General features: G+C 44.9%; 1 protein-coding gene across 1 annotated transcript; it reads left to right on the plus strand.

Annotated features, from left to right (window-relative positions):
- The first annotated feature begins 5,184 nt into the window (after positions 1 to 5,184).
- Positions 5,185 to 56,714, plus strand: LOC147701845 (CD209 antigen-like protein D). Its single transcript, XM_086930477.1, has 7 exons — positions 5,185 to 5,540; positions 31,673 to 31,726; positions 35,873 to 35,983; positions 37,093 to 37,155; positions 39,107 to 39,258; positions 45,567 to 45,667; positions 55,717 to 56,714. Exons 1-7 carry the CDS (start codon positions 5,423 to 5,425, stop codon positions 55,871 to 55,873), a joined length of 756 nt encoding a protein of 251 aa, XP_086786603.1. The 5' UTR covers positions 5,185 to 5,422; the 3' UTR covers positions 55,874 to 56,714.
- Positions 56,715 to 72,089: the final 15,375 nt, after the last annotated feature.

Here is a 72,089-nt window from a genome sequence, read left to right on the forward strand (position 1 = left end):
TCTCTGTTCAAAACTTCTTTTAACATGAAAGTTTTACTTAATGTATTTTCTATGGACGATAATTCAGGTCGTGACAGCATTGTGTTTTCATTTCTTTTTTGTTAGCTCCTTTTTAACCCTCAACATTTTATCCAATTAAGTAACCTTGTTTCTTTTTTTTACATGTTTGTATCATTGAACTTTCTCCATTCTTTTATGATTTTTAACGAGATCAAATAAAAGTATTTTTTTGACAGTCACCAGCGATGGATTTGTTTGTGGGGCCTATCCATGGTGTCCTACGGACCATTAAGATTTTGGTCTTTTCATGATAGGGTAATGGTCTATTGAGATTTAACCAGTGTGAAACTTTGTTTTTTAGTGACCAGAAGGTTTCCTCATGGTGATTATTTATTTCAGGAACCCCTGTCAACACTACAAGAAAAGGACTAGCATCAGGTGGTAAATTGGTGTATCCTCCCTTCACTTTGCCCCTTTTTGATTCCCCTTTAGGTTCTGTTGATCTGGTTTAGTGTTATTAGTACCCTGTCCTAGGATTCCCTGGTCTGTTTGATTGGTGGCTACATGGTTCAGGGTAGTTGCTTTTGGGTTATTAACAGTCTTATCCTTTGCCGCTGGCCTTAGGTTTAGTCACATGTGGTGTTGGTAAAGACAGTGAACTCTGAGCACCATCTGGAGTGCACTTCGGCGTTGGTCCCACTATGCCAAGACTTGTTAATGTTAATATACTTTTTTCCACCTCAAGTAACTGATTTTCTATAGACGTCAATCTTGTTTCAAGAGGGGTTAAAAGTTTCCTTAAAATGTCTCCTATGTACTTCAATAGGATTTCATTCCCACCATCCACATTACTAGTTTCAACACCTCCCAAATTTCCCAAGTTAACTATGTCTTGCGAACCCTCAAACCAATCCCATTTCCCTCATTATTCACCACATTTATTGTCCCAATTCTTTTACAATTTTGGATTTTTTCCTAGCATAAACTGAGGCATTAGGGCGTTTCCTTTTGGTATCGCACCCTCCTTCCTCCCTTGTAGCTGCCTCGAGCTAGTCTCATCTCCCTGGGCATCTATTTCATTGGTTGCACCCAAAGTTTCATCCACCACAGCTAGCCCTACAGAACTTGTATTGTCTACCACAGATAGCATGGATATTTTTGAGGTAGTTGGTATTCTGGAGACTGAAGCTGGGGTATGATGTATATCAACGAGCGTGGTAAGTAGAGCAGAGTTAGTCACGTGTTCGGGAGTTCTAGCTGATGCTATATGACCCAGCGACGACTTTTTTGACATTGCAGGATCGTGTGACAATCTTCTTGCTGCTGCTAAATCCAAAGATACTCTCTGTTCCATTAGATGTATACCCATGTCTATTACAGAATTGGACCAGGTAATAAAATCATCAAGGGTGCCTGTAAGCTGTTTCCCCCCTTTAGCAGCCCTAGTTCTGCTTTCTCTGGTGGCCATTTTTTTCTACCCTGTCTATGTTTATATTATGCACACTACAATAATGCTTATATATAATACAAACACTTAATACAGTGTGCAAACAGTAAAAAGTAAGAAGTAAAACCAAGGGGGGTTGCCCGGTCCGGTCTGGATCGGTTAGGAACGGGCTAGAACGGGCCTGCCCTTGGCCCGGGCTTCGCCCGGCGCACGCCCGTGCGCGTCCCGCGATGCGTTAAGTAACCCCTGTTAATTAGGTAAAGGCAGGGGGCGTGTCCGGCCGGGAAGAGGCCGCAACTGTGTCAATATCTGGGCTGCTGGTCCTCGCAGTCCCGGTATGCTCTGCACCAATGTCCGCCCAAGGCACACAAGCAAACTGCTAGCGAGCAGTTCCCGTGCAGCGGGGGCCGCGAGCAGTAAAGAACAGGAGGCAGGGGGGAATTTCCGGCCGGGAAGAGGCCGCAGCTGTGTCAGTATCCGGGCTGCTGGTCCTCGCAGTCCCGGTATGCTCCGCACCAATGTACACCCAAGGCACACAAGCAAACTGCTAGCGAGAGGCTCCCGCGGAGCGGGGGCCACGAGCAGTAAAGAACAGGAGGCAGGGGGAGGGTCCAGCCGGGAAGAGGCCACAGCTGTGTCAGTATCCGGGCTGCTGGTCCTCGCAGTCCCGGTATGCTCTGCACCAATGTCCGCCCAAGGCACACAAGCAAACTGCTAGTGAGAGGCTCCCACGGAGCGGGGGCCGCGAGCAGTAAAGAACAGGAGGCAGGGGGGCGTGTCTGGCCGGGAAGAGGCCGCAGCTGTGTCAGTATCCGGGCTGCTGTTCCTCGCAGTCCCGGTATGCTCCGCACCAATGTCCGCCCAAGGCACACAAGCAAACTGCTAGCGAGCGGCTCCCGTGGAGTGGGGGCCGCGAGCAGTAAAGAACAGGAGGCAGGGGGGCGTGTCCGGCCTGGAAGAGGCCGCAGCTGTGTCAGTATCCGGGCTGCTGGTCCTCGCAGTCCCTGTATGCTCCGCACCAATGTCCGCCCAAGGCACACAAGCAAACTGCTAGCGAGAGGCTCCCGCGGAGCTGGGGCCACGAGCAGTAAAGAACAGGAGGCAGGGGGAGGGTCCGGCCGGGAAGAGGCCACAGCTGTGTCAGTATCCGGGCTGCTGGTCCTCGCAGTCCCGGTATGCTCCGCACCAATGTCCGCCCAAGGCACACAAGCAAACTGCTAGCGAGAGGCTCCCGCGGAGCGGGGGCCGCGAGCAGTAAAGAACAGGAGGCAGAGGGGCTTGTCCGGCTGGGAAGGCCGCAGCTGTGTCAGTATCCGGGCTGCTGGTCCTCGCTGTCCCGGTACGGTCCGCACCAATGTCCGCCCAAGGCACACAAGCAAACTGCTAGCGAGCGGCTCCCGCGGTGCGGGGGCCGCGAGCAGTAAAGAACAGGAGGCAGGGGGCCTGTCCGGCAAGGAAGAGGCCGCAGCTGTGTCAGTATCCGGGCTGCTGGTCCTCGTAGTCCTGGTATGCTCCGCACCAATGTCCTCCCAAAGCACACAAGCAAACTGCTAGCGAGCGGCCCACGCGTAACGGGTTACCCTAGCAGTAAAGAACAGGAGGCAGGGGGGCGTGTCTGGCCGGGAAGAGGCCGCAGCTGTGTCAGTATCCGGGCTGCTGTTCCTCGCAGTCCCGGTATGCTCCGCACCAATGTCCGCCCAAGGCACACAAGCAAACTGCTAGCGAGTGGCTCCCGCGGAGTGGGGGCCGCGAGCAGTAAAGAACAGGAGGCAGGGGGGCGTGTCCGGCCGGGAAGAGGCCGCAGCTGTGTCAGTATCCGGGCTGCTGCTCCTCGCAGTCCCGGTATGCTCCGCACCAATGTCCTCCCAAGGCAAACAAGCAAACTGCTAGCGAGCGGCTCCCGCGGAGCGGGGGCCGCGAGCAGTAAAGAACAGGAGGCAGGGGGACGTGTCCGGCCGGGAAGAGGCCGCAGCTGTGTCAGTATCCGGGCTGCTGGTCCTCGCAGTCCCGGTATGCTCCGCACCAATGTCCGCCCAAGGCACACAAGCAAACTGCTAGCGAGTGGCACTTCAAAAGAAGCACAAAACAAGAACGCAGGCCCTACCTTAAAGACACTCTTTGTCAAAGTACAATAACACAAGCACTTAAACCTGCTAATCAAATATATGGTTTTTACACGTCAGAGATGTAAGGCCTGCAAATATAGCAAGAATTGCAAACAGGTTAAATTGTCTCCAAACAGCAAGCCATATCTGATCAAGAAACATGTTAACTGCAACACAGACCATGCCTGATATGCCCTGAAATGTCCATGTGACAAGTTTTATATCGGCAGTACTATCCATCCGGCAAAAAAGAGGGTTTTAGAACACCCAAGGGCGATTATAAAAGATGACAAACAATACCCGATAGCTAGACATTTCAAAGCAGCACACCAACAAAACACTAGTCTTCTATCATTCTGTGTTGTAGACACCATCCCTTTGAGAGAGAGAGGTGGCAACAGGGTCCTAGAATTGAGACTTTAAGAGTCCAGATTAATAATAGAATACCAGACAATACAGCCTTTTGGACACAACATTGACGAGGAACTTTCGGTCCATTTGTGTTGAAAGGATAACAGGAGCGCCCGTCTAGTAACAGACATACAATAGTGTATGAGGTCATTGGTTAAGTCTGTATCAATTTAAAAAGTCGTCCTTTTGCTGTTTTCATGTATGTCTTTTAACCATGTTATATGAGCCACTTTGTGACCCTGTTTTTATCATGTGTATTTTTTACAGATCTACCACCTAAGGAGTTTTGGATCACGAGTTGGAACTCTTGTTGCACAGATTGAGGAGAGTAGCAGAGATTTGAGAATAGACCCCGGGACTGGTAAAGCATAGATGGGTGGTCATTACATGTGTTAAATCATCAATTCCCCTGAGAACCCAATTATTAGGTTGTCCAACAGCTACCCACAATTATATATTCATCAACCCCATCTCAAACATGCATCTAATCACATCTATGCATCAGTTCATTCCACCCATCGACCCACACACATTATTCACCAATGATTCCATTCACCGAAATCCAGATATTCATTCACACTCATCCACACATTCATTCTTTTACACGGAGAACGACTTATTTACCTATTCAAACCTCCTTGTATGAACCTACATCAAACCGTCCGTCCCAACATCCATAGATCCATCCAACAACCCATCCATCCACCTGGCCAGCAAATGTGCGAATATCTTGTTTGTGCCTCTTTTAATGTTGTCATTTGTGTATTGTCTTTTTATGTGTCTTCAGCCTTGGTGTGCAGGGATGTCTGTATGCTTGCTGCTCTGTGCCTTTGTATTGGTCCTTTGAAAATATGTATTTTATTAAAGTAGACGGAAGATAAAATACAATATATTGTTCATCACGTTTACATATTTAAGCGCACGTCACCGCCCCTCCTTTATTTTCCAATTGGTACGCAAAACTTTCTACTCCGGACTCCCAAAAACATTCTTTACTTCGCGTCTCTCTCCATCTTGTGAGCTTCTGTCGTAGTGTTTAGACCGGAGCAACCCTGACAGGAAATTCTGGCTCCACAGCTGGCGCTTCCGGGAAAGAGGGAAAACATGCTGTTGCATGAGGCCGTGGCTCCAAATTTCGAAATGTTTACCGCGCTGCATCTCGTTACCCGGTGGTTTCCTGCATCCATCTCGTTAGCCTTGTTGTGTCATTGCCCAGCAAGCACACACCCTGCTATTTAACCGAGGTTTGGGCTGTTGGTTTCGCTTCTCTGAGCCAGTTTTTGACAGGTCCGTTGAGAAGCGCCTAGTGCCGCTGAGACAACGGAGATTTAACCTGACTTTTTAACGCGAGAGCATTTGAACTTAAGCCGTGCTTCGCTTTGGAGTCGGGCACAGAGGCAGACGGTGCGTTGCTTTTGAAGGATCCTCTTTCCCTGCATTGCTGTCCAAGACTTGAAAGATGTCGGCTCCCTCCGTTTACCAGGACTTGAACTACCAAGACAGCAACGTCTACTCCGTGCTAGAAGAAGTACCGCGAAAGCAGCAGCAGCCTTATTGGAATGTGCCAACTTTACAAGGTAAGACCCATGTGTACTCAGATTTCCTGCATTGCTGGCAAGGGAGCGCTGCGTGAAAAATGGAAGCGCTTTGTTGTGAGACGGGCAGAACATAGCACAGCACCAGGAGTACTTGCCTATGGCAAAATCGGTAGTGTTTGCCTAAATCTGGATGTGCGCAGAACGTAGAGCCTCGTGCTGTGGCACATTTGAGATTCGATGCTGTCCTATGTAGGCTGTGCGCAGGCGGTACATAGTTCAGCGCGATCTCCTATGGGGTCAGACAGAGCCACTTTGTATGGCTTTTCATGGCCTCATAAATAAGTGTAAGGTACCACGGCATAAGTGGCTATGTTGCCTTACACTGCATCATGGAGGCATTCCATGGGCATTGTGGTGGGTGTTCATACGCAACACCCATAGGTTTTGAAGCATTACCAGATTTCAAGGATCTGTAAACATAGGAATGCATCAAAACCGTAAGCCTCCCAGGGCAGGCATAACAATGAGAAATATCTTTATTTCTCCTCGTTTTTTCGACTTTCTATGTAAGCTGCAGAATTTCCACTTTCCATGTGTGCTAAATTCTGCAGCGTACATAGAAAGAGGGAAACGCCTCCATGGATTGTTTTTGTGCATGAAGGTGTCCCATTCTGCACAAAAAAAATCCTTCCAACAATGCAGACACCCTTGCACCATGGTTCAAGGGTGCCTGCATTGGTACTCGGCTGGTAATTGTGCGCTTGCTGAAAGGACTGAAAATACACTATCTCGTAAATACGGTTCATTCCTGCCATTTCGAATTGGCGTAGGGCATTGCAGCAAAATGACTTGCGGTGCTGCCCTACTTCAAATGATTGTAATTGAGCAGCCGTTGTCGGTAGTAGTAGTTCCTGCAGGGCGGTGACGTGGGGAGGGGGAGGGGCAGGGTGGGGATTAGTAATGTATGGATCACGGAGTTTAACAGGTAAGTAAACATATAAAGTAAACATATTGGGCTTGCCAATTCACCTGTATCAGTTAAGGGAGACAGCACTTGCACTGAGCTGGGCAGCAGGCCACAGTGCAATTTCAGATTCATAAACATCAGCGTTTAAGCAAAATGTGGTGGGGTGGCCATACAGAAAGGGCACTTTATGACAGATACAATCAAACACCAGATGAGCTGGTATACATAAGGGGAAAAGGAAATGAATGCACAAAAATATGGAAGGACAGATGTTTATCTATATTTATTATATGTTTGTGCTCTTTGTTGCTGAATTCAAATTTGAATTAGAAGAAAGATTTGTGTCAATACCTAATCAATACTTAGCTCCTTCATAAAGGAAGCCTCTTCTTTAAGAAATTCAATTTACAGGGTATTGGAGTACGTCTGTGACCATTCAATCACTGTCCTCTTTAGAATGATCACCTTTTGTAACAATGTTTGTATATGTGTGGGGATTCGTATACAGAGTAAACATAGCTGGTAAACAAAGTAACATTGAACTGGCCAGACATATCTTAAGTTTCCTCCTGAATAGCAGGAAGGTTAAAGCAATTCAGATAGTAATGTGGGTTGTTTAAGCAGATCCTGAGTGAATAAAAAGAGAAAGCCTGCCTTCAGGTCTTATATTTCTTTTATTCTTACTTGTCTCCCATCTGACAATGTCTGGGCTTCTTATGCGACAATGTTTTCCAAAGATGGCTAGTTTCTTTACTAGGTATGCTGTGGTTTGGTTTCTGAAGGCCTCATCTGGCGAGGCAGCGGTTGTTGGTAATGAATTGACGTGAAAGGGGGAGACAGCGAAGTGTCTTCACTATTGGGGTGATGGGTTCGAAAATAGTTTCTCCTGTTACTTGCAATGCACTCTGCAATCAAATGCATAGGACTGGATTCATATTTTGAAGGTGAAAGCACGTGACTAGTCATGCCAAGAAAAAAAGTGCATTATTAGGTATTATCTATTTAAACAGATGCTGGATACATGGCTAATATGCCTCCACTTAAATAATATCACGTTTCACCAGATTCCTCTGGGAAGTATACTTTATATTCAAAAATATACATAAAACGCATTGACTGCTTTCAAATCACATAAATATAGCAGATATTCCTCAAACATTTTAACATTATGCTAAAACTTTCATCCAATAAATTATGCAGGCCTTGCGCCGCCGGTGCGTCACTTTTAAAATGGGAAAAAGTGACGTACCAGTGGCGCAAGGCCTTCATAAATGAGGCCCTAAGCCTTTCCTTTTCCTCATGTTTGTATTGCGAGGGGGGGGGGGATGCCTCCACCGACCCTCACCCCCCCCCCCTCCCCCCCCCCGCCCATAAAAAAGAAAAACCCACCTTGCAGGACCAAATCTCCCATAGTTCCAATAGAAACACTGAACCATAAAATAAGTATTGGGGTAGAAGAAGTAGTGACCTTCAAAATTGTAAATAAAAAACCAAAAGAGGAATACTGTGCCAAAGGAGGATGCTAACAAAAAGCATATTGTGATTTCCAGCAGGATCACACAGGAGCGCCTGATATTTCAAAGTCTGTGTTTGAAAACACCTCAAATGTTACCAGACGAATCACTTCATGGGCGTCTGTTGCTTATATTCCACCAGAACTGGTCAAGGGTATCTGGGGGCGCTGCAGCACCTCCGGCACCTCTCGTTCCAGCGGTGACGTTTGCACTGCTTTACAGAGGGGCAACTAGAACGACATTTCGGGGGAGGGGGGTAGGGGCTAAGAAAAAATTTCGGGGGGGTGGGCTGAAACTTTAAGCAATAGGCTGAGTGGAGCGGCAGGGGCTCTTGGAAGGGGTAAAACAACAACAAAGCCTACATTCCTGGAGCCTGTCTGCCACTCACGACAGGGGGGGAAGCCCTTTGATTCCAGTAGGTGTTGCGCGCCTGCTGCTTTATGTGTCTGGCACACCCACAGTGATCAAAGTGCGTCACTGCCACAGCTGACAAAACATCCAGCACAACTGGAAAGCGAGAAACTGCTGCGTCACTGAGGCATGTTGTGAAACACACACTTGCCGAGTCAGTGCCGAAACACCCATTGAAAGACTAAGTAGGAGTGTTGCTGTAAATGGGTCACGACGGAACTCCAGGCTGTTGTCATAACGTGGTGTGAGTCAGCGCACAGCAGTTTTCATAGCTACTAAAAAACTCGGCTAAGAGGTGGAAGCAATTTCTGTTTTCCCTTTGCAGAAAATGCCTTCTATTATCTTTGCAAAGCCCGACATTTTCTTATTGATTTAACCCTCTCACTGTTTCGTAAAGGGGCCATCCAGGCTACAGAAAAACAATTCTCTTATCTCCTGACACTTACCAGCATCCCTAGAAACAGCAATAGGCATTATAAAATGTTGCTTTGTTGCGTGAGGTCAACTTAGGTTTCGAGATATACTGAGACATCAATCAATGGATGGGCCCTTTAACTAGATTCGCCATCTCTTTCAAAGGCGTTTGACACTTTAATGAGAATGGTACGTTTTATATGGCCTACAAAAAGTGTCCAACATATGTCTGAAAGAGCTCTTCAAAGGAAACGATGTTGGTGCAATATTCTTCACTCCTAGTTTATTGACATAATATTAACATTGTGTGTAGTACATACATGTTCATATTCCCTGTTTATGATGGAGACAGCAGCTTTACACGGATGTACATGTGTTTCGCCCTTTGCGAATGTATGACGATGCAACGGGTACCACAACAACGCATACCATCACATCGCATTTTTTACATTGCATGCATCGTTGCATCGCATGCATTTACTACGCAAACCGTTACCTCGCACTCCGCCTCCAGATGCATGCAAAAGACCTTCACAACACACATATACGATGCTGTAAGTGTGTGCACATTTAACCCCCATGAACTTGTGCATATCTCTGGCTTCAGTGTTTAGGTGTTGACCTTCCAATTGTTCTTCATGATTCACCAGTATAATAGCAAGTGAGGAATTCAAAGTACGTTATTAATGAAAGGTTTGACATGGTAATTGAGACTATTTGCTTGATGATGTAAGAAGAGAAAGCATGCTGTGGATGCATCTGTAATTTACAAAGGGAGGCGTCCATTTTGCTGTAGAGAGAGAGTGTGTGTGCGTGTGTGTGTGTGTGCGCATGTGTGGGTGTGTGTAGAATGCTAGGCTGTGGGTCCTAAGGGGCTCATTTATGAGCCCCTGCATCACTTTTGTGCCACCAGTGCGTCACTTTTTTTGATGCGCCAGTGGCGTAAAACATGCGCCATGTTGCGCCATATTTACAAAGTGACGCATCTAATTATATGCATAACTTCGTAAACCCCTGCGCTACATTATACCTGCACCAGGTATAATGTATGCAGGGTGGGCGTACCCCCGCAACAAAGGGTCCCAGGAGTGTCGAAGCAAAATCTATGAGATTTCGCTGCGCCACTTCTAGGACGTCTTCAGCCCGGCTTGCTTGAATCCAGTGGCAAAGTGAGCAAGGGACTCACGTCTGAGCATACCCTGCCACACTTATGGCGGCCAAAAGTGGTACAAAAGAGGGTGGTGATGGATGGAGCATTTGAATCAATCAAACACTCACACCCAGTCAAAAGATCTGGGTTTAATCCATCACCGTTCTTTAGCCCACTGGCAGGGTATGCTCAGACGTGAGTCCCTTGCTCACTTTGCCACTGGATTCAAGCAAGCCGGGCTGAAGACGGCTGGAATGCTAGAAACCGGTCCTCGGAAGCTTGTTTCCGGTTCAGGGAAGACATGGTTTGGTAGTTCGGGCTGAACTGTTCCCATGAGGCACAGGGTCAGACTGATTTGCATATAGCCATGTCTGAACTGGGGTGGCAGAGTGGGCTAAAGAACGGTGATGGGTTAAACCCAGATCTTTTGACTGGGTGTGAGTTTTTGATTGATTCAAATGCTCCGTCCATCACCACCCCCCTTTTGTACCACTTTTACTGATGTTAAGCAGGATGACAACCTGCAGTGTAAAAGGGAGCCCAGCCCAGAGCCACATCTGAAGACCAACAAATGTCATGGAGCTACTGCTCATGCAGCTCAGAGACCCAAGAGGGCCACACACCCAACACCACCACCCTCAAGCCACCCCAGACCTCCCCCGGACTACCACTGAGACAGCGCAGAACAAGACAGCTGACCTTCCTAAAACGGTATGGCCCCCAGCCACACAAGTGCAGAATGTGGGTAGAGGTGGGAAACAAGTATGTGTGAAGGAGGCAAGTCACCCATGAATAAGAATGTACACAATGCCAAGTGTGGCTGTTATGTGCTGGACAGACTTCATAATGCAGAGCACAGACATGTCCATGTGGACATATACTGCTGGTGTTTGTAGTGTTGTTGACAGTGGATGCAACCATGTTACCTCAGGCAGTGGGGAAGACCTTGGTCATGTACCTTTGTCGCCCCCCCGCCGGTAAGCGTAAGCAGAGTGAGCTGGTCCAGAGTATGCCATTCCAGCGTAGGGGTGTGAAGAATTTGCCCTGGGCCCTGGGCGTGGTTTAGGTTTGGCCTGGACAAGAAAGTAACTAATGCGTGTGTCTCTGTTGTATTGTCGGCGCCACCCGGCCCACAATCAAAAATGTTGCAATATAGCACGCCCCCGGAGGGCGGGCTCGCATGAATGGAGAAATGAAGGAGTGCAAGACCGCTCTGGGTCTGGGCTCATACATGCCAAGTGTTGTGTGTATCTGTATTACCGCAGCATGTGCCAAATGCCTAGCCCTACTCGCAGCGCTTGTTCAGCCAGGCATGAACTCTACATCTGTGTCCACCCTATCCTTACCATAGGCCTACACTCACGTGGCTTCCCACCTTCAACGGCCAACAACACAGTGTCATTGTCAGGCTTGTGGACATGTTCAGACAGGCATGACAATGGTGTGGCTTAGGAGTGCAAGTGATGCAACCGCGCAGCGCACATAAGTAAATGGGCTGGTGGGGAGTGAGGAGCAGCTGTGAGGCAACGTAACACACAGTGATGCCGCTCATTTACCACATGCAAGACATGTCAAACATGAATCCGAAAGAGGCACACAACCCACTCCACTCCCAACAAGCCATGTCACATTTCCTGAATGCAAGCAGATGTCAAACTAACATCAGGGATGAAATCTACTTTGTCTGAACTGTCAGGCGGGAGCACATCTGCACCTCCGACCTCGGAATTGCATGTGCCAGCACCCCCTGATAGATACTGTAGCAGCTGATGATGACTCCCACGCTACGCACATCCTGGCGAAAGACCAACATATACACATCCCACAGACAGAAGTCCTTGCTCGAAGTTATCTTGCATGGAATGACCTTCACACATACTCCCACACCATTCCAGGTGTACAACTGTTGCACACTAAAACAACTAATTGATCTGAGCTGTGACATTTCATCCACAGAACTGGCACAGGTCAGAACAGTGCCTCTTCATACAGAGCAACTGACAAAATGGCAGAACATCCCAGACACATGCACAACCCCTCTTACTTGGAACTGTACCAAGCACGTATGCTACATTCTGACATACTGCAGCATTGGTCTGCATGTTGTGGCACTTATTTTGTCCGTACCGACACGCATATGCTAATAAAGTCTACGCACCTTTACTTGTATTTAACTGTGATGAGTGTTGATTTGAATATCGATGTGTGTCTCACTGCCTGATTGGCTCACTGCCATACGTGCACATTGATAGCATTACCCAGGGAGTACTTTTTTGTTGAATCACTATCCCTAGATCATTCCATACTTACAAGCTTGATTGATCATAGCCATGACACATCTGTGTGAATTAGAATGTTTTATTCACATTCAGTGGAGTGTTGAAGCTGGACCTGCACAGGGCCATGCAAACCCCACTTTACATTGTTGCCCCTTGGAGGGCCAGCCAGGGTCCTTTAGGGATTGACAAGTTCATCGGAAGTGGAAGATTTCAGACCCCAGTGTGATTGCCGTGTCATTGGTAACCAGACAAAATATGGCAGTCCATGTCGAGGTCCAAGGTGAGTGTCGCTCAGTATATCGGGGGACTGTGGAAGGTGTTATTCCAGGGCATGATGCAGAGGGCAGAATCAAGCTGAAACCGGCCATATGGCGGAGATGAATGCTAACACTTCATTCTTACCACAAAGCCAGATTCCTCATCATCTTCATCCTCTGATATGTCAGGTGCCTCATACTTCAGGGGCAGAGATGTGGATGAATTGGTAGCAGCAGCATTCATCCGCACCAGGCCTTGTGGTGGCAATGCCATGAAGAGGATCTGCGTGGCATGGAAGATCACAGCTACATCTCGCTGGTGTGCAGCCGTGGCAAACATTCTTTCCACCTGCATCCGCTTCAAGCTCTACATCATTCCCCTTATGTGTCCCAGCTTCCGGCTGACATCTCTGGAGCCACTCTGAATAGACAGTAGTTCTTGGCTCAGAGTCATGACTCCAGCGATGTCAGCCATGTATTGTTGAAGAGCTTGGAGCGGACAATGGGTGTCCATTACGGGCTGTAAGTTGTCCCTGATTGGACTTAGACACCCACATATGGCATCAAGTTTGGCTGCCATGAGGTCGAACCCCACCCACAGCTCATCAGCCATCTTCTCCTGGCACCCTAACACACGGCGTTGGAATGCCATCTGTTGGTCGTGTTGGTCCTGTGAAAACGCCGTGGTGGTGGGTGCTTCCTGCTGTGTGGTCTGTGCAGGGGTTCGGGTCTCCTCGATGCAGCTGGGCTGCCCTGCTCCTGGAGTTGGGGTGCCAGAGCTGTCCATGAGCTGTAGGAGGGCGTCAGTGTCGATGTTGGGGAGGTCCTCTTCATCATCAGTGCTGTGTTGTTGGGTCTGCTCTGCAGGAGGTGTTGATTCTCCCTCTGCAATGTGAAGGGGAGATGCATATTGACATTGTGTTCACATGTATGTTCACGCATTGTACAAGTTTACTAACAGACTGCATGACAATGTACATTGTGACTGCTTGTGAGGAGATGCCTATTTGATGCGGGACAGTTGTCATTTCCACACCATCACGGATGTGAGGTTGAACTTGTACATTGTCATCTCACAGTTTCCTGGTATGCCAAATGCGAATGGCCATTTTCTACACACAAGTGGCAGCAGGTGTGTCCTCTGTTCTGTTGTGAAAGTGTTGCAGTTTGTATCACATTGTTGTCAATGTTGAGGTGCTCTGATTCTTATGTGTGTGTGCTACATTGTGGGTGAGTTGCCCCTTATGCTCTGATTTGGCTGACCCTTATCCCTTTCAGGTGGTGTGCCTTTCACTTATGTGCTTATACAGTGCTGTGATGTTGCAGAGTTGGTTAAATTGGGCTCTTGGTCGGAGTTGTGACTCTTGGGCATGGTTTGTCCACAGATATGCTATACTTAATTGTGCATATATGCCATTGTGTCCATTTCCCCTCTTCCCTGGTCGTTACTCACCCTGTTCCTGTTGGCTCAGGTCATGTTGTGCTGTGTCCGGTCCCCCAACTCCTGCTACCGTCTCCCCAATGATGGTGCCAGGCTGGTCCTCCGTGGGCTTCTGGGGTTCTGATTGTCCTCTGTACTTGCTCTGGCTACCTCCATGGTGCTTCACAGTTGTTTTTTGTTTTTTGTTGCCTCTTTTATAGTGATTTTTCCCGCCTAACTTGTGGGACTTGCAGGCAAGGGCGCTGCTTATCTCTGAGGTTTTTATCACAGTTGGGCCCATCGCAACTTTTTTCACATTTGGGTTTAGATTTTTATCGCTGTCCTGGTGATTTTCTCGCGGACATTTGACAAGTTATCGGGAAACTGTCACATGTTACTGCCGTATTGTGAATACGACGTTAACTCAGAGTTATTTTCCCGCGATAGACGGCGATATGAAAATTTGCCTTAACCTATTTTGCCGATGATTATCACACATTCTAGAGAATATCCCCATGTGTCCTTCCGTTTTTGTGTGGAACCTTTTTTTTTTGTTTATTTTCCCTGGCTGCACACATTCACACCCTGTCACACATCTTGTTTATTTTCCCTGGCTGCATGCATTGAAACTGCTTTTGAAGGAGTATCCTGCATGCTACTTCGGTGCCCATAAGGTCAAACTGGAATTATAAACCCATTGGAAACTAACTTGGTTTCTCACACAGAGAAATACATGTTGATTCTTTCTGCCTTATCACTTTCAAATTTCATCCGTCGCCCTGAAAAAAAAACGCATCGCCATCACCTTGTCTCCCCAAGGAAATCATTGACTTTTTCCTAAAATTAGCTACTGTAGTAAAGATGTGTGGTCAGTTTTATAGGCGAGCCAACCAAATATATGGGAAATTAGTCATTACCAATGAAAGTCTTTCGAAAACGAAACCAGGAGCCACACTGCCATCTTGTGGTGAATTATTCTCATTACGACAGTGGCTGAACATCTACTTTATCTCAGTGAGATTCATAGGGAAAGCACATGGAAACCTCACAGTTCTCGTTCAACTACAGGCAAAAAAAGGCCAAAAGCAAGTGAGGCACTGCTTTCTGTCAGTAAAGAGAAAATCAAATCTTAACGCTCATAAGGAGGCGACATTGCAATAGATGCAATAAGGCTCCAACATTTTTAATACAGAAACCGGTGGGTATAATTGCTAGCACTTGCCCAAAAATAAATTCTTTGCATTCAGAAAAGATGAGGACTACGATGGATTTGTGGTAGTTCTCTGGCTACCTATCTCCATTGTTGCGATGGAGTTGGTAGGATCTATAATGGAACACCTGCTTTTAACAGCATGGAAACCATGTAATGCAGGAGATTTCCTGCAGTGCACCAGTGTCTTCTAATTCACAAGAAGTGAGTGGCATACATAATTAAAGGCAAAGCCACCAGGCAGCACAAGATTCCAAACATCAGATCTCATTCGGAGTCACCTGTTTCAAATGGATACGCACAAAAAAAGTAAAAACATACACCACCGGGCCAATATGCACTTGTTCTACTCAGCACGTTTAACTGTTGGACGCTGCAAATTATCTTTAGTCGGCCATATGGTTTACCAGAATGGATTAAAGGCTTACAATATACATGTACAATGTTGTCACCTACATTTCATTTGCAAAACATCCTACGCTCTTCACCTTACCTCTCAGGGCTCCAATTTGGAAATCTATTTTTTCACTGCTATATTTAACTTCTAAACATGCAGTCACAAGTGCAGTTACCTTGCAGGCACCAGGGTCATGGTTTCAATTGTACAGTAGGTGTTGTGATTCTGGAGCCCAAAGCTCTAGGAACCCCTGCAAACACCAAATATTGCAATTTTTTACAACTAGTTAGGCAGTCAGAAGTGCAGTTACCTTTGCTATTACCAGGCAATAGGGTCAGGATTTGAATGGTGCAAGCAGGCGCAGAGGCACTTGGGCCAAACGTTGTCAGAACTCTTCTAAACACATAATATCGCTCTTACATCAATTCATTCTATTATTTCCCTCTTTCATTTTTTATATTTTGCTATTACTCACCATCACAATACCACTAGTAACAGCACAATATGTTGCCATTTTGTACATAAACAAGTCATAACACTTTAACAAACTCGATGTAACTTATATTGTCCAACTACCCAGCAAGCCACAACTTACAACAAAAAACAAAATACTATTAATCATGCAGGCCAAACATAATGCATTGAGCAATTCTTGTTTAATCCACTAACCTTCCTTTACCTTTATCTACCCCTGAACCCTAAAAAACCCTTACCCCTTTTATCTCTGCTCACCCCATATCCTAAAAGCCCTTACCTTTCTTTACCCTCTCTACCTCAAACCCATATGTGAATTCATAACTATACCTTTCCACCTCCTTTTACTCCTACCCTCCTGTGTACCCTAAAAATCCCTTACCTGCACTCACCTCTAACTGCCACAAAGCACTATCTTACCTTCCGTTTCCTCTACCCTCAATTAACCTTAGCCATCCCTTAATCCTTACCCACCCCTTCATCCTTAAATTCACTTTTTTATTACAAATTATTTATGTCATGTAAAACAAAAAATAACTTACCTGTGATATAAAGTACAGTGAGGTAAACTCAAAGAAATGGGCCTGTGTAGTATTTACCTGCGTGGTTCTTTACTCGCACTGTAATATCCTGCAGGTTAAAGATCGCAGGGCAAAAACTGTATACTGCCCCAAACATCTCCATTATTAAGTATTTATGGGACCAGATTCCTTCCAATAGGAAAAATGCCATGCAAAAGAAAAACAGAGGAAAAATGAATACGCAATTCCACATTAACCTCATACATCTGCATATCCAGTTTGCTGACATTCCATAGGAATCGGGCTCTGAGCGGCAGATGCACGTATGTATTGGTATTTATATAGTGTGAACCTAAATAGGAAGCAATAGAGGGCTGCACATTACATCAATCAAGGATCACATAACTACATTTCATGTTTGTCCTTCGATATTGTGTCCTGGGAGATTCCTACCTCTCTGGACTGAACATCTTCTACAAAGTCAAAGAACACTCTGCCCGGTCTTCTTGTGATCGATTAGCGAACATGGCTTGGCACTTAGACGCAATATACATTTACATCTACTGTTTTCAAGAAGACATCTCGTAACATTTACACCAAGATGCGTCATTTTGAAAGAGAGAATACTTTCTAGCAGAGCAAAGGTCCTAACGAGGGAGAGAACCACTGCCTGAGATGTAGAACAACTACCTATGCATAGGAGGTATGGGGTTCATCACTAAACCTATATATCTATATTATAACTCTGCGTTTCCATAGTTCGGGTAGGCTGAGGCAGATAAATAATTCACTTTGGTAGGGCTTCTTATTGTTTATAGTTTGCTTGTAGCACTCCTTGCTATGTTGGGATGCATATGTTTTCTAGTTGTAACACAGATTTTTTATTATAGAGCATGATCGGTTTCAATGAACATTGTAAACTATTTCAATGGTTCCCTGAGGGGACTAGAATGCTCTATTCTGAGGTGCTAACTTACCTGTCTCTCTGGTTAGGTTAGGAGGGCAGGTACAGCACTATGAGCTAGTTTGGATTGTGGCTCATAGGTAATGATGTGGTATAGTTACTCAGTCCCTACATACTGATGTTCTATGTTCCCAGGCATAGTTCTGTTTGTACAGAATATCCCTGCAACACCCAAAGTGGTGTCCCATCAGTTCTAGACCCTTGCTTGTGGTGCTAAAGGTGCCCAGCTAGCCAAAATCGTAAACCTCAAACTTAGAAAACTGCTCTTAGAATCGAGGGAAGACCTGTACGTGCCCGCTCGTTAATCCACACAAGGTGCATTGCCTCTCGGTCTGACGTTGCAGCTGTTCATGCTACATTCTTCTCCACATATGCAAATCCTGTTCAGCTGTCCTTCGCTGTTGCTTTCAAACTGCATTTCCTTTTATCCAAATACAAAAAAATATTTGAACACAAAAGCTCGAAACAACAGTATGGACTCTTGGAAGTGGTAAAACTTAGTGAGTCATGAATCAATTATTTTTGTCCTGAATTGATTTGTTTCTCTCTCAATTCAATTACTATTAGATTTGAATCAACTAAACTGTTCAAGAAATCAAATTATTTTTACCTAGACTCAAGAATCAATCAGTTATCTGTAGGAAATATTACTTCATTTGTTATTTACTTTTCATTAAGAATCAATTTGTATTTGTTATTCCTTGGTTGGCTTCTATCATATGTTAATTTATTTTTGCTGTGAATCTATTTATTGTCATTATTTGGAAAACAGCCATTATCACGTAGCTGTTACCATGCATAACCTTAGCAATACATGCCTTACAACGTGTTTACCTTTACCACGCAGAGCCTTTACTATACATGGTTTAACAACTAGTATAAATTACCACTCATGCCTTAACAGCAAAAATTGTTGTAAAGGCGATAAAGGCTTATGCGTGGCAAAGGGTATCAGCGCTCAAGACTCTAAGCGAATGGGCAGGGGATGGAAGGTGTTGGAGGCACTTGGAGGGACTTCCTGCTTCTTGCCTGTACAGTGCCCCAGGGGAGGCTTCAGAGCATTTTTGCCTGCTGCCTTTCTGTGCAGGGCAGCGGGTGACTAGTTTTAGGGCACAGGGCAGGGGGCTGGGTTGTTTTTAGGGTTGGGAGACCGGGTTTAGTGCTCAGGACAGGGGACAGTGCATTTTTCAGGGCTGGGTACCGGTTTTAGAGCTCAGGGTGAAGGGCTGGAGGGTTTTTAAGTCTAAGAGGCCAGTTTTAGGGCTCAGGGCTGGGGTTGGGGTAGTTTTGAGGATTGAGGGCTGAAATGTGGAGTTCAGAACGGGGGCCTGGGGTGCTTTAGAGCTGGGAGGCTGGTTTTAGGTTTTAGGCCTTTGGGTAGGATGGTTTTCTGGGCTGGGTGAGAGAGGGGAGTGTTACATAAGGCTTAGGGCAGAGGTCTTCAATCTGTGGAGCCTTGGAGTCCTGGGAAGGGGGTCCTGCATTTCGAGGCCTCACTTCTGCCTGACATCCACAACATGTGCGGGATGCCTCATTCCGATCGATCGCTTAAATAGTTTCAGCTGAAGTTGAGTCTCCTGTGCTATGAAACAAAAAGGCCTGGCAGACAGGTAAAACAATCCTTTGTGCCAGGGTGCCTGCTTGCCTGAATGAAATGTGTGAAATGTGCGATATACATTGATCTGCAAATGTAAAGGGTGCATGGGAGTGGTTCTGGCTTTAATTGCTCAAATCACTCCAAACATTGTGATGGCAAAGATGTAAAAAAATTTTTAGTGGTAGTACCAAGAGTCAACAACTGGGCTGTGAAGTGCATGCTTTTAGTCGTAATTTACACAGCGCTTAGTACCCAGGAAGAGGTGTTGAAGGGACAGTTATGCAAAAAAAAAACGGCATTTCATTATGGTCTGGTATTATTAAAATCTACATTTTGGAAGCTCCATTTTACCCTACAGCTATTTGCACAGTTTATTAGCAGCCTATCTTATAATGTGTGTAATGCAAGTGTAAAATAATGACTTACACATTCACAGTCTTTTCTGTCATAGGCTGCGACCTCGTAGCGCTAAAAATATACAAGTCACTTTTCTCCACTGCACCAATCAAGATTTAATTTAGTGTCTCTCTGGTCACACACAGAGCTCTGCAGTACATTAACTAATAGAGGTTTTATAATATACTTCAGTGCTTCTCCCACTAGCAACGTTTTTAAATTTATTTTTCATTTAAGCAACCCATTATTTTATATGTAGTTCCCTGGTGGTGAAAGAAAAAACTAGCAAAATATTTTGGGGTTGATTTAAGAGAGGCTTGCGCCGCCAGAGCGTCACTTTTTTTGAAGCTCCAGCGGCACAAGTCTCTCAATCAATTTTATGAGGTGACGCAAAGTCACCTTTGCGGCTTTGCGTGGCCACATAAATATGGAGTAAGACAAAGCAGCGCAAGTCGCTGTAAAGCCTTACTCTATTTCAACTAGGCATTCCATGGGCATTGCAGTGGGAGTTCCCATGCAACACCCCTGGATTTTGACACTGCCCCTGATTTACAAAACCATGTAAACCTGGGGCAGCGACAAAACCTTACGCCTCCCCACGGCAGGCATATTAAAGAGAAATGTTTTAATTTCTCCTTGTTTTTTCCTCTTTCTATGTGCGCTGCATTCTACAGCACATATAGAAAGAGGAAAACCCCTCTCAGAATGATTTTTGTGCTGGAAGATGCCCCTTCCTGCACAAAAACAATCCTGCCTACGTTGGCGTAAGGCAAAAATCTTTGTGCCAATGCATGAGGAAAGGACAGGAATGAACCATATTTCATAAATAAGGTGCATGCCTGCCCTTTCACATTGGTGTAGGGCAGTGCAGAAAGAAGACTTGCAGCGCTGCCCTATGCCAATTCCTTATAAATTAGGTCCTTTGTTGTTAGCCACACATTTGATCACACCCCCACGCTCACTAACCTTTGGTTTGCTAAACACTGTTATTTCCTCACTGTAAAAATTATTTGCTGTGGGAATTGGGGGCGTTTATGGTTGTGGATAATCGTCAATGATGAGGAGTTCCACAAGAAATTTGTGTTAGGAGGGGTTCTTACACCTAAAAAGTTTTCACAGGAAGTCTTGGCATCAAACAGTTCGAAGACCTCTGGCTTAGGGGCATGGGAGGGTCCGTAGCGGGTGGCAGCAGTTGCAAAGTGGGTCTTGTGATCACACATAACCTGTACCACCCATATGCCTTTACCAATCATACCTTTACAATAGTATTAGTTGTAAAGGCATGCATTGTAAAAGCATATGCGCTGTAAAGAAATGCGTGGTTATGGTATGAGTGGTAATGGCATGCATGATTCCATCATACAACCTCATTATTTAATGAGTTTTTGTCATTTTTCAACTAGTGCTTGGAAGGAATTTATTAGTTTTTGTCATTAATCAATTAATGCTTTAATCAATATTTTTGTTAGCAATCAATTCAATTTTGCCAGACATAAAGTGTTTTTCCTCTAATAAATAGATTATGCCACTAATTATCTCCTTCCTTGTTATCATAAACCAATTAGTTTCTGTAATAAATCATTTATATTTTTGTCACTAGTCAATTAGATTTTGCCAGAAATTCAGCTGCTTTTGCACTTTCAATAATAGGTATTTAACTATTGTTAATTTAGTTAATTCGTTTTGTTTCAAATGTTTTTATATTTAAATAGTTTTTGTCAGGAAAGAATTTTGTTTTTTCATGAAGCAGATTACTATTTTAATGAGCGACATTCTTTCCATAAATGAGCTAGTGAATGTATTTTAAGAATTATCGGGGGTCGTGACCAAGACACGGAGCGAAATGGCCACCTGATCCACTAGCCCGTAAAACCTATCCCCCTCCCGTCTATCCAACCCCAAAATCCGACTCACTGAGGCTGAGGAGCGCACTGGTAAGCAAGCGGGAAGTCATCCACTGACTCCCTTTGCTAAAAATCTCCTGAGCACAACATTCTGGGTCCCCATGGCCGATTCATGCCTTGGAGCCGGGGGCTCAATTTTGGAGTCTCGCCGCTGTGAAGACCAGCAAGTGTGGACTACGCCTGAGCGCATTTGTGGAATGTCGGGTGAGGAGCGGAGGCCCTGTGGGGTCCCCAGAGATGCTGCCAACCGGGGCGAGGTGTTGCGGACAGCACCCGTGACCTGGGTAAGCTGTGTGCAACGGCCGTAACGGAGGCCGCAGGCGAGGCACCAGACCGGCGGCTGCCCCAACTCAATCAGGAGCATGCTGTGAGAAAGGTGAGGCACATGGGGGCCCTCAAGGTTGTGGTGGAAGTGGCTGGATATTCCCTCCTCCACCCCTCTGTTTCCCACACTCACTAGATCTGACTGGCAGACCTTGTGGGCGCTTTACTGGAGCAAGGCGATGGCCCTTCCCCATCTTCTCTGGACCACGGTGGAAAGGCGGTGGGCGGCGGGGGCCGCAAACAGAGTTGTACATCTGCGATCCATGGTGTTGGGCTGGGGGCCACCCGAGCAGCTGGGAATTCCCTCCCACTCACCTGTGTGCCGCAGCGGGGGCCGTGAACAGCATTGGACACCCGCAATCCTTCTTGTTGGGCTATGGGACATCCGAGCAAATAGGATTTGCTATGCTACTCACCTTTGAGTAGCATAGGCACTTCGTATGGCAGCAGGTGTGATACATGCAGTGTCGGGGGAGACCAGATCCCTCCACCCATCTATCAACTACGTGAAAGATAGAATGCTTGGGGTACATGTGGCAGTGCACTTGGTGACAGACAGAGGAGTTAGTGTGGGCATACGGCTGGCACCAGGAATAGAACCGCGCGACTTTGAGACGATAATGGAGAAGAACAAGTCCGCAGGTGCGAGGGGGTCGTAATCGGTGCAAGCAAACAGACTGGATTGTTACACCCTCCCTAAAGACATGCTGCAGGGCGACAATCTGGGGGGGAACCTCCAATGAACAAGGAAAAGAAGACCAAGAGCTATCACTAAAAGACGTCATGAAGGTAATCACTAATGTCCAAACCTCATTGGAACATAAAATTAATACCATCGCTATTGAGGTCAACTTGATCCGAGCCAACCTCACCAAACTTAATGAGAAAGTCAAACAGCTGGAACTCTCCAATTCTGGTCTAGTGGGTGACGTCACTCAGCTTCAAGGTGAAATTCAGGATATACAATCATTTTGCAAGGCCACCATGCTCAAACTAGATGACTATGAGGGGCGTCTACGCCGCAACTACCTGAGCATCTTGGGCTTTCTGGAAAGGGTCGATGGACAGGCCCCAGACCTCTTTGTGGAGGACCTAATCCTACAACATCTACAGCCAAAAGGCCTCAGTAAATTCTTTGCTATTGAAAGGGCACACATGGTCCCTGAAGGTCGCCCCAAGCTGGGAGCCCCCTTGAGCCCAATACTGGCGAGAGTACTGAATTTCTGGGACAGGGACGTAATCCTTCAGAACGCTAGACTGGGGCCACCCTACGCTACAAGAACGCATACATCTCCTTCTTCCCAAACTTCACACAACGAGTGCAGAGACAGTCATTCATTATGGTGAAGCAGAGACTCAGAGAAAAGGTACTGAAGTACTCCATGCTATTCCCAGCACTACTTCGAGTGGAAGCGGAAGGGAAAACCTGGTCGCCGATAAAACGGAGGCATTGGCTGACTGGCTTGAATACCGGATGGAACGTGCCTCATGAGATTGCAATGCTGGTGGTGATGCTGCATCTCCGGCCCTTGTATGACGGGACCAATATGGACATGATGGCTCCTCAACTTGGACCACTTCCTTGGGCAGGTCGGGACAGGTATCGGGCTGCGTGGCGGCCGAGCCTCAGGGGGATCTTTCCCTCCTGATGGCTGACACTCAGAACTGCGGTGTGTGACTCACCTTGGGGACTTTATAACTATTACCTTTTGGGGGGGACGGGAAAATGGGATGCTGCGTCCTTACATTTTCTGTTTTTAGTTCTTCTATAGGGCGACAGGCACTCTGCAAGTTTCACATGGGCAGTTTCACGCACAGAGTGCAGGACAATTGGGTGGGGGAATTGTGTTTCTTTATTGTTATGTATGCATCAGTACTTGATTTTGATTCTACTACAGAGGATTCTGAGACTCACAAAGTGAATAGTAAGTGCAATCGGGGACAAGAATGTTAAAATATTGAGTTGGAATGTTAACGGACTAGGGGACAAAATCAAAGGCAGTGTAGTTCTCCAATATATTAAGCGAGAGGCCATGGATATTGTCATGCTCGAGGAGACGCACCTGGTCAGAAACGTATGTAAGGGATGCACAAAGGGGGTACAAGATGGTTGCACATACAGGATTTACCTTAGGTCTCGGGGTGTGGGTATCATGGTGAGGAACAAGCTCCCCCATGCCATAAGCTCCACATGGACGGACGCTCGGGGCAGGTACGTTGGGGTTTCGGGCACATGGGAGGGCTGTCCTATTACATTCATTCTCCAGGCCTACAGGGTACCACCTTTGCAGACCTGGGCTCAGTCCTACTCACCATTCCGGATGGAATCTTAGTCCTCGGGGCGATTTTAATGCAGTGGTTTTGGGCACCTTAGACCGATACCCCCCAAGGGAGGTGGGATCCTCTTCACAATGGTTGCCTGATTTTCTTGAAGCCATGGGACTGGTAAATGGGTGAAGAACATATCATCCAGATCATATACAACACACCTTTCACTCTGGAGCGCACCCTTGCCTCTCCCGTTTAGACTACCATTTAGTACCCGCTGCACAAACCGCATACATACTCAAAATCAAACACCTAGCTAGAGGCATCTCCGACCACTCACCAGTATGAGTCCACAACCAGGTCAAGGTGGGAAGATTAGCCAATTAGCGCATGTGGTGTACGCAAAGATATGCATGCACATCCCCTGTTAGAGGCACTCCTTGGGGGATCAACACAATGATTCCAAAGTTTAAGGTAGCATGTAGATTTATTAATCAATCTTCGTTTAAAAAGGTTTTTTCAATGATATTCTCATCATATCAGTGAAGTCTGTAAATAGTACAACGTGTACATCATGAACACGAACTCCAATGCATTTCGGGCTGAACGCCCTTTATCAAGGAGAGCTGAAAAAGAAAAAGTAAAAGCAAGCCCATGTCAAGGTGAAAGGTAAAGAGATTCGTGTGAAAATAAAACAGTGATAAAGGGTTTCTAAAAAAAGATTAAGCGTTAAGTGCCGATCAATATGACTTCTAGATCGGGTGCCGAGGTAAAAAGAGGTTGATGTGAAAGGTGATGGGCTACGTGCAATTCGGCAGGTACGTGAGCAGAGAGTCGGCAAGGAAGTGAAGGGAATCTAACAGGAGTGCGGTGGACAAAAAGTCGGCAAGGTACAAGGAAGTGAGGGGAATCTAACACAAGTGCGGTGGGCGTGGATGGGTGGGAAGCTGAAATCAATGTCGCGGTTCCGTTACGGGAGCCTGCACGAGGGTAAAGTACTCACTTCATAGAAGTTGCGGAGTGGACCGCTGCTTCAATCCGGGAGTCAGGGTAATCCAGTACAGTCAGCGCGAAGTGCGCGGGGGGATGTAAATAAAGGAAATGTGATGTAAAGAGGATAGAAAAAGGACTAATGCTGGTGGTAAAAATAAAAGAGGTGATGAAAAGTGGCAACGGGGGCCATCTTAGAGTGGTCAAAAAAGATGAACAAAGTTATGAGAAACAAAAGTAAAGTGCCATGGAGGAAAATAAAGAGAAATGAAGAGAAATTAAGAGAAATGAAGAGAAATAAAGAGAAATAAAGAGCAATGAGATGTAATAACGATTATAAATAACAACTGTATTCAACTCGATCATTCAATCCATGTGGTTTGAGTGTCTGTAGACGGTACATCCATTCTAATTCTCTTTTCAGTAGTAATTTGCGATTGTCTATGCCTTCAGTACTAGTGATAGTTTCCAGTACTGTAAATTGAAGTTGTGCAATGGTGTGATGAAACTCGTGAAAATACATGGCAACATTGGATTTTTCTTGTTTTGCACGGATGTTAGATTTATGTTCGTTAATGCGAACTTTTATCTTCCTCTCGGTTTTGCCGACATACATTTTTCCGCAAGGGCATTTCAAAGCATAAATAAGGTTCGTAGAGTCACATGTGGCATTTACTTGAAGTTTGATGGAGTGGCCTTTCATGGGATGTTTAATGGTATTGCCTTTGATGATACAATTGCAGTTGTTGCAGTTTAAACATGGTTGGGTACCTTTGTAGTTTTTACTGATGGGTGTTTGAGTGGTGAGAATTTCTTTAATGTTTTTACTGCGGGTGTAAGCAAACAGTGGAGGAGTGTGAAAAATGTCCCGAAAATCTGGTTCCATTTGTAAAATCGGCCAGTGGTTGAGGATAATTCTCTTATATTTGATGCTAGCCGTGGAAAATTTAGATACCAAGACCATGCGTTCATTCGGTTGTTTCAGGCTTTTGGAAAGGCTTTGTTGTCTAGTAATGTTGGCCACTCGTGTTTGTGCTTCATTAAGAATTTTTTCAGGGTAGCCTCTGTCTAGGAAGCGTTGATGCATTTCCTTGATTCTGGTGTTGTAAGTTTGTTTATCCGATACAATGCATTTGACACGTAACATTTGCGAAAAAGGCAAATGCTTCTTAAGTGATCCCTGGTGAAAACTAGTGAAATGTAATGTGTTATTGCGGCTGGTGGTTTTACGATGCAAGTCGGTGATGATTCCTTGTTCGGTAATCTTGATGTGGACATCAAGAAATGAGATTTCACTGTCGCTGATTTGCCAGGAGAGTTTGATGCGTTCGTCTTTGGTGTTAAGTTCTGTCAATGCATTAATTAGCCAATTAACCCATGGCACCTACGAGATCCAACAATCCGTAAAACCCTTATCAAAGGCCTGGACAATTACTTTTCTGACAATATGGGGTCAGTGTCCTCATCCCAGTCCTTATGAGAAGCATTCAAGGCTGTAATTCAAGGTCAGTCTTTGTCATTGATCTCTAGAATGAAGAAAGATAAACAAAAAGAAGTCCTAGACATCAAAGCTGAAATGTATATGTTGGAGGGTGATCTGGACTCTGCAGTGACGCCAGATAAGCTCCACTTACTGAGCCTGAAACAACACGACTACAAGCCTCTAGTTATGGACAGGGCCAAAACTCTGGGTAGGGAGCAACAGGGCAGGGTCTATGACCTGGTAGACATAGCAGGGAAACTCATAGCATGGCTAGACAGGAGGGAGTGGGCAAGCAGACTGGTCCCAGAACTCAGGGTTGATGGGGACATCTCTCTCACTGAACCTCAAGAAATAGTAGACAGATTTGCCAGTCATTTCCAGACTGTTTACACGACAGTCACCACATACACTGAAGAGGACTCTCAGGAATTGTTGCGAGGCATTAGGCAACCCAGCCTCTCCCCAGAAGATTGTGATTTTATGGATAGTGCCTTAACAAAGGGTGAGATAGCACAATCCGCTCCTTACATTCAGTGAAACCCTTTGGTCCCAATGGTATCCTCATCGAGCTATACAAATTGCGACCTGATAAACTTGTGCCATCCCTAAAGTCTATGTTTGAGGAATCCAGGGAAGTTGGAACATTGCCCAGGGAACAGAGGATAGCCACCATAGTCACCAGACATAAAGAAGGAAAACCCAAGACTGACTGCTCCTCATACAGGCCAATTTCCTTTCTAAACGCCAAACCTATAATACTGGCCAAACTCCTAGCCACCCGCCTAGTCAAAATAATCAGTAGCTTAGTACACCCTGATTAATCCGGCTTTAAACCCCACAAAAATACGGTCTTGAACCTGCGCAGAGTTCATGGGGTATTGGACAGAGCGCATACCATCCGAGAACCAGCTGTGATCGTGTCCTTAGACGCAACCATGGCGTTTGACACTATTAAATGGCCCTACCTCTGGGCAGTTTTGGCAAAGATGGGATTTGGCCCGAAATACTTCCAATAGGTACGTGTCTTAGACAATGAGCCTTTAGCCCAGGTGGTAGTCAACAATAAATTGTCGGCTACGTTCCTACTTAGTCGGGGAACCCGTCAGGGTTGCCCACTTTCACCTCTTCTCTTCGCCCTAGCCGTAGAACCACTAGCAGCCTGGATCTGACGGGATCCTATGATACGAGGACTGCAATGGTCCCCTGACTTAGAAGACCACATCTCACTTTATGCTGATGACATATTGCTTTATTTGTCTTCCCCTAAGAAATCCCTCATAGTGGTATTGGATATCCTGGCGGTATTCAGTAGATTTTATGATTTTACGGTCAACTGGGGTAAGTCACTATTATTCGTCCTTAGGGGGGATCCACCCATCCCCCCAAGAGACTGTCCAATAGAGGTTAATACTGCGGGCTCTGAATATCTGGGGATTTTAATCTCTCTTGATCCCTCAATCCGCTATGCACAAAACCTTGTTCCACCCTTGCGCAAGCTTAAAGAAAGATATTGCCAGCTGGAAATCACTTCCCCTCTCACTCTTGGGCAGAGCTGCCCTGCTCAAAATAATGTCCTTAACTAGGTTTCGACACGCCCTGCAGAACACCCTGGACCCTGTACTGATGCGTTATTTTAAAGAAGTTGAAGGCCTCCAGAGAGACTTGCTGTGGGATGGCAAACCTTGCAACGCCCTAAATAAGTTGACACTAAATTGGTATGAAGGGGGCACCAGCCTCCCAGACATCAAAAAATATTACTGGGCAGCACATCCAGCAGCCATCAACCATGATACGTATGGCCGTATCGACGACCCCCTGCTATGCCATGGATAGATGGCTCCTTCCCAGATGCAACTACAACAGGGCATTATATTCACGGCCGAAAAGATACACCTTGACAGGCCCACCAAACATGTCGTTCACATTTGGCACAACACCACTAATTCTCTTGGATAGGGACATAGATTGACATTAGCCACCCCACTTTGGTCTTCTGAGATGATGGGCAACCTATGGAGATCAAAGGGGTTTGATAGGTGGGACCTTATTGGCATTTCACACATCAAAGACATTTGGGGAGAGGGAGGGGCCAAGTCCTTCACCACACTACAAACAGAATATGAGTTGGCAGGCACTGAATATTTCCGATATGCATAGGTCCTACACTCACTCCAGTCTCTACTACCCAAGGGGACTGCTCCTCCCGAAGCCTCACCCTTGAAGGACAGAGTTTTAGGAGGGCCACCTACCCAAAAATACTATCTCCTTAATATCCAAGAAACTAATCAATAACATGACGGATCCCCTCCAATCGTTGCGTGAGAAATGGAGGTGAGATGGGATTGAACTAGATGATGAAAACTGGCAAGAGGTCGTGGCCTCCCCTCGAATGGTTGCTATTCCAGCACGCCTTAGATTAGTACAGCTTAAAATCCACCATAGAATATATATATATATATATATCACCGGGTCCCGCTTGATACATATGGGGAGGTCTGATAGTGGAGAATGCAAACGGCGTTGTGTCCATATTGGGACATTCATGGACATCATCTGGGCGTGTAAATATGTCAGTTCCTTCTCATACAAGGTCCATGATACAATCAACACAGTGTTGCATGTCTGCCTCTGCCCAGAGGCGCGTAGGTGCCTCCTGAATATATGGGAACCCACAGACCTGAACACTCACTAGACACAGTGGGCTACACTAGGGTTCATGCTTGCTAAAAGAAATATTACACAATTATGGGGCGCAACTCACTCACCCACACTAGAAGCCTGGGAAAAAGAACTTGATTGGTGCATGTATAGAGAGAAGACAGTGTACTCAGCCAGGGGATGCCCCAAAAAGTGGTAACGTATTTGGAGTCCTTGGAATACATACCATGGTGAGATTTGTGTACCCTCTCGTTGTGCTGAACAAGTTGACCTCCTCGCCACGTAGCATTCCCCTCCTATGTCATGTAATGGTATGACATTTTTCCTCCCGTGCATCTTCACAGTGTATATCCTGGCTGATACCTCTGTATTGTTTATTGGAACCATTGTATGTTTATTAAAAAGATTTATAAACATTTTTTTTAAAGAATTATCGTTTGTGAATTAGTATATTTTTAAGGAATCAGTTACAGTCTGTCAAGGGTTTATTTTTGAATGTTGTGTGTCAATTCTCCTATGAATCAATTTAATTTTTTCAAAAATCATTTACTATTTCTCAGAAAACAATGTTGTTTTCTAATACCTAATACAATATTGTTACACATGAATTATTATTTCAGAAATCAAGTCCATTTTTAATCAGAGATTTTTTTTATTATTGAGAATCTATTTGTTTTAGTCACAAATTATTTGTTTAGTCAGGTAGTCACTAGTTTTTTTCAAGAATACCTGTTTTTGTTATTAATCAGTTGCTGTTTGTCAGGAACGGATTTGTTTTTCCCTCACAAACCTGTTATTTATTTTAACAATTGGGTGTAACTTAGTAATTAATTCATTTATCAATATGGCTAAAACAACTAAAAACTAAGCTGACAGGTCCCAGGCTCTCCCCCTGCTTCAGGTCACCCAAGCAAAAATGTCACCAAACATCTCATTTGGAAGCATTGCTCTGAGAGGGAGGGGCTCTAAGACTCTGCACAGCACTATGATTAGAGCTTATAGGATCCTCTTTAATATACCTACTTATGCCTCGGCGGCTCAGATCAGACAGGAATTTTGGCCCACCAATCAACACCTTGCATGACGAGGGGCTACCTAACAAGCTGGCACAAGATTAGGGATGCCACTGAGAATACTTTAAACCAGGGGTCTCCAAACCGGTCCTGGAGGGCCGGATGCATTCCAGATTTTTTGGATATCCCCATTGAGATACATGTAGTAATTTTAAAAATCTGGCAAGGATCCGGCCCTCCAGGACCGGTTTGGAGACCCCTGCTTTAAACCATCTATTATGGAAGGAGCTGCAGCTCAGCTCACAGCGGACAGCCATGAACTTTTTAAAGAGCAGACTAGCAACTACAGGGCTTTCCGTGCTTTGGGAGACACCAACCTCGCATATACTTTTTTAAAAAGCAGTACGAAAGACAATCAGGTCCCTTTCGCTAATAGGCGACTATGAATAGCTACAAAACACTCAGCCCACTAACCTATTTCAGCTTGGGATACGGGAACGAAGGACATGGTACACTTGATTTGCACTTGTATGCATTTGAACGAGAAAGGGTTAGATTATTCAAACAAGAATTTAATGCCTGTGGGATCCGCCCACGACAGCAAGTAGTAATATCGTGCTTAAACTCCAATTATCCGCATCAAAATTGCAATTTAGTGAAGTTTTTAACCATCGTAGACATTAAAATGGAAGAAGCAAGGGCTTTGGGGATCCTCACGGTCAGCGGGGAAGGAAGAACTATGCAGCCCAAGGGCAATTAGAACAAGACGTTTCTATTAACCTTTTACCATTCAAATACACATTTTAACCTTCAACGTTTTACTTATTTATAAAAATTGATCTGAGTATAAAATGTGAGCTTTTCATAAAGAATGTGTATAAGGTTTTCATTAATCAAATACAATAAAAATAACTAACATTTGTATTAGTGACAGGAGTTTTCCTATCTTCGGTTTATTTTTGGCAGTCATGAAGTAATTAAATGTGCCGGGATTTTTAGCAGCAAAATATTCTATTTGGCACAAGGCATTATGAATCACTTCTTTGTTTCATATTTAGTCTTTTGTTTTAACAAAACCAATTTGATTTTGCCATGAAAAACTCATTTCATGATTCAATTTTTGACAAATAAGACCTTCTTGATCTCTACTTATCAGTTTTACAAAAAGGATGGGAATCTTACTAAACTCATGTTCCTACACAATGACAAAAAAGTTGACTTCTAACTGTATCCCATATACTGGAAAGGTTCAAGTCTCAGGAGTAATGTGACGTGATGTTGCTAAATGGTACTTACAATTCTGGTCACCTGTGGTTTTACAGTGTAAAGCTCAGCACCAATATTGATCATGTGTAAATTGAAATAAAAACAATCATGCTCCCTTTCATAAGCTTGATTCTTTGTGAGAGTTACTGTTAACGCAATGAGCGATCCTGAAAAAAAGATCATTTAGATGTGGCGCGCGAATATATTCAAATAAGTGGTTCAGTGTTGAGTTGAGGAATCGTATTCCCTGTACATTAAGATTCAGTTCAAACATATTTAAAAACTCTCTTACAGTTAAACCAGAGGCAGGCATACAGAAGTCCTCCCAAGATGGACAGACTTTAAGAGGTAAGACTTAGAGCTTTATACACACATTAGTTATTAAGCTGTTAATTTTCTAAACTTTTTTTTTAAATGCTTACTTCTTTTACTCCTACTGCCACCGACCCTGCATAGTTCAGGACATGACAGCCAGTACATGTTCTATTTCATTGCACCACGCTGGAGGGCTCAACCCGCACTACCTTTCATTGCGATACCTCACGACCGCCTCCCCCACCCAGGGGCCACTCCCCAGGCTGTGAACCATGGCCGCCCCATGCCGTTTTCTATCCCCCTCCCACACAGCCAGCCCAATCGACCATAAAGGGGACACAAGTTAGGGTCCTACACCTCCCCACCCTGGCTCTCTCATAGGACGCCTACTTATCAGGCTTGTTTGCTTTTTTTGGTGATCTGACCAGCAGCTTTTGGCTTTCTCGCGACAGGGAGCGATAACCTGTGTCTTTTGCTGGAAATCTTGGGACCCAATTTACGTTCCTCCCAGTAAGTTCCGGGCAATTGTTCCCTCCTTTTTTTACCCCTTCTTTTCCCCTCCCCGCATCATACCCTTGCTCAATTCTTCCTTTCTCTCCCGCTAGACATTACCTCCGGAGGTCCTTTCTTAATTGCATTGGACACTGCCCACCTGGATTTCTGACAGTGTGCCCTCTCGCATAAGTCGTCTTGCAGCGTTGGGATTAGCGCTTTTTTACACAATCTTTCTCTGAGCCTAGTCATGCAGCATTTTTCTGTGGCAACCGTTGTCTCCCCTGTTTTTCTCCCCCCTTTTTCCTCCTCAACTTGGGCTCAATTTTAAGTAATTCTTTTACTTTCTGCTATCTGTTCCTCTTTTTTGGTCCACCATGGAATGATCACATGTATACAGATATATACATATCCCTTTATCCCCAGCACTGCCATATAAGTAGCAGTAACCTGGTCCTGATGATGGCCTAATACTTCCACAGGCCGAAACGCCGTCTACTTCTACAGCGGAACTCTCGGCGCTCCCCTCAAGGATACCCCACTTGATTATTTTTGTATTCATTACCATTTATTATTCGGATCCTAACTATGTACATTTTAACTTTACTCGTTCTTTGTTGCGCCCTTCCCTATTGCTGTACATACTTCCACACGTGTCACTTACGCCGTCACAATCCTTCAGGAGCACTAGTGCACACAGTATCCCACATGTTACATGTCATTCAATGCAACGCAGTGTCACCTTTCAATATGTTTGATCATATGAAGCTAAATATGTCAAATATGTATATTCATTCAAATACAATTTATAGTACAAAAGAAATTTGCCTCCCTGGTTTTCTCCCTTTTTGATTAAACTCTCAGCAATTATTTGTGCTATATGTAACTGACCTCCAATTAACACCCTTATGAGAAATTGTTGTATGTTATACATGATTGCCCTAGTTTTCATAGGGTATATGGGCTACCTCCTGTCCGAAGAAGTGTGCACACAACTGGAGCAAGTGGGCCTAACATTGAATGGAGACAAATGCCACCTAGGGAGAGGGGAATTGGTCTTCTTCGGACACATATTCTCCAAGCAAGGGATGAGGCCAGACCCCAGTAAAGTAGCTACGCTGAAGAATGTAACTCCAAGATGGATGTCACAGAAGTGAGATCATTTCTAGGACTTGCCAGCTACTGTACTCGATATATACAAGACTTTGTCACGGTGAGCACACCGCTAAGAGAGTTGACTAAACAAGGACAGAAGTTCATCTGGTCTCAGGAATGCAACAAGGCCTTAGAGGAAATCAGGCAAGCGGTGATGACGGTGGAACATCTCCCTTACTTTGACCCGCAACTCTACACTGAACTGACTGTCGATGCAAGCCTGGTAGGACTAGGGGCAATACTAGTGCAGCATCTGCCAGGGAGAGACTCACCAAGGAAAATTGTGGCGTATGCAAGTAAAAATTTAACAGACATTGAGAAGGCATACTCGCAACCAGAAAAGGAAAGCCTAGCAGTTGTATGGGCGTGTGAACACTATCACATCTTCGTCTACAGGAAGTCATTCACCATCATAACGGACCACCAAGCACTGGTAACGATCTATGGCAGCCCGTCAGCCAAAATGCCACCCAGGATTGAGCATTGGGGCATAAGGCTGATGGACTATGACTTCACAACTGTGCACCAGCCAGGGAAAGAACACAACCCAGCAGACTACATATCAAGACACTCGCTGGCACAGGAGCAAGTGACGACGTTGATGGCAGAAGAGTACCTAAAATTCATACTAAAGCAAAACACCCCGGCATCGATAACACTAAAGGAGCTAGTAAGGGATACTAAGGAAGATGCCACGCTGCAAATGGCCATCGAGACAATGAGACAACAGAGATGGAGACACGTCAACAATAACTGCACATGGGGAGAAGGAGTGTGCAAGGAAGAAGTGCTGGCTCTGAAGAAGATACATGAAGAACTGTCTGAGACAGACACAGGAATAATGATGCGAGGGACAAGGATAGTGATATCAAGTTCACTCAGGCGGCAACAGGTAAATTTGGCGCATGAGTCACACCGAGGCATAGTAGCAACGAAGAAACTGCTAAGAGAAAAGGTATGGTTCCCTGGCCTAGACCGCATGGTGGAAAACACTATCACGACATGCCACCTCTGTCAAGTGACAGGATCACCAGCCAAGAATGAACCACTCCAAATGTCCGAACTTCCAAGAGCGGTTTGGATAACATTAGCAGCTGATGTCTTTGGGCCGCTGGACACAGGCAATTATCTGTTTGTGGTCAATGATGAGTATTCGTGATTTCCTATAGTGCACCATGTGTCCTCAACCTCAGCAGCACCAACCTTACCAATACTGGATGACATATTTGCAGCATGGGGCTGACCAAAAACATTAAAAACAGACAATGGGCCTCCATTCTCAGGAGAAGAATTCCGCAGATTCATGGCCTACCTAGGATAAATCACAGGAAGATAACTCCGCTGTGGCCTAGGGTGAATGGAATAGTGGAGAGGTTCATGGGAACATCAAAAAGGTAAGTCAAAGAGCAAAGGTGGCGCAGATATCACGTAATCAAGTTCTGTGCCAGATGCTACTTGACTACAGAAACACGCCTCACAGCTCCACAGGAAGATGCCCGGCGGAGCTAGTACTGGGAATAACAAGCAGGGCGAGACTACCGCAAGTAGAAGTGATCATGGCACCAGAACCCAGCAGCATTTCAGCTAAGGACAAAGAGGCGAAAGAAAAGATGAAAAAGTACGCAGGGGACACAGTGGTAGTGCGTCAACGACAACAAAGGAAATCAGACAGCATGTTCTCTAAAGACCTGCTAACAATAACAAAAGTGAAGGGCCCAATGATCACGGCAGAGTCAGAACACCAGAGGATAACAAGGAACAGCTCACACTTCAAAGGACTGAAGGAGGAGAATGAAGAAGACCAAGATGAGGAAACAGTGGAACAAGAAGGGTCAGAGCGCAACAGACAGGAAACACACACTAGTGAAGGACCAGCAGAAGAACAACAGATGGAGGCCAGACCAAGAAGAGCATGCAGACAGCCTAAAAGACTAATAGAAGAAATGTAATGGTCGGAAGCACACCGGCATGTGCTGAGGCAGAGTTGCATCTGCATGTGCATTTCTTTGTAACAAAGGAGGGAGATGTAGTGACCTGGTGAAGGGCTCTCGGACCCTGCAATGGACAAAGGGGACAGTAGGGAACCGGACACCACATCCGGTCAAGGGTGTGGGGATGGGCATTGTGGAGAGACAGGGACGATGAGAGGATATATGCGTAACCAGCTGTACACGAAAGAGATAATAAAGAAGTCACAACCTCATACCTGTGTCCGGTGTACTTTGTGGGGTCCGTGGATGTGACACATCACAATGATGATTAATGGGGTAATCACAACCCCCAGAGATACCATTTCAGCAAGTGGTATTTGCTGGGGCAGGAATGACCATCCTCATTACCAATTGCTCAAAATGTGCGCCAAACTCTGAAGGTTGCAGAATCGCACTAATGTACCCCTAGAAATGAAAATTGACAGAGAATAGCTGGGTCTGAGTAATTCTGTGTATGAAGGGTGCAAACTGCAAAGGAATGAATGGTACCTGTTGCAAAAATGGTCAGAGATTGATATCTGCCAATTCTCATTTTTTACAGAAGGGAAGGACCTTGAGAAAAAGCTTCGTCTCTGGAGGATAATAGCCATCACTGTGACCCTACTCATCATATTCGTTATCATACTTGTAATAGCCATCTTCTTTACCCAATGTAAGTGCCTTTCATATGAGCATATCTGAAAAAACTAAAAATGCTTAAATCTTCATTGCAATTAGGTCTAGTGTCATGATTCCTAAGAGAATCTCACACGTTCTAGCCTCATGTCAGAAAAATATACTCATTTCCATACATGATGGCAACAGTGGCCAACTGGTGTTACATAAAGTATAATAGACATTCAGGGGCTTATTTATGAGCCTCTTGCGACACTTTTGCGCTGCCATTGCATTACTTTTCGTGATGCAGAGGCGGAGTAAAAAATGTGCCACGTTGCGCCATATTTACAAAGTGATGCATCTGGGCAGATGCGTCACTTTGTAAACCCCTCCGCCACATTGTACCTGCTTCAGGTATAATATATACAGGGTGGGCGATCCCCTGCTAGAAAGCCTCATAGTAGTGGTGCAGTGAAATCTATTATATTTCACTGAGCCACTTCTAGGGCGCCTCTGCGTCGAAACCTTACGCCTGCTTCATAGCAGGTGTAAAAGCGACGCAGTGCAATGTATATGGGCCTCCCCCATGCATTGCTGGAGTTGCATCATGCTTCCGGCACATCTCCAGCGATGCATGAGTTTTGCGCCAACAGATACGTCAGAATTCTTGACGCATCTGTCATTGCTCATGATATGGAGTACCGCACAGTAAATACGGTGCATCTATGGTGTTGCAAGGATAGCGCACTGTAAAGAGTTGCATCGCTGTTTTACCGCAGCAATGCAACACTTTTCATAAATGAGGCCCTCAGTGTGTAAGTTTGTCACAACTTATGTTGACTCAGTCTTTTTTCAGTCATTGGTCCAAGAGTAGAATGAGCTGGCCTACCTTTTAACCTCATCATTGCGACCATCCTTATCGGGTGGAACATTTGACCTGGACCAGAACTGGGGGAAACTGATTACAATAACTTCCTAATGTGGGCAAATGCACATTCATTTGTCTCTCTGCACCAGCATCACTCCTGCATAATAAAGTGTCACTTGATAGTCCAAATGAAGACCAAACCATAGAAGAAGGAACTTCGGTTAAGGTTATTTAAGAATGCATTGCTCCCTATCACCATATACTTGTCAATTTACATCCACCTTTTTTTCTTACAGGTAAAAAAGGGATCGACAATTCAGGACTACAAAAGTTGCAGGCGGATATCTGTGTGAACAACGGTAATTGACTGATTGTGAACTACAAGCAGAACTACCACTTATACTACCACTTACACTCCTACTAATAGGAATAAGACAAATTGAAGTGCATTGTTTATGGCTCCTATAACCAAGCTGTTCATGGTAACCACGCTGTTATTTATTGAGATTATGTTTTTGGATCTAATCTTTCAAACAGATTTAGTTGTCTCACCAGACTACTGGTGTTAAAAACATACCTAATATACACACATATGAGGCTTTTAGTCTAAAGTCTTCATTGACTGGCCTGTCAAACTGTCATTCACAATTTGGTTCCGCCCAACACAGCATACAACATGCAGATCCACTTCAGCCATTGGCTCCCCTTATTTTGAGTGACAGCATTTTTCCCTTGCACATATGCACATCCTCATTTTAAATGGTGCATTCAGTTCCGGTGTGGTTGTCAAGCAACTCCTTTCATTTTATTGTATTACTTAATGTATTGGCCGCTTTGACTCCAATACTCCTACGATATTAAAGCAGCTCGTTGCTGCGGTTCATAGAAGAATAACTGCATCTCTTTTAATTTAACTTTCTTCAGCATTTGCATCAGACCTTAATTTGAGCCGGTGGTTTCCGACGCTGGCACTTAATTTTTCAACATGGTACTGTCTGTCTATGTTAGAGAAGAGCACAGCAACGGATGTTTATTAACTAAATATATATTAAAATAACTAATGCCTGTTGACCAAGGCGTTCTTATAGCATTGGTTCCCAGCTCAGCAGGCTAAAAGTTGGAGTTCCATGCGTTTTGAGAGCCTCCAACCAGAATAAGTTATGACTTGTCTTGGTTTAATTTTAAATGATTACCATTCATCAAGTTCTGGATGAACAACATGTTTTTTCAAAGTTGAGTCTGGAGTATTGCGGATTGCAAAAATAAGTTGCATATCATCAGCATAGTTAAAGGTGCACATTTTCATTTTCCTCAAAGACTATACCAGTGGAAGAATATACAGGTTGGACAGGTGAGGTGACAGGGATGATCTCTGAAGCACACCACAGGTCAGTTTGACTGTAGGAGATCTGTATTAGGAGAGTCGTACCAATTGGAATCGTTCATCCAAAAAGGATGCAAACCATTCAAGTGCTTTACACCCTGAATACCAGTGGCCTCGAAACGATCCACAACAAAGTTCATGGTCAACTCTGTCAAAGGCTGTGGATAGATCGCAAAGCACTAGTGGCTGTGTGGTGCCTTTGTCAGCCTCTTCCCTTATTTCATCCAGCATGGTCAGAATTACTGTCTCAGAGTAAGAAGGGTGGAAGCCAGCTTGGTGTGGATCAAGACAATGAAATTGCTCAATAATAATAGAGGCAAAAAAGGAAGAAGTTATATGTGACAATAATTTGAACAAATAGGTCTGCACCGGTTTTCTTAACAAGTGGGTCTACAATTGCTTCTTTAAAGGCTCTAGGAACAAGGCCATGTGTTTGTGAGTAATTAAGTAAAGACAGAGCAGGGTCAGAGAGTGTGGGAAATGCTTCCTTTAGGACTTGAGGGGGGCAACCATCAGAGTGAGTGCCAGATTTTATTTTAATCAGCAGGTTAAAGAAGAGATCCCCGCTGGTAATAGGTAATTCAGTCAAAGAGTGAAAGTTCCTACCCGTGACCGGTTGGTTTCCAGGAAAGGGACAAGGAGGAATGCTAGCTTTAATGGCAATAATGCTGTCAATAAAGAAAGAATTAAGCGCATCACCAAAAGATTGATTCCGGGGTATTTTTTACTGTTACTCTGTTCAGGATTAGATAGATAACTAACAATAGAAGATATATCATCCTTCTGAGTAATATGAAAGAGTGATTTATTGAAATTAAATTGCATAGGCATGATGTAGAAATAAATTAATAGTGCTTTTGATTTTTTAAATGAGCTTAATTAACATACTATGCCCTTTAACATGTAATTATTTTCTTTATTGACAGCCCCATCCTGCACTTACTGTCCCGGTAACTGGATCTACCACTCTGGAAATTGTTATTTCTTTTCCATTGACTCACTCAACTGGACAGCCAGCAGAGATAACTGCAGACGTATGGATTCTCAGCTTGCAGTAATTAAAAACAGAGATGAACAGGTAAAGAAACACTTACTTTGAAGACCAAATGTGGGCGTATAAGTTAAAGTCAATGCACAGTGTGTGAAGGCTTGTTTATCATCATCATCGTGTTTGTATGCAAGGGCCGTACCTGTCGTGTCCAGCCCTGGCCCATGCAGGTAAGATCATTGGGGCCGGTTTGGGGCGGGGGGATTCGACAGAGGACCACGAGGGGAAATTAAATAAATATTACATTTTTCCTCTAGGTGGTCTATCAAAATCCCCCAACCACCCTGCCCCCCACCCGCCCTTTCACCCCCGTCCCCCCCCCCCCTGGCCCGACCGCTCTTACCTACACGACCACGGCTGGTCGTGTCACAGTGCAGCAATAAAATGGCAATGCCGGAAAAACATGTATGCATAACCTTGAAACTTACGCCGTTAACTATGATGTAAATTTATGCAGTGCTGAAATAGTTACAAATATAATTTCAAGATTCGGCATTCCAAGAAGGGACCCCTTCCCTGATTATTTACTGCAATTCTGGGTTTCAGAAGAGAGCAGGCGGATGCCACACAGATTAACTCAACATACTTGCACAGGGTTGTGGCTATTTGCTTGAAGCAGAATCTGCTTCACCTGCAATATCTTGAGCATCATACCTTCTAATGACAGTTCAAAGGTTGTTCCAAAAGATTACAGAAACAGAGAGAGGTGACGGACTAACCAAGCTGCATCTCATTTATTTAACAATTGTAGTATCATGACCCGTGCACAAATCCTCCGGGACTTGTCGCCCTTAAATGCTACTGTAAGGCAGATTCCAACATTGTTGAGAGCAAGGAAAACAAATCCAGTCTTATATGTTTTGTAAAGAGATCCTTTATTCCAAATTCATAGTAAGTGCTATACAGCCAAATCCTTCCGGTCCAAACAAACACTCATGGTCCTTTGTCAGGGTTTTGTATTTAACTAGGCTAATACGCCTCTAATATCTCCAATGTCCCAGCAAAATACATTAGTCTACATGGGCATTCCCAGGCCCATAACTGCCACCCTGATAAGTGAGCTTTCTCGTATAACTGCAGTCCATCTTCCAAAAGATTATATTTCATGTTAGTGGTCTACAGGTGGTGGAATCTTCTCTCAAGAATAGCCAACTCACCCACCATTTACTGTGTCATGTGTATTCTCTTGGATCCACCATTATTCCTACAAATGTAAATATATACTCACAAATTATATGGATTGAAATGAGGTCTTATGATATAAAGTGAATTGTAGCCTTAAACGTAAATCTCCATGACCCACCCTAAATTATTTATGGGTTCTTTGGAATTTTTGGACTATATGAACAGTATTGACAAGAAAACAGTAGATGTCATTGGGTCTATTACTTCAGTAAATCACCTAGTAAGTATTTGATCATTCTTTTGATGTTATCAATTAAATAAACATTATATTTAAGATATTTTATATCAGATCCTATTTTTTCTTCTGCTTTGCTATTTTGTTTGTCACTTTCATCCTATTCTTTTTTATACGATATTTCGTTTTTCAGCTTATTTTGTATTAATGGCCAGAATGTCCCTATCATGTATATTTTAAATATTTTGTTTATAAAAAATGCTGTTTATCTTTGTTGATATTCCTGTTTAGTTTGTGTCAAAATTACGATTACTATACCATTTAAAGTGCTTTTCATACTACTGTTATTATATTGCAGCAACCTCTTCGATGCTGATAACTCATCTGAACATTTCACCAAAATTGGTCAGCAAAAAAGCGGCCTTTAAAAAAAATAAAAAATAAAACATGCTGCAATTAGGAACCCTACAAGAACACAGCCAGTTAAGACTCCCCTGCTTTTCAGGAGGAACTGTATTGTTCCACCACAAGGACACGATGAAGTGCAGAGGACACCGTCTAAATCAGCTTTTTCCTGCCACTATGTGTCTTGAGCAATAAAAACATAGACAGGAAAAGAAGATCAGATAGCAGGATTAGAAATCAAGCTATTCCTCATTTCACGTTTAAGTTATAGATTTGATAGACACAAATTAAGCGAGACTACAGCTGCTCCAGTCATTGCTTGATTCCCAGGAGACATGAATGGAACAGCATTTCAGGTAACAGGTCAGGTTGGAAATACAGGGCCATAGTATCAAGGAAGGGCGATATATTATCGCCGCTTTTATCGGCAGGAAACTGCGGCTAAAGCAGCGATAATGCGCTTGATAATATGCCCTTGTGAATTCCTATAGAAGCCCAGGTTCTAGTGTTAACCTGGGCTGCTACGGGAATTCACAAGGGCATATTATCAAGCCCATTATCGCCGCTTTAGCGGCAGTTTCCTGCCGATAAAAGCCGCAATAATGTATCGCCCTTTCTTGATAATATGGCCCATAGTTTTTTTCATATACTGCTGCAAGCAGGCTATCTACAGTGGACATAAGACCATCTCTGACACACCATTTAAACTAAAATGTTGATGGGACTCGAGCAGAGGTGATTGACAGGCTATTTGGATTACATCTGAAATTTGCTGTAATGTAAAGGTAAGAAGTTTGAATCGTGACAAGTTGCACTCAGCCCTCCATCATTCCACATATAATAAATTGTTAAATTGTAACACTTGGTATTACAGTGAAGGACTATATTATACAGACATATTCATTATTACACGACTGGCCATCTTAGCAGTCCTTTAGTAAACACCATCCTGATAAGTACAATAATGATTCTCCTTGAATTGACCTTGCTTGTGGTGTGTGCTTGGAAGTGTCAAGGCACAGTGGGAATGTCTGTGGATGCACCACTCATGACTCTAAAAGGCAGGCAAAACTCAAGGGTGCCCTACGAGAAAAGCATTACTTCACAGCCTGGGACAAGCACTACCAGCTGTAATTAATTTACTGGAGAGTGTGAGGGATTAGGGGGCGTGGATATAAGGAGGGAACAACCATTTTTGCCTGTTCACACGTGGGCTTCCATTTCAGCCTTCCTTTGACCTAAAGGGGCTCAAAGATCACCCATCCACACATTCATTATGCTGGAGTAGTAGGCAAGCTGCTGACCCAAATTATTATACTACTGACAGGTAACAGGATGCTCATGCAAGCTGTATCGTTTTGGAAATTTGACTGGTGTATCTCTCCATGTTCCACTAAATTTTATGTAATCAATTTGGGTTTGCTCCTATCGTGCTCCAAAATCAATACATGTGCCAGTGGTAATGAAGAAGCTTTTTTGTTCCATAATCAAGTTATTGCTCCTCTTCTGTAAAAGTCTTTGCTGCTTCAATTTAATTATAATTTTCAGATTCATAAGGTAAACAAGCATTGGCAATCCGAATAGGGCTGGCTTTAAATGAATATGTTATGGTAAGGTGAAGCATTACAGGTAAATAGCATTTGAATAGCTATGCATTTGTGTGAAAGCAAAGAAGTGTCGAATAATATTGGCGTACGTTAAAAGGTCAAGTGATAGTTGCACTGTCAAGCCAGACCTACAGATCCATGTCGGCTAATGAACGCTCTCCTCCAATTTGTGCTGCTGCCAGAGAAACACAAGATCAATTATCTAGTTATCCAAGATACTGAAATAGCATTCCAATGTTTTTGTTTTTCCCTATAAGTTCAAGCTTAGGTAGCTGGATAAAAAGACAAAATGAGCACATTTGTTTGGCGGGTAAGCACTTTTTTTTAAGGAAGTTCACACCTTCTGCTCAATCAAAACATGTATCCTGGCTTGCAACATGCGGGCGGAGCCAAAACATCCCTCTCTAGTGACCCTCACATAACTGTCTGGTGACAGCTATGCTGTAAAGCCAGGCAATAAAAATGCTGCTCTCCATCCAACTACATACAAAAGGCATAATGAGAGGAAGCACAACTATAGCAGGCTACCAGCTTTTCGATGGCTGTACGTTAACTAAAGATAACCCTCCAGTCTCCCCACAGGGGTCTGCTCAAGGGTGTACATTACCCTTGTAGAACTGGATCATACATGTCTCTACAAAGGTTCAAGACTGCATGGACTGAACTCACAGATCAGCATTATCAATGTAGAACAGTCTACCCTGCAAGAGAGGGAACAGTTACTAATTCCATAAAGTAGTAAGTGTTGATTTGCACTGTTTGTCCTTTTTAATTCAGCTGCCTGGTGAAGTGAGACTCACAACTTTCTGCTGCAAACTCATTATCCATGTTCAATTAAAGGTTTCTTCCATATGAATTAGGATTTCAGGTTTGGTATGTGCAGACATCACCAAAATTATATACCAAATGTAATTTGGCCAGAAACATACAACTATGTAATCAGGTTTATGGTTCCCATTCTAGGGGTCGATTACTATGCCAGTCAGAAAGCATTCCAACCTAATCAGTCTCAGAATGGTTTCCAACCAAATTGGATCCGGGGAGTCTGACCGACCGATTACGATGCTTCTGGATATGATTTGGTCAGACTTCCAGTGACTTCAATGGGAGCCTGTGTTCTGACCGAATACACAGGCTCCCATTGAAGAAAGGGGTGGCTGGGGTAAATCGTGCACCATGTGATGGGTGCCCCTTGGTGCCTGCCACACTGTGTATGGTTGGAAAGGGGAGTCCCTTCGGTACCCCAACGGGCCCTATTTAGAAGGCTGTGGGTGACAGGGAGCCTGCTACAGTCCCCCAAAGTCAGATTCCTACAGCTGATTCGAGTCGGAACAACAGATTCAGAAAGGCTGTCCGAATCTTACATCAAAATCACTCAGTCAGAAACGGGATCCGTAGACCTGTTCAAGTTGGCTTCGGACAAATCGGTTCCTCCGAATGTCATCCTGAACCGACTTGGAAAGTACGAAATTTTAAAAAAACATTCCAATCAGGAGTTCGGGAATCTTTCTGAATCGGTCGGAAAGACGGGTCCCGAATCAGATTCGGCAGACCCAAATCCGATTCAGAGACTTTCTGGATGGACCCCCTAGTTTTGTGAAATTTGAGATACAGCATATTGCGTGTCTAATTCAAATTCAGTGCAATAAGGAGGTGTATACTTCAGCTAAAGCCATTTCACAACATTTTAGCCTGTTTGCATAAGAGAAAATGTAATATCACATCTCTTGACTGCCTTCCTAACAGAAACCTAAGCACCAAGCCTCCAACGAACCCCGCACAATAATCAGGAAGAGTTGACTGGTGATGGATTTGCATTTATGACTAAATAGTACAGGTCACACTTATTTATTTTTTAGAAGGGCTTTACTAGATCCAACACTTCCTGAAATAATGTTTGCAGATGGTGCTTCAGTTCCTTTCAAGGGAAGCAGCCTTTAATCTGTGGTAGTTGTTATGTTAACGGGAGACAAGGGAAACACTTAGCTCTTCAAGGACACTGTGGGTGAGCTCTTGCTGGCAGCAGAGTAGAGTACTCTGCTGGGGTGGTCTAGTGATAAACATGCAGATCCGTTGACAGGGGACTTGTGGCACAAGTCTCCAGTGCAGGGACTCAAGTTGCCAAGACTTCTTACACCAGCGACTTCTCACATTGAAGCCACATTTCCATATTTTAAGCCCATATAAACCTAATGAGCGGGGTCATTCAGAATATTGCATAGTTCATCAGTTAGTCGCTAACATGTTTTGTGCTGGTTTTTTGGTCTTTAGTGGGAAATGGGCAGAATGATTGTATGTCTCAATTATCTTTGGCCTAGAGCCACAAAAAGGTTCAACCGAAGGTTCATTTTACATCATCCAGTGCAAGCCCAACTGAAATAAGTGTATAAAATGGTAGTGTGTTGCCACACTTTAACTGGAGTATTATACCACTGCAAGACCAGATAACTCCCTGGAAGTCAAACCAGGCAGCTTCGTGCATAGCTTTAAGTATGAGCATTCTAACTACAAGCACTTACAGGTGTGTGCCAGAGATGTTGCAGCCTATTGAGGGCCTCCCCCAACATACTATTGCGAGAGCAGCCTATTGTAAATTAAAAGGTTTTCATTCATAATGGCAAAGTTTCTCGCAGTGTATGTACCTAGAGAAGCTGAGCTTGGCCGTTCAGTTTGTACCCTAGTTTTTGTAGTACAAGCCACTTAGCAAATGTAGCCACAATCCTGGGATTCCGCCAAGAACACCTCCTAGTAAATGAGATCTCCTCGTGAGCTGTGACATTAGTCAAGTGGAGCGACCAGCATCAGATTCACTTCTGATTGTAAGTTCTTCAAAGACTGGTTGTAAGTGATGTTCCGTTAAGGATAAGCTGTCTTAAGGGAAGTTACTATTTTCCCAAAAAGCGTTTTCTCAGCTGATATTTATAAACATATGGTGAATAATCTGATTTTTCCTGTTTCATTTTCAGACATTTGTAGAACTCGCAGGCCAGGGGCCAACTTGGATCGGTCTGTCAAAGGGGCAGGACGGTTCGTTCATCTGGGAGGATGGGACCTCTATAGGAGACAGGTATGTAAGGAGATGTTTCTAGACAGTGAGCCAGATGAGACCACACCCAACAAGCTGTTGGGAATCGGAGGGTCTTAAAGAAGTGTAACGCTGCATGGCTGGCCAGTGGGCTTCGGGGAATGGTGGCATTGGTGAGAACCACACCACGCACCAAGAGCCCACTGTGCCAGGCTGCTGCCGTTTGTGGCCTGCAGACTGCAATGTGGGGGCAAGGGGTGGCCAGAAGGTAACCCCTGCACCCAGAGCCGCTTGTTTCCTGCAAGCTTTAATGACATGGAACAGAGAACAAAGATAGAGAGCAGTACTTAATTTGAGCCGGTGGTTGCTGTGAGGGCCATCAGTACTCATTGTTGGGATGAGCACTTCGTTCTGCTCATCAGACTTTGACCCAGACTATGAGGGAGAAAAACACAAAAGGGGGAAAGAAGAAGGAAGAGACAGAATATAAAAACAAGCACTGGCGTTGCCAATAGGTTTCGCATTTGGAAAGTTGGAGCTATTGGTTTTGTAAATGACATTTTATATTTATATATCGTTATTGGCATTGTCAATAACAATATATAAATATAAAATGTCATTTACAAAACCAATAGCTCCAACTTTCCAAAAGCGAACCTATTGGCAACGCCCGTGCTTGTTTATTATTCTATATAGGCTGCATCCTCCAGTTCAGCGTTTGTGAAGTGAATATACTCCAGGATGTCAGCATTCCCACTTCAAGGGAGAGGGAATGTTAAGGGATAAAACGTCATAAATGTTTTTTCTAACATACCAATAAAATGATTATTACAAAAATATGTTGATAGGCTAATCAGAAAGAGAGGGAAGGTATGTTCCAACGGTGGAGACACACACAGTGAAATAGGAGCTCAATGCCCTAGCAAGAGTCCACGATGGTTTGGGTCAACTTCGTTTTATTCAAAAAATATGATTCCAGCTTGCACGATTCCCGTGCGTAAGAATTAACGAATTTAATCCCATATTTAAGATTTGATGAATTATTTAAGGTCATTGAAACGGGACTGCCTATGCAAGGCACTTTAACGTTTTCGCTGCGATCACGGAATGTGCGAAGATAAGCAATGATCTCATAACAGATGCTCAGCGCTCCATTGTTGGCTACTGAGAGCAGAGCGACTACCGAAAACGCCATCTTTAAATTGTGCTTCTCCGCGCCTTTATAGCAGTATTATGTTGAAAATACACTTTAGCGCCTAATTCGATAAATATCTCAAGCCCCTTTTCAGGGAACTGGACAAACGCTGCAACTCTAGCTCTTTGTTCAAAATACACAAAATATGTTGGCTGAAAAGAGTAACTGACAGGTCTTTAAAAAGGGCACTTAGACGTTATAAACTTGCTACAAAACCCGTTTTAACAGCATGTGACACGGGTATTGGTTGTTAAAGCGCAGCAAACTGAAGGAAAAATATCAGATGCCTGTCGAAGATAGCCCCACTGTTTTTGCACCGGGACGACGCTGTTTTAGTTTTTCCATAGTGTTGGTAGAGCTCAGGGAGAGCAACCTTGTTGCTTCCGTTCCGGTAAAGGCGGATGTTGTGGTCCGGCTCATTCCACGTATGTGCTGTTATCTGTAGTTCGGGTGACTGACTTGCAGAGATGGGAAAGATCATGCATGTTCGCCAAAAGCTGCACGCTGCGGCCGTTCGACTAGCAGGGGAGCAACAGACGGGGGAAGATGCCCTGGGGAGCCTAGAGGAGCAGGAACTCTCACATGCGGCCCGATTGCGAGGTTCAGCTGGATGGACAGCGGCCCCCGGGGGGAAGGTAAGCGGGCTGGACTCACGTAAAACAACTAAACGAGGACTGTAGACATGAAAGACATACCCAATAGCACTTGGATCAAGAAGTATGAATGTGAGACTTTGAAGTACATGCTGGCAAGTACATGCTGGCAAATGGCCGGAGGGAAGCCGGATGGGGGCGGGAGAGCCTGGTGGGGAGGCGGGAATGCGAGCGAGGGGAGGAGAAGTGTGGCAGGGAGATGCGCGTGCTTGTGTGGTCACGTGACCCGCTTTTGTGGTCACGTGACTCACATGCACTGTGAGAAAACCGCAGTGGTTTGACGAGTCGATCAAGCCCTTGAATTTTCGCCTATTACATTCGCAAGCGAATGATAATAGGCGAAACCTAAAAACTGTAACAGAGTAATAAATTAGGAATCTGCAGGAGTGAGAAAAAGGAGCAGGGAGTGTGTGGTGGTAGAGGAGGGAGGGATGAGGTGGAATCAAGACTATCCAGTCTTGGTATTAGACACCCTGTCCTTTAACAGTACCTGCCACGGGGTTCTGAGCAAAGCTTTGGGCCACTTTTAGAAATGAAGCACTGGTAAAGAACCCCATGTGCTTCGAGCACACTAGGCTTCGCCTCAGGCCATAGCTTGAAGGCTTGGGTGTCAGGTGTGGTTGGCACAGGGCAAGGACCAAGGCCACGTCCTTTGCCCAAACCACAATGGTCATGGACGAATGAGGTACCCTAAATACTCTTCCGCCGAGGTGGAGTCGGGTTCCAAGTGTGTGAATCCCAAAATATGTATATACAAAATGGCCATCACTAGAGGCACAGAATAAATAAAGGAACTGAACGACAGATAGATGGGTGTCCCGGAAATATATGAGGAATGAGTACAAATTAGAGCTGATTTCAGTCCCATTGTTTATTTATTTACAATTCTGCTGAATTGTAAATGAATAAACAATACCCTCGAGAACAGTCTATTTGTCGCCTTTTGAAAAAGGAACGTTCATAAATAAATATGTATTTCATAACGCACTATTATGCTGTATAGTAACAATATCAAAAAGGGGGAATTTTACCTATGCCCCTATTAACAATTATGAAACAACACTTAATGCTGAACAGAGGGAAAACCACTATTAATTAGTTCACCCAGACATTTAATTTATGTCATTTACTTTTTGGGTTATGTGTTTAACATATTAAAGACAAGGAAAGTACATTATCAACTTCACATTGAGCCAACCATGAATATTTAAAAGAAAAAAGCGAGAAAAAACAATATATACAATTCATGTGTAGAGACAAATAAACATACCATACAAATGTGCATTTAAAGTATTTTCAGTTACCATTGAACAGTTACCACAAAAACAGTACAAAAAAACACACTGTCAACAAGTCATATATTGAATTTCTAGGGGGTAAACCTTATTAACTACCACCCCACATTCCTGTCATAATGTTACTAAAGTTCATGTTGTTTGACAACAGGAATGGAAAAACAGAAACCGATTTTTTTCACAAACGAAATGACTAAATGCCGACGCGTTTCGAATCCCAGTGTCTTAATCATCGGATTCTCATCAGGGCGGGAGATTTTATCCGCGGGTACTGTTTAAAGAAAAAGAAGGGGAATATATTTAGAGAGAGTCCGCCTCTCTTAAAAAATGAAATAGCTTTTTCGAAAGAACGCATCCCAAGGATGCAACATACCTTATATGACCAATGATTTTTGGACTTAAAGTCTCTTTATTAGAATGTCATCAACAACCGTGGGTGTCAACCTGCAGGAGAGCGAGATTGTTGTGATCAGTTATTACATCAAAATTAGACTTTAAGACCAAAAATCATTGGTCATATAAGGTATGTTGCATCCTTGGGATGCGTTCTTTCGAAAAAGCTATTTCATTTTTTAAGAGAGGCGGACTCTCTCTAAATATATTCCCCTTCTTTTTCTTTAAACAGTACCCACGGATAAAATCTCCCGCCCTGATGAGAATCCGATGATTAAGACACTGGGATTCGAAACGCGTCGGCATTAAGTCATTTCGTTTGTGAAAAAAATCGGTTTCTGTTTTTCCATTCCTGTTGTCAAACAACATGAACTTTAGTAACATTATGACAGGAATGTGGGGTGGTAGTTAATAAGGTTTACCCCCTAGAAATTCAATATATGACTTGTTGACAGTGTGTTTTTTTGTACTGTTTTTGTGGTAACTGTTCAATGGTAACTGAAAATACTTTAACACCTTGGCTGCTAGGGAGATTTTTCTCCAGTGCTGATATTTCATAACTCCCATTATTCATGACGAGCTCAGCTCGTCATCAGCACAGCTCCACTGTGCCTCATGACGAGCTGAGCTCGTCATGAGCATCGAAGGGGTTAAATGCACATTTGTATGGTATGTTTATTTGTCTCTACACATGAATTGTATATATTGTTTTTTCTCGCTTTTTTCTTTTAAATATTCATGGTTGACTCAATGTGAAGTTGATAATGTACTTTCCTTGTCTTTAATATGTTAAACACATAACCCAAAAAGTAAATGACATAAATTAAATGTCTGGGTGAACTAATTAATAGTGGTTTTCCCTCTGTTCAGCATTAAGTGTTGTTTCATAATTGTTAATAGAGGCATAGGTAAAATTCTCCCTTTTTGGTACTGTAACAGGCCCTACCTACCCTCTTTCCCACAGGGCCAAACCCCTCCTTTCTCTGATTTCAAGTGCGGGTTGTTACCCGAGTGGGTAGGGATTGACACAAGGTGTCTTCCTTATCAGGCAAAAAACTGATTAATTCTACAGCAGGAGACTGGTCTCCTGCTTAGCATGGCAGAGAAAGATACACTGTCCTTCACGGAAAGCCACATACAGAGTCTCATTGAATCCTCTCCTTTTTCCAATATAACTCTGAATTCCCGTAGCAGCCCAGGTTAACACAAGAACCTGGGCTGCTATGGGAATTCACAAGAGCATATTATCAAGCCCATTATCGCCGCTTTTGCAGCAGTTTCCTGCCGCTAAAGCGGCGATAATTTTATCAGCGTTCTTGATAATATGCCCCTAAGAGACAAGTCGGTGGCCATATACCCTAAATGTGACCTACATTCTTATTTTAGATGGACCAGTCTATGAAATCAAACACAAAAGGTTTTTGTACAGCAGGTGTCCTGAACTCAAATGTCTGAAGCGGCTCTCATGAGCGATAATGATTAACAAGCATTTGCAATGCAATAGGTCTCGCATTTACTTGAGTTTGAGCTATTGGCATTGTAAATGACAATGCCTTTTATTTATGTTTTGGTTTTTAAAGTAGATAAATAAAAGGCATTGTCATTTACAATGCTAATAGCTTAAACTAGCGTAAATGCGAGACCAATTGCATTGCAAATGCGTGTTCTTTTCTGCATACACAAAACATCAATCCGCATAGTGATGGCCAGGGACAGCTTTAGCGCTGTTGTGGCACAATTGGGTTGCAGCTGAAGGCAGTGAGAGTTTCTCTCAGTGGGGCAGTATGGTGTTCAGTGGGGGAGAGGATGTAGCACTCTGCTGATGACAGAAACTGCAAGGCTCTGAGACAAATGGCTTGTGATAGCACTTTTAAGCATATTTGGGACATTTTGCAAACTGCAAAGTTTTCAGATTAATGTATAGTGTTGACCAATACCAACTGAGCGCATGTGTGCATTGTCAATCTAAATAAACCTGGAAAAATACTAATTGTAGCGTCGTCTTTTGCTTGTGTCAAAAATAAATGTGGATAAATACAGAAAAATTGCCCAAAAAATAAATATGGATAAACACAGACGGAAATGGCAAAAAAATAAATACCATAAAACCGGGAGCCCTAATGATTATCTCCGCTTGAAGGATTGTTTCGTGGGGCGATGCTGATTTTTACTCCTGTACGTTTGTGAATTTGTGTATTTTAAATATATTTCCGCTCTCTAAAATGCCAAGTTTTACGGATCTTATCGGCACTCGTCTGGAAAGACGTTTCAATGGTGTTTGGTGTATTTTTTTTTAAAGGCACTCCATCTATGCTTTAATCTGGGGGATTTGCGTCGCTCCCCACACCCCCTCTAACTGGGGAAGGGGTTGTGGTGGTGCAGAGCGCTCTAGCAGTGTTCTACATGAGGGTTTTTCTGACTTTTTATTGGTGTAAACCCTACAAACCAGGCTTGTCTATGTCGTAACACTGCTAAATCAATGAATTATGTTTTCATGTGATATTGACCTGTTACTGATCTGGTGCTAACAGGTGACTCCTGTCCCTGCCTGCTGCTGACCCTGCTGGCGCTGTGGACCATGAGATTGGGAGGCTCTATTCATCCATTCATCCACCCAAGATCGCCCTGGGAGATGCTGACACTTGAAGAGGCTTCGGAGGACCATGGTTTAGAAGGCCAGCAAGTTTCTCTTGATTTTGGTCGCCTCCGTGTTTTTCATGCTGATCCTCTACCAGTACGTGGGGCCGGTTGTGAACTTGGGTTCCCCCAGCCGGTACCCCCAGGAGGACCTGGACCTCTTTCCCACCCCGGACCCGAACTACGTGAAGAAGTACTACTTCCCGGTGCGTGACCTGGAGCGGGCTCTGTCTTTCGACATGAAGGGCGATGACGTGATCGTCTTCCTGCACATCCAGAAGACTGGGGGCACCACCCTCGGGCGCCACCTGGTCCAGAACGTGCGCTTGGAGGTGCCCTGCGACTGCTACCGGCCCAACCGCAAGGAGATATGGATCTTCTCGCGCTTTTCCACGGGCTGGAGCTGTGGCCTGCATGCGGACTGGACCGAGCTGACCAGTTGCGTGCCCACCCCCGCTCACATGTGCACTCATATTTTAGTGAACTGTTTTTTCACCCTCTCTGTCGATCCTACCCAGACCTTATACCACCTGTACCGTCTCACAGCCACTAATGAACTTTGACCCACCCAGGCCTCTTGCTTCTAAGCCCCCGCCCCGCTTCCTCCCATGCAGAGTGTCATTGCGCTCCAGCTGTTTAACGGCTAACAATGCTCCCACACCCCTGCGACCATCTAGCGTGTGCTTTCAGGCCTTTAATTCTATTACGGCCCCATTGTGCGCTGTTTGGATGAGCCCTGATGGGCTCAGCCCACTGTTTGCAAAGAGGAGCCCTTGAGATGCCGTGGGCCAGTGAATCCTAATCTGCTCTCACTGGGGACAGCTCGGGCCATGTTGCAAATACCCCACCCCCTAGTGTTTCTAACCGTCAGTGTTTGCCAGCCATTACTCGTATATCTTCATGGCTCCGAAATCCCACTTGCTGCCTAGCACCATCTTTTGCAGACCCCGACCCGCTCTTTTCAGAGGCGGCCCCATTTTCCTTCCTGTCCCATTACTGGTGTACAATTTTCCCATTGCCCCATTTCTATGCTTGGACGGGCACAGGCGTTTGCCAGCGCTGGCCTCCGTAGTTGTGCGAGCTGTTTCCTCACCTTGATTACATTTTGTTTCTGATTCACATATCTACAGTTGTGTACAGGCTGTTCTGATAGCTCAGTGGTTGAGTGTCCTCTGAAATGGTTTGCAATGAAGCTGCAAGTACACATTTGCAGCCTTTCTTTTGCCTGAGCAGAGGTTGGCAGCAGGAGTGACGTGCTGTTGAGTCATTAAAGCGCCTAGAGACTGTTCCGGAACATGCACAGATACAGAGCCGTACAGCGCCCTTTTGTTTTCATTCCCCGTGTGTTCTTTCTGCCTCCTGCATATTGCCGTCTCAGAGCGTCGGGCGGGGTGGGAGGATGGGTTCGGGGTGGTTCCTTTGTCTTAGCAGCACGTGTTGTCCATGTCCCTGACCCACATTGCTGCTTTCCGTTCATCGGAGGGTATCGAGAGGGAGGGGGCATAGGTCTTTTTCAGTGCCCTCCCCCATCCAGTTCAGTCGAGCCCCCCTCAAATTATCGTGCCTGCCTCTACGGTACATGGAGCAGGGCGGAACCAAGTAAATGCCCCAAATACGGTGTTCATCTGGTGCTGGGGAGTGTCACCAGTCTCCACCGGTATACTGAAGTATTCGGACACAGAAACCTCGATTATCGGTAAAGAAAAAGTGCTGCTGTGGACTATGTCCCATCCCCCCTCATCGTCCTGTCCAGCCCTCATCGTCCTGTTCAGTCAGCTGAGATTCAAGCTCCATCGCAGCAGTACGCAAGAGTATATAACTTGCATTACACACACCCAAAGCTGCCTGAAACACCCTGTCCGAGATTGCTGCTTCACTGCACGGCCAACACTGGTTTGTCTTTGTAAATGGTTTTAAACTACTGTGTTGGGCTCTCGAAGAACTGACTAGCTGTGCATGTTGTCATTCTCCCTAAAATGACCTCTAACGCGTGCTTTCAGCCTGGTGCTTATTTTTTGAGGAGTGAGCGCACGTGGGAGTAAGCTGCCAATGTTATTTTCATGGCAGGGTAGTGCCCTCCGTACCCTCCCAGCAGCAGGAAAGCTGCACGCTGTGCGGGGCCGTGTGGTGTGCTGGGGTCACATTGGATGGCCGTCACACGGGGACAAATGGCGCAGTAGTATGTACAATGAGATGGAACTGAAAGCCAGGTGTGATGTGGCATCAGTATGTGGGGAGAGGGTTCTCCAAAGGGATATTGTCCAGGGTTCATTTGTAGAAGCATTTTCTAGCGTTGCTTTTCCTTGTGGTTGTCCGCCTTTCTTTTTGTGTATACCGCGTCCTTGCACTTGGCTCTATACACAGGCAATAAAACAATTTGACAACTACTTGGAAACTAGTGTTCACACGAGAGTGTTTCCAAGTCACGGCAGACAGCTGGTCACTAATCTCAAGTCCTCTGCTGTGATTTTATACCTGCCCCGGCTGTCGCGTGATGCTTAAACAAAAGTTGCAGATAGCTGCCTTTGAGCTTGAGATTGCTCCAGAGCCGAGTGTTCACAAGGGGGTGAGGGGAGGGGAGTGGGGTCAGACTGATAGCACTGAAAAACAAGACGTGCGCAAAAACGAAACCTGCCGTGGGGCGGGACTTCCGTCTTCGAAAGCCCGCGCCCCAGGAGTGCCTGGACAGAAAAGCAGTGCTGGTGACCTGCGGAGGCTGCAGAGTCCAGCGATGCGGTGAGTGGGGTTAGTTGGGGGGAGTCTCTGTGCGTGTGTGGGCGAGGGCGGCGGCGGGAGGGGGTTGTCTGTGTGTGTGCGCTCGTGTGTGTGTGGGCGGGGGCGGGGGCGGGGGGGGGGCTGGGGAGGTGTGGTGTGGTGTGGTGTGTGTCTGTATGTGTTCGCTCGTGTGTGTGTGTCTCTGTGTGCGTGCGTGATCCATGGTGACTGACTGAAGAGCCTGCCTGAATCGGAGCGCGCAACCTGATCCGATTCTGGCAGGCTGCGTGCGTGCGCGTGCCAGTCTGTTGTCCCAAACCTCGTTAGTCCTTGAAAGCCAGAATGATTACAATAGGACTCCACTGCGACAATCGCTTTCGCGATTGCGTCGCAGTGCGAGCCCTAAAAAAGGAGACTCTGAAATAAGATGTTTGCATCGGATCACACAAATTGTGTGTAGGTCATCTAGGATTGATCAAGAATGTTTTTGTTTCACATTGTGTAGTCAGCCACTAGACTAGAGGTGTTTCCTGTTTTACAACAAAAGTTAGTGCATTGTCTTCAGTTCTTGGTGCATGAGGCTAGTGTGCAGTGGCTAGCAGAAGCCACATGAATGCTCAGGTTGTTTTGGACTCAAGGGTCCAAGAGGGCCTACAGATGAGCCAGAGCCAGGCATCTGATTTGAGATTATAGTGGCTCCTCCATTTCTATGAAGCAGCTCAGGGGACCTGGGTGGAGACTTTTGTGTTCTCAGGTCAGTCCCTGGTTGATTGCATCAGAGCAGTGACTGGCCTCTGAACAGGAACCTTTCCACACCTTCCCCAACTCATCTGATTCCCTTATCTTGCCTCTGTCACACTGGGGCCAAATGACTGCTTGTGTGTTGTTGATGTGTGGTGGTAGGGGGGTGAGAAGGTCATGGGAGGGCAAGGAATGGGGTAGACGGGGCATTAGAAACGTCTGCAGCATGATAATGATTCAAAGCACTTTACCTGAGTCACTGGAGCCACGTGAGAAGGGCGCTGCTGTGTGAATGATCTTAACGCAGAGAGCGCTGTGCGCCCCTCTGAAGATGGCCCACATTAGTCTGGACTCAGCGAGCTTATGCAAGAGACAGTCCTGTTGCCAAGTAATTGCCAGCATAGTGAGACGAGCTGATGCACCCGTGGATTGTGTCTACAAATAACTTTGTCTTCTTTGTAGTTTTTGGAAGACGAATGAACCTAACAATCTTGGTGGAGTGGAGAGCTGTGTGGAATTCACGACTGTGTTCTACAACTCAAGTGGATGGAATGACAACCAATGCCAGCTACCCCTACGCAGCCTGTGCAAACGACCAGCAGGCGTGTTACCGGCTTAACAGGAAGAGGTTTAAAGACACCACCCGCCCATTGAATGAGGCTCAATGGACACGAAATCACAAAAGACATAACTTCTGTAAGACTAAAACAATCTTGACTGAAGGATACCGCACTCCCTTCTGACAGTTGTACTTCCTTCAGCACACCTGATCTTAGAGCACATGAACAATATGCTAACTTTTTACTTTCTTCCAGCTAAACATTTGCAAAAGCTGATATCTGAACTATATTTCCAGTGAGAGCACTCTTCAGTCACCTGACTTACAGTAGGCCCGTTAACCATTTTAGCACATATTTTTGCCGCAGACCAAGGCAAGGGTAGAAGCTACATATCTGTGTACATGCATTTTGTGTGTGTGAGTGCGCGTGCGTGCCCTTTGCTTTGATACTTAGAAGTGCATTTTCCCACAATGTAAAATTTGTCGGGCTGAAACACAAGAGGTGACCATGCTGTCTTCTCCAAGCGCCCGACAACACAAAACACAAAGACAGAGAAGACGGCAAATGAACAGAGTCATTTTTCAACAATAAAAGTTAAAACCCAATAGCAAAGTGTGATTTCAGAACCTCTTATTGTCGGCCACTCGGCGCCAAAATGATGTGTTTTAGGGCTCTAATGGATGTCCTTAGAACTGATCTATCCCAGCGGACATTACGCAGCAGCAGGGAGAACTTCAGGAAAGCATTTTGACAACAGTGTTCCAAGCACTCATCAACAGAATAGGTGCACCCTACCCTCACATTGTGTTCGCCTTTCAAAATAACTGTTTAACTTTAAACCCATACCTCAGAAAATATCCCATCAACAAACTAAATTAAAAGTAGGTTTTTACAATGATAATTTTTCTGGCAGAAACTTTGATCTGTGTTTTTTAAACTATAATATTTGTATAATTTTTTGATGGAACTAGCATTGGACGTTTGTATTGTCATTTATTGTCATTTGAATGCGAATCTGTGATTACGTGTTATAATTTGTAAAGTGTATTTTTATAATTTAGAAAATGATTTAGATCTTGGCAGTAAGAATACTCTCTTGCGGCAGTGACAAAGTATGCTTACCGCCAAGATAATGGTCCACCCACCCGATTAAGATATGGATGGACCATCGGTTTAATCACGGCAGAGACTGTTCAGTGTCTGCGATAATTAAACCGATGGTCCTTCCTCATGAAGTAAGGGCCATTGGAGGCAGCACACCTGTAATTCCCCCCACCTGATTTAGATGGGTTGAATTAGACGTTAGTTTTCACTTCTGGTCACCGCCAGGAAAACCCTGGTGGTAAGTGACAGTAAAAACTACTTAATGCTCTACTCACCATGAGAGAGGACTCCCATGGGGAGGGGAGAATTGTCTTCAGGATTTTCTTTTTGATACAAAAAAAAATGTTTGGTGCAGGTGTGGAATAAAAAGCCTTTTTAGGGGTTCACTGCTGCACCGGTCCTTAAACTAACAAAGAAGAAATTGGAACGGAAGCTGTAATATTAAAGAGAATACATTTATTAACTTTACATGAGGGAGACTGCGTCAATATGGTACCCTTAGCCCACTGTATGAGGCAGTCCAAGGAGTACAGAAACCATGGGCCTTTTATGGCCAGTTTATAGCTGAGTAAGCATGAAGACTCAAAAAGAGGCGGAACAAGTTTTTACATGAATAGCTATTACACATATATGGACTAACAGAAAATACTTAGTCAACAGAGTGGAAGGAGTTACAATATTGCTGACATTAGTTAAAATAGCCTGACAGTTACTTCAAGAGTAGGTTCATTCTCCCAGCTACAGGCCTTTCTGAGCATGTGCAGTGCTCTGGCTCAGTGCTGAAGGAGTTAACTGTAACTGATGACTCACGCAGAATACAAGGGCAGGCAACAGTGAAGATGGAGAAAGCACATGGCGAGCACATGGCTAACTAAATTGGCTGCCACAAACAAAATGGCTTCAGCTGATGCTAACAGCGATTTCAGCTAGTTTCCCCACAGGGTTCTGTCACGTTGACAGAATCCTTCAACGAATATCGAAATACATTGACAGGAACCACTGTCCATGTTTTATAAATGACCACCAGCTTGGCTGCCTTTTGTAAATTTGGTGGGTAGTCTGTCCACCAGGGCAACCGAGTAATGTACTCTGTCACACTGGCAGAACAATGGTCAGTCCACCAGAATATAAATCAGGCCTTTGAGCTTAAATGGGAGTGCTTATTATAAATGGTTCAATGCATTGCCTAAATAAACAACATAGAATTAAAAAGGTATGAGAAAGTATCCCTTTCCATACAAAGTAGAATATACCCCTTTAACCAATAGGTAAAGAAGACTGTGTTGGTAAAAAGAAGAGCAATGTTTGACTTTTCATTGAAGCACCACAGCCAAATAGTATCATGCACTGAGGGCCCATCTGAATTATTACAATGCGCCTACTTTTGTGTGATGGGTAACCACAAATAAGACTTTATTGCTTCCCCAAAACAGGCGCAGAGTGGCACCATATTAGCTCCTGTTTAATGCACATGATACTATTGCATTGCGCGAAATCCATTTCTGAAGGGTCAGGGTCACTCATGTTGTGCAGGGATGGGTTCTAAGCACAAGCCAATGTACATTTTGAATTCATTCAATTGAAAACAAACATGTGGATCCAAAACATGCTCCCAACTCTGTGACATCTAAGTCAAATGTTGAATGTACTGAGGGGCTCAAATATTTCCAGGTGACAAACGGATTCAACTCCATTCTCCAACAGTACTCCAGCATTCCTCTTAAAACCATGAAGTTTTCTGAAGAGGCATGTCCCTGCACCCCCACACTGTTTCTTACAGTCCACATCTGTTAGAAATGGGGGTCCCTAGTAGGCAGTACCTTGCACCCTGTCCAGGTAGGGGCCATTCCTTCTAGTCAGGGTAAGGAGATTGCACACCCAAGAAAACCCCTGCTCACCCCTGGGTAGCTTGTCACGAGCAGTCAAGTGTATCTCGGAGGCAATGTGTAAAGCATTTGTACATAGAACACACAGTAACACAGTGAAAACACTACAAATGGACACCACAGCAGTTTAGAAAAAAACACTCTTTATCTAAAGACCAAAAAGACAAAAATCCAAAATACAGAACTCAAGATATCACTTTTCAAAGGTTTGAGAAATGTTTTCCATAGAACTCTGGATGAATTGATTTTATCACAAGTGTCTTTGATGCATCAAAATCCAAGAAGAAAAACAATTGTAAATGAGATTTGCTTTGGAAAACACAGTGATACCTTGGTTCTCGAAGGCGTCAGTTCTGCTGCATGCAGAAGTGTTGTGTTGATTCCTTACTGCGCGGAGAAACGATGTGTCAAAATCTGAACACCTGCACTGTATGCATGGCGCATTGATGTGCTGGAAACTTTGCACACAGGCGTGATGCGTGGAAATACTGGACACGCTGGGGTTGATACTCTCAGTAGTGAACAGGCCCTGCATCGATCCTTCAGCCGTAGCCCGGCGATTCAATGGTATTTCAGCTGCACAGCTGGCCCTGCAGCAGAGCAGTTCAGGTGCCCCAGTAAACCAAAGTGCTTGGGGCTTGGTTTACAGAAAACTTGGAGTCACGTGAAGAGGGACAGCATAGAATCTCCCAGCTGCAAACAGGTACAAGAAGAACATTAATTATAGTTTGGTTTTTCAATTGCAAGGCAAGCTTGTGTTGTGAAAAACAGTCACAAAGGGTTGGCACGTGGATGTTTTCTTTCTGAAGCAAAGCCACCTCCAAAGGCCCAGAACTGCAACTGGCACCACTTGGCAGGTCAGAACTCCCAGCAGAGGAGTCCAGGGGTTGCACGTGAAGTCTTTAATAGGCCTGAGACTAATTAACAGGCGGCAAGCATACACAAGCTCTTGGAGATTCTTCTCAAGAAGGATAGGATAGAAAAGCAAAGTCCGGACCTTTTCCTCTCAAAGACAAAAGCAGCAAATGCAGTTAATCCCAGCAAAGCAACACCTCAAAGGGTTAGTACTCCTCCTGGCAGCTCTCCAGCTCTTCCTCGTGGAAGTCTCTCCTCTTGATCCGGAAGTCCTCTAACAATGTGGGGTTACAGGTCCAATACTTATACCCCTTTCTGCCTTTGAAGTAGGTATACTGCAACTGATAATCTTTTTAGTGCACAGATCCTGTCTTGCCCTGACCTGGCTCTAGACACACTACAGGGGGGATGGAGACAGCATTGTGAGTCAAGAGTAACAGCCCTATTCAGGTGGCAGTGACAACTTCTCCCATCATTCTAGCTCAAGTAGGCACTCCACCTGGTGATGGGCAATTAGGATATGCAGGGCACACCTCAACTCCCTTTGTGTGACTCTGTAGAGGGAATGCACAAACAGCCCAATTGTCAGTCTTAACTAGACGTAGATTACTCAGGCAGGCAGAGGCACAGGATGATAAAGGAAGAAAATGCCCACTTTCTAAACGTGGAATTATCAACCACACAATTTGAAAACCACCTTCACTGAAAGATGTATTTTTAGATCCTGAGTTCAGGGAACTCAAACTCCAAATCTCTATTGTTTCCTAGTTGAGAGTTACACTTCTAAGATTTGACAAGGCAGGTCCAATGATAACTTATGGGAGAGCTTGTCCTTGTCATAGTGAAAACGAAATTAGCATTATTTCACTGTCAGGACATGTAAACACACAAGTACATGTTCTACCTTTCACATACACTGTACCCATCCCATATGTGCACCTTGGGTCTACCTTAGGGGTGCCTTATATGTAATATAAGGGAAGGTTTGAACCTGGCAACTGGGTGCACTTTCCAGGTCGACATGGCGGATTTATAACTGCACTTGCAGACACTTCAGAGGTAGGCCTGAGACATGTTTGAAAGCCTACTCATGTGGGTGGCACAATCAGTGTTGCAGGCCCACTAGTACCATTTGACTGACAGGCCCTGGGCAGACACAGTAAACTTTACTAGGAACTTACCAGTACATGAAATATCCCAATCATGGAAAACCAATTACTAATACAATTAAGCCAGAGAGCTTATGTACATTAGCCCTCATCAGCAGTGGTAAGGTGCTCAGAGTCCTAGAGCCAACACAAACAGGTCAGAAAAATAGGAGGAAGAATGCAAAATGTGTGGGGATAATCCTGCAAAAAGGGCCAGGCCCAACAACATTCACAACACAGACCAATGAGATAGATAGGGGGCATTCAAGGGTTCTCAGTATTCACTTTGGCAAGCTAGTCACTTGAAAGGTTTGTAACAGCACTTGGTGGCTGTTGAACCTGGCATTTCTTGGCTTGGCTACCCCTGAGTTTTTGCCTCTACCTCCTCTATTTTTGATTCTGTGATGGATTTTGTTTTGCTGGCTTAGATGCTTTGGGCACTTTGCCACTGCTGATCGGTGTCAAAGTGCAAGCGCTTTAAGAAGTGGCTTGTTTCTTGTCCTAACCATCCTGCATGCCTCTGCCTGTTGTGTATTGACTGGGTTTGGATGCAAGAGGGTCTGGGAAGTGTCTTGACATGAGAGAGGAGTAGGTGAGACTGCAACAGGCTGGCCTGTTTTGGGTGTGGTGGGAGGAGTAGCCCCTTTGATGCGAAGAGGTCTGTGCTGCTGCCACAAAAGAATGGCTCCACCGCCTGCAGAGTGTCTGAGGCCCAGACCCTGACTATCAAAGAAAAAAGGTGTGCACTGGCAGGAAGACACCCAGGTCTGGTTTGGACCGGGCTCAGAGCCCCCTGAACACAAAGACTTCAGAGGCATTTAGGGGTATAAATGCGAGAGCTGAAACCCCAGGACTCAAAACTGAACTCAAGCCTGAAAAAGGATTGTAACTAATTTGTGATCTAGAGGAACCTCTGCCAAGGAAGAACAGCTGAAGAGACTGAAGAGAAGGACTGCCCTTGCTATGTGTTCTGGGGCTGGCCTTCAGTTTGCTGATTTGACTAAGGAGAGGACAAGGGACTTTGAAGTGTGCTATGTCCCCCTGCTTGAAAGGACTTTGCTTTGTGGTGTGTCCTGAAGTAACTTGTACCCAAGGGCCCGAGAGGAGCTGGATCTCTATTGTGGAAACTCAGGAACATAAAAGTTTCCAGGTGTGTCTCAGAGACGCTGTGTGCGCGTGCCTTTCACAGCCTGAGATCTTCGTGAAAATTGCCCCGTGACCATGTGACCCCGAGCAGTCTAGCGCTCAGCTTTGATCTACAGCATGACCAGAAGTGGAAACATTCAATGAACTTGATGTCGCTGGATTCCAGTGAGTAGAATCCCAGGTGGTCCAGTGGAAGAGCCTTGCTCTTCTGCTGGCAGCTATTGCTTGTCTCTGTGTGTGTTCCATTTTCTGCCTTTCTGTGCCCAATTTTCTATCTCCCTTCTAGCCTTTTCACTGTCTTGTTATAGTGCCTGTCTTGTTATTGTGCATGTGTTTAACTTTGCAGTTTTTCTGCCTTTCGGTGCCCGTTGCTCTCTGTGCCCTTTCCTGCCGCTGCTGCCCCTGCTGGTCCTCCCCATGCCGGTTCTTACTCCCAGCTGTGATTCCCTCCCCCCCTACTTAATGGTGGCCACTGCGCCTGACGGCGACACTACTGCAGCCAGCACCAGGAACCGTGGATCTGTGACCTCCCACCGCTACAACTCCGCTGCCCTCCTCGCACTAAACCCAGGAAGGAACAACAACTGCCAGCGGTCGAAACTGAACACCACCCACAGACAGTTTTCCTGCCGTCACTGCTGCAAATCCTTTACCTCCGACCCCACCCCCATGGCCCCTGCTCCAAACACCAACAACTCCGAAGCCCTGAGGTGCATCTTCCTCAACATGCGCTCCCTGCACAGACACAGATCTGAGGCCTCCTCAACACCAACTTGCCAGACTTCGCCTTCTTTATCGAAACTTGGACCAACGCCTCCTCCTCCCCCGACATTGCCACCACTATCCCCAACGGGATAGAAGATCCAGTGGAAGCACCTCCCCTAACCGCCCAGGAGGAGGACTCACCATTGTGCACAAGAGCTCCTTCCGTCTCTCCACCTCCACCACGAAGGACTTCTTCCCCCCCATCGAACACCTTCACTTTCAGATTCAGTCCGGCCCTAGAACCACACTCTGTGGCACTCTCCCCTTTCGGACCCCCCGGACCTCGCGCTTCGTACGCCACTACTGTTGCTGATCTCATCGCCCTCAACGCCATCGCCTCCATGGACTACATACTAGTCGGAGACCTGAACTTCTATCTCGACAACCCCAGTGACCCCAACTCCACCACCCTACTGGACAACCTCTTCACAGGAGGTAACAACATGCACTTCAGCCACACCACACAACCCACATGGACAGACTGCCGCTGCATACACTTCAACGTCGACAAACCCATGCCACCCAACCATGCACTGCGCTCTTCACGAAGAAACTGGAGCAAAGTAACTGAGGAGCAACTCAAATCCACCCTCAACCGCCATGCCCCCACCACCTGACCGATGCCAAACTCGCAGCCAAAGGACTCCACAGATGGATCTCCAACTGCGCAGACAAGCTTGCACCTCTACGCAACCCTGAGAGACAACACCCCCAGGAAAGCCACCTCATTCACCGCCAACCTCCAAGAATCCAGATGCACCTGCAGACTTCTCAAGAAGAACTGGAAGAAACAGCAAAACGTCAGAAGATCGCGCAACCTACAAAAATGCCATGACGGAATACCACCAGCGCATGAGATCCACCAAAATGACCTCGCCAACGCATGGAACTCCAAGCAACTCTTCAGCATCATCCAGGAATTCACCAAGCCCCTCAGCGAAACCACAGACATCACCCCTTCCCAGGACCTCCGCAACAAGCTCTGATCCTACCTCTATCTAAAAGTCAAGGGACTCCACAACAACGACCAGACACCCAACTCCGAAACCACTTCCTTTTCCAGCAAAGCCATCCAGCCCATCATCTCCTTCTGGACCCCAGTCACCACCAAAGACACCACTTCGATCATGAAAGGCATCTACTCAGGAGCCCCCATGGACCCCTGCCCCCACACATTTTCCACAGAGCCGCCATCGCTCCCAAACTACAACACACCACCTACGCCACCATCAAGACCGGCATCTTTTCCTACAATTGGAAATACACAGAAGTCAGACCCCTGCTTAAGAAGCCCTCAGCAGACCCCACCGACCTCAAGAACTACTGACCCATCTCCCTCCTCCCCTTCAAGGTCAAAGTCATCAACAAGACCGTCAAAGCACAACTAACCAAATTCATTGAGGAAAACTCCATCCTCGATCCCTCCCAAATCAGATTCTGCAGCAACCATAGCACTGAGACTGCTCTAATTGCCACCATAGATGACATCTTCACCCTCCTTGACCACCTCGACATTCCTCCACACAAACACACCACCCAACACCTACGGAACCTCCACTGGCTACCGCGGTGAAGAGAGTCACTTTCAAGATACTCACCCATGCCCACAAATGCTCACAACACTGGACCCCAATACCTCAATGAGAGACTCTCCTTCCATGTACCCAATTGAAACCTCCGATCCGCCGACCTCACTGAAACCCGGCACATCCACAGAGCCGGAACAGGTGGAAGAACCTTCTCCTACATCACGGCCAAGACCTAGAACAAGCTCCCGATCGACATCAGACACGCCCCTTTCCTGAACATCTTCAGGAAGATGCTCAAGACCTGGCTCTTTGACTGAACGGAGCTGCTTATCCCCTCCCCCCAAGCGTCTTGACACCCTCACGGGTGAGTAGCGTGCTTACAATTCCCCTGATTGATTGATTGATTGATTGATTAATTGATAGAACACTGAGCTTGATGGTGAATGAAGTGGGATGGTACAGGAGGTGTTTTGGATTCCATTTTTAGTTCATCTTGCCGATGGCCAGTGAATTTTTCCCTTCCTTTGGGGGGCCCTGTGCTCTTGTGAACATTGGCCTTGTCGTTGGGTTTTAGTGACTGTCTCATCGGACTTATCAGGCAGGCATGTCAAAGTAAGTGGGGTGCATCAACAGACTGTGGGGCAGTTAGTGATGAGTACAATAAGGGCTCTTGATGTGCGCCTTTGGGGTAAGTCTCCTCGTACTTTCGGTTGGTTGCACTGACACTAGTTAATGTATGCGTGTGCTGAGTCCTGGGCCTCTCCTTTTGGTATCTGGCTCCTCCTCAGCGTTTTTAGGTGTTTGGTAAGCGCCTATTTTCATAGAGAGAAACTGCCCTGCCACTCCTGGTCTAAAGTTTAAGACTTGTTCAGGATTTGATATTGTAGACAAGGGCAGCAATTTAAGAGAGTTATCTCTGGTTTTTGTTGGTGGTTTATTTCGTTGCTTGTGCTGTCTTTTCTTTTTTCTCTTACTGAGCAGACAGGATGGTTGTTCGTTGGTTTTGGAGGCGTGTTCGGCCAGCATTGGGGGCTTCAGGACTAGCTTTGAGAAAGCTAGTGAAGTGTAGCCGCTCCTAACTTCCAGGCTTTGCAGCAAAGTTACAAGACCCTTGTCAGGAGATATGGAGGCTTTAACTTTAGCAGTGTAGTTTACTGCTGCATGGACAGTAGCCGTACAGTTCCCTGCCAACCAATGGTCCACAGAAGCTGATTTATTTATGTGTGTTGGAACTGATTCTGATTCAGTGTGCTTTAGAGGGTCCTGTCCAGTGGATCGGTATTCTCCTTTTTCCAGCCTAAGCCTTTTGAAAGGTGTTTTACTTCATCTAAAACACTGTTTAGGATTGTCAGAAGGGTTGATAAACTACCTATAGTTGGCATACAGCAGCACATTGACAGGACCAAGTTGATTGAGCGCTTGGTATTAATTTATTCAAGTCTTCAAGCTTGCTGTCAATGCCACCTGTCAATAAAGCTAGGATATTCAGGAGCTCCACTTGAATGTCTAGTTTATATGAATGGGAGTTTAACGCCATTACTGTTGTTTGAAGAGTTTTCAGCAATTGAGCCCATGCGGCGGACATTAAAAAAGGTGTAGAATCTTTTATACTAGATTCAGGTTTCTTGTTGGTTGATTGGACAGACTTTGTGAGAAGAAAAAGACCCAGAAGATATTCGTTGTTTACGTCCATGCCTGCTGGCTGCTGTGAAGAAGCTTTCACTGCACCCGTTTGAATTTGGGGCAAGAGTGATTGATATCTATCTTTGGTGATTTGCCCACTGAGAAGCTGGGGGACTGGGAGAGTATGATCTAAGTGAATGAGGTATCCAGTTTGCTAAACAGTTTAGAGACTTCATGTTTTTTTTAAATAAGCTAATTGGGAGGGGGCATGCTCCCTGGTGCTCGTACTCATACCAGTGGTTGTGGGAGCATGTGTTGGAGAGAATAATGAATGCAGGTTGGGCATTTCCGAGGGTTGTTTTAGGAAGGTGTTTGCATTGATCTTTACCTCTGCTTTTTTTATTTTGAGGTTGCAAGGGTCTTCCTCATTCTGCCGGATCTCATTCCTTTAAATAATTGGGTGCCCTCGAAGGTACCACATCTTGCCACTCTACTGCTGGAAATCATTCCCAAGGATTTGCAGGGTTGCCTTACTCCGGGGTCCAAGCTACCCCAGAGCTTCACCAGCGAGATTTGGATCAATGTCCCAATCATCAGAAATAGTACCGGGGGTGATAATCTTATTCAAAGAAAGAAATTTTGACCAAATGTGGAATTTGCAAGACTTCACTGGGACCAAACACATCAAACAATACCCTGTCCCATACAATCCCATTCATTACTGGAACAGCTGAAATGTTCACCAGGGACAAGTGTGTTTGCTCACGGTGTAATGATATGTGTGGTTTCAAAACCAAATTTACAGTGTGTCCTACAGAGCGGTCTGGGACAAAATGCCCATTCAGGAGAAAGAAGAAAACAGCCACAAAACCAATCCAAAGGGCTAGGAAAAGTAATGCAACTGCAATCCAAAGTGGTACAAGCCATCAGGGTGGGTCCCCACAGGATTATCACCAGGATGATCACGCTGCAATTCACCTCTTGATGTCCTCATGGATCAATATATATAACCCAAATTGGGTCTATCCCATTAGGCTCTAAATTGGAAAGCCTAATCAGGGTCTCAAGGTAAATTCTTAGAACTACCTTACAATGTAGTTCACTCTTGCAACATTTTTGGATCTGAACATTGTGTAGATATTCAATTAATCTTTCATTGGTCCAGAATAATTGCTGCGGATCATTCAAGAAACATGTTGACCTCATGAAACTAAAAAGCCACCAGAGATCATTGCCTTTGGCAGTGGCCCCACCATTTTTAAACAGACAAATAAGCCCACAGAATGAAAAAGTGTTTAGTCTTGAGTTTAACTTGATCTTTTCTAGTCACTTACATTCACCAAACATACACTTAACACACATCTACATGCAGGGCCCTACCCAGCCACCTCACATTTGGCCTTGGAGAAAAGATCTCTGCCAAAGAGCTTCCTAGAGAGTGCCTGTCGAGCATTGCAGTGCAGGCTTGATGAGAAGCAATGGCCTTATGATGAAGCATGACACTCATTTGAGTGTCTGAGGTCTCTAATTTAAAAAAGGAACCAGCCCCTGGTTCCACAAGCAACTTTTCTCTCTTCCATAGGATCCGCATACCATTCCCATTACAAGTATCTGTTTGGATCTTGCATGCTTGACCTTAATGCGCACTTGATCCCCTCCTGGTTGCTAATAATCCAAAAGTGTAACCATGGAGAAACAAAATATGATCTTTTTGGTCAAAGATAGAAGACACACACCTTTAGCTTAAAAGGCAGGGGTGGTGGGGGCAGTGGAACCCCGGATTCACCAGAGGAGGAGTTATCAAAGTCGATGAAGAATTAAAACGCCATCAGGTCAATCTTGGCAGCTCAGCAGACTCATTTAAATAAGATGAAACTTGATCTGTGGTGTATTGATGTAGACCCTGTCCTTAGGGTTCAAAAGCAAAATCTGCTTTTCTGTACTTGTAGACTGCACAGGTGTTATTGTTTTTTGAAACAGGTAGAAGGCATACTTCATTGTAATTAAAGCTTCCATATGAACCTCCAGCATGACAGCAAAAGGAAGTTGGTATCTACCCAGAAGTCCACACTGCTTACTGTTGAGGATCAGTCACATAATGGGGTTTGAACAGATCAAAAGAGACAAACATTTTGTCTCGGCATCCGGCAAGGGGCGGTAGAAGTAAAGTTTGTGTACCTTCATAGGCAGTGCAGGCACAGTCATTCTGTAAGATGTACCAAACTCTTTCTTGTCCACTATCTTTTCCTGGACCAGATCCCCAAACTTTGGGATCTAGCCAGTCCTTGCTGGAACAACCTTCACTTTTCCAATGGTGGTGCGTTTTACTTGGACATTGCTATGTTCGTCCCAGAAATCCCACATCTTAACCCCAAAAAGGATCTCATAAGTAGTCCAACTACCCAGGGACTTTCTTGTCATATTGTTCAAAGCTCTCGGGACTCCATATAGGTGAAGGACCCAACTGCATCCACGGCCTAACACCCTTGCTTTTAAAGACTGCTGTAAGATCCAGTTTTTCCTCTCCACAACCACATTTCCCTCAAGAGGTATATAGGTGAGAAACTCAGGGTCACTCCCAAACTTCCCATGGCCTTTTTGTAAGCCTGAGAGCTAAACGCCGGACCATGATTAAAATGGACTGTGCCAATTTCATGTGCCCCGATAAAGACTCAAAGGGCCTTTATTACATTTTGGGTGTCAGTCGATTGCTGTGGCATTACCTACAGGAATTAACCCTGGACGTAGGACTACACTACACTCACGGAGCGTGCATTGTTTGCTCAACTACGTGCTACACGAATTGCACATAGCACAGTGCAAAAACACGTAGCGGGCATTTTTTTGCTTGCTCACGGTCCTCAATGACAAATTGGTGACCGCGAGCGAGCAAAATAACATCCTGGCGAGACTTTTTCCTCGTTCGCGATCAGCAACATCAAATTGCCGATCACGAGCGTGGAAGATAAACCTCCCGGCGAGATTCTCATTGCAGGGAGGTCAGGTTTCTTATTGCCAGTGGTCGCGTATGCTCTCGACCGCTCGTGATGAGAAATTACCAGTCCGCGTTGAGAAAGCTGCAGCTCGAGTACAAATCTATTAGAGCGGCAGAAAACAACCGCTTGCACTGTGCAAGATGCGGTTTGCAATGATTGCACAGTGCAGACAAGCATTTGGCACTGTGCAATCAGTGCGAACAGCATTTTCCCTACCGCACTACGCAGTTCATGTAGCTCGCGTAGTGTGAAGTGCCCTTCGCGTAGCTTCGCGTAGCGCTACTACGCAAACTACACCCAGGGTTAACAGGAATCCACTGCCACCAAGATGCACTTGTAAGATGAATAAACAAAATCCAGAAACTTGTTTGAAATCAAAAGAGGTGCCTTGGGGTGGGCGTGCTATGGTGGAACCCTTTATCTGCTAACGTCTGTCACATCTCAGAACAAAGTCACCAATAGCGTTGCTACAATAATGAACTTGTAAGAGTCACCGCTGCTTGTGCAGAAGTCAGACCCTCCTGTGCAGCCAAAGTTAATCCTAGTCTCTGATCCCTGTTTGGTATTACTCTGTCCACCACTCCTGGAATCTGAGTATCCTGTGTGTTCTGTGCATCTAGCTTGAAGGAGTACTTGAGTGCAAAGCCTTTCAGCAGGTGTGTGTCATTGTGCGCAGCATTGACAGCCACCATGATGACTCTGTCTAGTCTTGTACTTGAACAAGTTATTGCAGCAACTGCGGCAGTGTGAAGTGGTGCTTGGATGCTTCATCAACCAGTGAATTCCTTACAATGTGAATGCCAACATGTTGATAACTCAATGCATGAATGACTTGAGCCCATGGCAAGCATTCTTTTAGCTGTGCCATCTGTTCCCAAAGCAACTTGTGCTTCACTGTGCAGGCTTTTGAGCCCCTGAATCCATTCTGGCTCCAATAATGTAGATACTTATTATATGAGTGCACACAATAATGCTATTCACACACTATAAGTGTGGGGAATGCAGCATCCATATTCTGTAGTGCTAGTAGTCCTAGAGCCTTAGGTTTTACCACCTGTGCTGCGCAATCATTTAGTGACAGCATGTAGGTTTTTTTCAGGATAGAAGTTTCCATTGTGCATATAGCCTTATACGACTGCACATGGAGCTAAATATTGGTGTTTGGACCCTACAGCAAACAGAGCATAACCATCAGTATAAATATATAGTAATAGAATTCTAGAGGCATTAGTTCATTAGGTAGAGGATATTCTTGCTCGTATCCGAGAAATGCTTGTGTCTGTACAGTAGTGTCAAATCAGTAGTCTAAATCTGTTGCAGTGAGAGAGTATGCCCATTCTATGGAGCATTAGCGTTCAGAACACTTGCACTGGTAACCGCCTCTAAGGTTGGTACTGAGGTCACAACAATAATGCTTTTGCCTTGAGCAAGGGAAAGTTCTCTTACTAAGACAGTCTGTGCTGCTGTCAGTATTTTTTCAGTAGGTGTGTAAAATGCATTTCCGCATTGATATACAGATGTGATTTATATGGTATGGGTACAGTGCCACCCTCATTGAATGGGACATATGTGTCCTCTGATGTACCCATAACTACTTGTATAACCAGGTTTGTACTGTTTGCACATGTGTGTAAGGGTTTAGAATCGATCATGTCGGCTTGAACGGAATGTAAAATTTCTGTATGTTCTTGTGTCCAATGTCTACATGAAAAGTTTGGGCGAATAAAGTCGTAGAATGGTTTTACATGTTCTGACTAATCAAGAATGTATGTTTTGCCAAAATTTCGAAATCCTTAATGCATTGTAATAGGAGGTTGGAGCAAAACAAATGTTTCTAAAAAAATGCATTGCTCTTGTCCTCACTTTACAGATTGTATCCCAGAAACAGGACACTGTGATGGGATTTTTTTTAATTGAATTAATAGCCCATATGAGAAAACCCCAAGATTATGCAGTCCGCTCCGGTCAAGCGTTCCATCAGGTCATTGTCTGTAAGCATATGTCATTGACATATGACTATGTCTGGTCATCAAAGTTTTCAAGCAGTTCGGTGACTGGCTGAAAACAACCGGGGCAATTATTATATCCCTGTGGTAAACAGCAACATTGTTCTTGTGAACCTAGTGCTGTGAAGACTGTCAAGTATCTGCTTCCAGTTGCCATATTTTGGCAGAAAACTCCATCCAGGATGCCTATTGTTGTTTTGGATTTTTTTCTGCACAATGTTATTTATAAGTGCAGCCCTGTGTGCATTTTGTACAGAAATTGTGCGTGTAGCTGTGTTCAAATGTCTGTAATCTAATACTAGACAATATGCTTGATCTGGGTTCATTACTGGAAACAGAGGATTATTCATTGAAATGGTGCAACTTTCAATCACACCTTGATGTTATTGTTTTAGGATTTCCCTAACTTGTTGTTTTGCTTCATTTTTTATTGGGTATTGTTTCTGAAGTTGTGAGGATGTCCTCAATGGTATATCATGATAAGGTGAATAGTCATTCCACCCCACATGGTTGGACTATAACATAAGAACTAGCGCTAAAACCCACTCCCTTGCGTAAGAGTGTTTAATTGATTCTCGAACTAGGTTGGAAAAGGCTGGCAAAATCACTGTTTCTCCTTTTGTCCAATCCATTACGAAGTGAGGTGTTAAATCTTTTTCAGGCTGCAAAGTTTCATAACCTTGAGTGAGTTACTCCTAGAAGAGAACATTTATAAATCTGGGTACGTCCCCTCCCAACCGAAGTTGTACCTCACATAAACGATCTGGAATGCTTCCCCTTGTATACAGTGTATACAGTGTTTCAACTGTGATATACTCACTCAGCCCTACTCCCAACAGACACTCCATCAAGTTATGGAGAACTATTGTGACTTCTGCCACACTCTGCACGATCGTCAATGCTCATTCCCTGTTCAGAAGCAGAGTTCTCAAAATCCGTTGGATGCCTGACTACCAGTCTGGTTACCTTGCTCATCTTAAATTGAGGTTTTGATATTTTAGGCTTGTCTTCCTGTTTTATTATGTATTCAGATGAGCATTGTGAGTCCTTTCTTGATGTCACATGCTCTTCTAATCTGCGCTCTGATTGTTCTCCTTTCTCTGAACATTTCTTGAATGAATCCTGAAAGTAACAAAAAGAACGTATATCAGTATCCTGATGCCCATCAGGTGGTTTAACATTATCACGGTTACGTAAATTGCAACATTTTTGGATAG

This window comes from Lissotriton vulgaris, chromosome 7, assembly GCF_964263255.1.
Source record: "Lissotriton vulgaris chromosome 7, aLisVul1.2, whole genome shotgun sequence".
Taxonomy (NCBI): Eukaryota; Metazoa; Chordata; class Amphibia; order Caudata; family Salamandridae; genus Lissotriton; species Lissotriton vulgaris.

Bases quoted from the DNA above. Each gene is read 5' to 3' on its own strand.
- LOC147701845 (XM_086930477.1), top strand. From the start codon at position 5,423: ATGTCGGCTCCCTCCGTTTACCAGGACTTGAACTACCAAGACAGCAAC. The intron at 31,727-35,872 runs GTAAGACTTAGA...CATTTTTTACAG, and splicing joins AGATGGACAGACTTTAAGAG to AAGGGAAGGACCTTGAGAAA. The intron at 45,668-55,716 runs GTATGTAAGGAG...TCTTCTTTGTAG, and splicing joins GGGACCTCTATAGGAGACAG to TTTTTGGAAGACGAATGAAC.